Genomic DNA, 72,089 nt, shown 5'->3' with positions numbered 1-72,089 from the left:
AGAACAGTGATGCATGAATGTATGTTTGTAATAGCATAGTGGACATGATGTAATTAAACGATTAGTTGTCATGTAATGTATCGATATGTACTACATAGACTTGTGCTTTCTCTAGTGTCGTTGCCATAGTGTGATGTATGATTAATCCCTTTGTACATGCATCCTGTTTTAAGAAATGTGTGAGTTGGGCTTAACGTATGGCTTTGATGAGATACCAATGGGAGGTGTTATAGATTAAAAGGGTTTCAATCCCTTGACCCACAGCAGATAGTAGTCCCAGGTATAGGCCCTGAGGGCCATTTCAGATTGACATATCTGAGTAGCAGCAGTTAAGCCTACAGAGTTTTACAGGATTGTTGAGTCAGTTTGTATCGTGTATGGGATTATCAGGTACACAGAGAGTATAGTTGGCTGACTACGGGTCCCGGCGGCCTTAAGCCGATCTGGATCCTAGTGCCAGTGATGGTTCGGACCGTTACTAAGGGGTACCGGTTTCCGGGTCGTTACAGATTGGTATCAGAGCATAGGGCCTCTAGAGTACGATGTGCTGAGTCAGTATACTCAGGGATCAGAGCTATCTCACATCGGAAAGAGGTTAAGATGTCAGACGTGTAGATCTTCGAGTACGGTGTGTTGAGCGAAGATGCTCAAGGATCAGATTCCCACATCGGACAGAGGTGTTGTCTTATATAGGAGGGAAAGCACAATAGGTACAATTATGCCCACTAGGATAGGATGTGGAGTCCTGTCTTGCATGATGATGTGAAATGCCATGATGAGCTGCATGTGCATTATTGATATGTTTGATATGTGCATTATTGGTCTACTTGATATGTGTTAAGGAGTCATGTGTTTTCACATGGATTATTTGATGATATGTTTGTGTGATGTTGTGCTTTTCAGCGGTAGGATGAGAGGAACTCGTCGATCTGCTAGATTGACTGGAGCTCCGTCGGAGGATGAGGACATGGATGCTCATCTCCCAGTTCTGCAAAAGGCAACATCAGATAGTTTAAGCAGAGAAGGTACATCAAGGGACCCTAGAAGGTCTAGTGATGAGAGTAGAAGGGGAGTTGTGCAGAGTGGTATGTCAGGGTTTAGGAGAGTCCTAGAGGAGGATGTGTAGAGCAGAGATGGTAGCTTTGGCAGGAGCAGGTTAGGAGGAGATATGGGTGAGTCTCAAGGAGGCACTCAGGCCTCGAGATTTGTTCCACCTCAGTATCCACCCTACCAGTGGGGGGCAGAGTACCCGATGAGAGGTACATCAGAGTTTCCTAGTTGTAATACCCGGCTAGAATCCGGCATCGGAATTCCTGCCCTCCGGCGGAATATAGGGTGTTGGATCTTTCTAGAAGGGTAAAATGTATTTTCTAAATGTTTTTATAATGATTTCAATGGTTTTAATTGAAAAAGAATTGAGTTTTGAAAGGAAAAAGACCAAGGAGGCAATTGCCAGGTTCGGCCGCCGAAAGTGATGTTCGGCCGCCGAACATGGAAAGGTTTCGGGAGTGCTTTTGGCCTCCGAAAGTCTTGTTTAAACGAGCCAAGGTTCGGCCGCCGAAAGTCAAGTTCGGCCGCCGAACATGCATGAGTTTAGGGGGCACGTTAGGCTGCCGAAGGTCTTTGACCAGGCCACCTATAAAGGGCCCTCAGATCGAAAATGGGTGAGTTTTCTCCCCATTCTCGAGCTCAGGTGAGTTTATGCCTTCCTTTGGTCGTTTTCGTGTTTTCTCTACCCATCTCTCAAGTTTTTCATGATTTCTACCCTTGTGTTGGAAGATTTAAAGCTTAAAAGGAGTTTTGGGAGCTTGGAGCTTTTGGAGCTTGGATTCTCCATACCTCCGAGTTAGAGATCACGCAACCCTCGATCTTCAAGAGGTAAGTGTAGATCTATGCTTCCTTTTATGTTTTAATGAGTTTTAAGTAAGTTTTAAGGAGATTTGATGTATGTGTTTGGGTAGATATGCATGTTTAGGTTTATGTGGGTTTTATACGCAATGTATGTTATGTGATGTTTGTGTTGAGGAGTTTATGTTAGTTTATGCTCCCTTATGCTTGTGGGAGTGAGTATGCATGTTGGGAGAGAGTATGTGAGGATTTGGGTATATTTGAGTTTGGTTTTTGGCTTGGCAGAATCGGACCTGTCGTCCAGAGGGGACCAGGTTCGGCCGCCGAAAGGAGTTTCGGCCGCCGAAAGGAGTTTCGGCCGCCGAACCTGCATGGGAGGCAGTCTTTAGGCTGCCGAATGTGCCCCCGAAGGAGGGACTTTCGTTTCTGTCCTAAGGTTTCGGCCGCCGAACCTGCCGCCGAACCTACCCGAGTTTCGTCTCTGGAAGGGACTTTCGGCCGCCGAAGGTGCCGCCGAAAGTGCCCTGTCCAGCCGTTTCTTGGGTGTTTTCCATGCATGTTTAAGTGATGTTTAGAGGGGTTTTTGGGGAGTTGTTTATGAGTTGTTAGAGTATGTTTGGCACCTCATTCGAGTCCACCTGTGTAGGATCGGACCCGAGAGACCGAGGAGGCCATCAGTGTTAACAGTTGCAGAGTCAGTCAGCGTCTGCTAGGAGGTGAGTAGAACTAAACTTAATCTTTTATGCACAAAATCTAATGCCTAAAGCATGTTCATGCATCATGATTATGTATAGTAGGTTGATTGCACTAGTTCACGAATATGTTGCATTGCATTATTTCATGTTGATGCTGAGGTAGGGTGGACCGAGGCGACTTCAATAGCCCATATCTGTCACGAGTCTTGTCTTAGTCCTTTGAGAGCCGGACAAGTACATGTAGGAAAGTCCATGTGAGCTCTCTGTGGACCAGACACCATGTCATGTATGTTACAGGCCTTTGTGCGCTCCTATGGGGGAGCCGGGCACCGACAGAGGGATTTTTGATGTCATGTCCATCCTCTGAGAGGAAAGATGCATGCAAACTGACAGACTCTCAGAAACCAGGGTCCGTGGGGAATAAATATTGCATGAGCCCCAAGACGGACAAGATTATGTGATTTCTCTGTGTTATGATGCATTTCATGAAAGCATATAATTAATGAACTGTTTTCTCTGTTTCTACTCACTGGGCTTTTTAGCTCATCCCTTTCCCCTAATCCCAGTTTTGCAGGCTTGAGAGAGTTCAGAGGCAGCAGGGTAAAGTCAAGTCGTATGTATATGTAATAGTTTATGTTGCAGTCTAGTAGTTCTAGAAGTGGACATGTAATATAAGTTGATGTAATGTAATTTGAGATAATGTATGTAACTGATAGTAGAGTTTATGTTTATGGATTAGAGTGTGCTTGGCCCTATAGACTGGTTAATCCCCGTTGATGCATGGTTATGTAATGTTTTTATGTTGAGTTGAGAACCAGGCTTGTTGTATGTAATGTTGACCCAGCTAGAGCATTTGATGAGGGCTCTAGCATGGGGAAGTTTATGTTCACAGTTATGTTGTAGCATACGGATCAAGCTTGGTGTATGTTCAGTTTTACAGGTTTTATGTTAAAGCTTTTAATCATGTGTGGGATTTGACCAGGTGATAGTATGTATGTTTGGCTTGCTACGGGTCCCGGCGGCCTTAAGCCGATCTGGATCCTAGCGCCGGTGGCGGTTCGGGCCGTTACAGAGGGGTATCGGTTTCCGGGTCGTTACAGAGTGGTATCAGAGCTTAGGGCCTCAAGAGTACGATGTGATGAGCGATGTGCTCAGGGATTTGAGATATCTCACATCGGAAAGAGGTTGTCATAGAGGTTGTGTTAGTAGGGCAAGCACATTAAGAAAGCTTAAGAGAAAGAGCATGTCCACTAGGATAGGATGTCGAGTCCTGTCTTGCTATGATGATGTGATATGCCATGATTGCATGCATGTGCATAAATGCTATGATGTATGACATGTTATGTATGCTATGAATGTATGATGTAGGTTCATGTGTTTCCACGTGGACCGTATGATGCTGATGTTGTTTGCATGCTTGTGTGTGTGCTTCAGAGGAGCCAGGATGTGGGGTACTCGTCGATCTGTGGAATCGACAGGAGTTCCGTCAGAGAGGGAAGGTATGGACACCTTTCCCCCTACCCTGCCGAGAGCGCAGTCGTGGGGAGTCAGTAGATGGAGGACATCAAGGGACCCTAGGAGGTCTTTTGATGCAAGCAGAGAAGGTATGGATCTAAGGAGGATGTCAGCTAGTATGAGAGAGCCTGAGATGGATGTTCAGAGGAGAGATACGAGTTTGGATGTGGCTATGTTTGGAGAAGGTATGGGAGATTCCCAGGAAGATGCTCAGACCCAGGATTCTAGAATCTCGGGTTCAGGAGGGATGGATCCCTGCACTCTGAGTACAGCTGCCACGAGAGGTAAGAAATGGAAGAGAGGTCTCAGGAAGTCGCAGAAGAAGTTTTGGCAGAATTTGAAGGCCAGTCTGGGTTTTGGTGGTTCGAGCTCTGGTTCGGGTGCAACTCGTTGCAGGAGGTGTGGTAAGACACACCAGGGAGTTTGTCTGGCTGGGACGACAGTGTGTTTTAGATGCAGACAGGAGGGGCACATGGCACGTGAGTGTCCTAATGCGCTCCGGTCAGCTCAGTCTCAACGGGCAGCTTCAGGTGGAGCGACTCAGCCAGCAGCTCAAACCATGTTTCAGGCTAGTGGTCGAGGCAGAGGGAGAGGGGCAGCCTCTTCTTCAGCAGGTTCCCTTAGAGGAGGTCCGTCAGCTCCGGCTCGGATCTTCGTCCAGGCTCAGCAGGAGGCAGACACATCGAACACGGTGGTGTCAGGTACGCTCACTTTGATGTTCTGATGTGCATGCTTTTGTGAACCTTGGTGTTTCTCTTTCCTTAGTTACTCTAAAGAGTCGTCGAGGGGTTGGGTTGATAACTTCCAGGCTAGAGTGTTCTCTCAGGGTCAGTGGACCTAAGTGTGATCCATCTGAGGCAGAGTCAGTCTGCCGGTTCAGTTCAGGTGTCAACTGAGGGTAGAATCCATCCACCCGATTTTGAGGTCTTGGACTTAAATGTTCAGACGTCACTCTCGGAATGGATTGGGTTTCTACTTGTGGTGCTATCTTGGTCCGTAGAGACTAGGTGGCCAGGTTCAGAGGACAGGATGGGTCAGAGGTAGTCTTTTGAGGGGACAGTGTAGGTTGCCTAGAAGTTTGATGTCAGCCTGTCAGGCTCATAGGGTGCGTAGGAGGAGTTGTCAGATGGGTTCTAGTTCTTGCTGGAGAGTTAGTAGTTGGGTCGGGAACCAGCCTCAGTGATAGTAGTAGTTAGAGAGTTCTTAGATGTCTGCCTAGACGAGCTGTCAGGTTTACCATCTGTTAGGGAGTTAGAGCTTGGAATAGGAGTGGTGTCTGGACCTAGAACCATTTCTATCCTTCCCTACAGGTTGGCACCTGCAGAGTTTTGAGTTGGAGGAGCAACTGCAGGAGTTAGTAGATGGGAGTTTCATCTGACCTAGTCACTCTCCTTGGGGTGTTCTAGTGCCGGTTTTTGTGGAAAAGAAGGATGGATCCTTGCGGATCAGAAGAGAAGATCAGAGTAGCGCAGTGGAAGCAGGAGGAGTTTCAGGAGGAGGTTGAGGTATTGCTTGAGGTGTCTCCTTTGCGAAGGGCGATTCATAAGGGAGAGAATCCATTCAGATTTCCACGTTCCACTTTATGAAAGTTCGTGTCAGATCCAAGTAGGGTTCTTGAGGAACTAGAGGTGGAGGTCCCAAGGGATCTCACCTGAGTTGAGCAGCTATTGTGGATCATGGACACATCAGTTAGTTGGTTTTGGAACAAGGAGATTCAGATGGAGAGGTCCTGTAGAATCACCCCAGTTTGAGGAGTGTTCTTAGGATAACCGGGAGTTTTGACTCCGGCAATGCCGCGTCTCTTTTAGGAGAAAGTTTAGAGGTCTTGCTTGCTTGATTGCTTGCTTGATGTGTATGTACGATGATATGTTCTTATGTTATGTTTTTATACAGGAGTAGTTGAGGAACATTCGGGGACGAATGTTCTGTAAGGGGGGAAGAATGTAATACCCGGCTAGAATCCGGCATCGGAATTCCTGCCCTCCGGCGGAATATAGGGTGTTGGATCTTTCTAGAAGGGTAAAATGTATTTTCTAAATGTTTTTATAATGATTTCAATGGTTTTAATTGAAAAAGAATTGAGTTTTGAAAGGAAAAAGACCAAGGAGGCAATTGCCAGGTTCGGCCGCCGAAAGTGATGTTCGGCCGCCGAACATGGAAAGGTTTCGGGAGTGCTTTTGGCCTCCGAAAGTCTTGTTTAAACGAGCCAAGGTTCGGCCGCCGAAAGTCAAGTTCGGCCGCCGAACATGCATGAGTTTAGGGGGCACGTTAGGCTGCCGAAGGTCTTTGACCAGGCCACCTATAAAGGGCCCTCAGATCAGAAATGGGTGAGTTTTCTCCCCATTCTCGAGCTCAGGTGAGTTTATGCCTTCCTTTGGTCGTTTTCGTGTTTTCTCTACCCATCTCTCAAGTTTTTCATGATTTCTACCCTTGTGTTGGAAGATTTAAAGCTTAAAAGGAGTTTTGGGAGCTTGGAGCTTTTGGAGCTTGGATTCTCCATACCTCCGAGTTAGAGATCACGCAACCCTCGATCTTCAAGAGGTAAGTGTAGATCTATGCTTCCTTTTATGTTTTAATGAGTTTTAAGTAAGTTTTAAGGAGATTTGATGTATGTGTTTGGGTAGATATGCATGTTTAGGTTTATGTGGGTTTTATACCCAATGTATGTTATGTGATGTTTGTGTTGAGGAGTTTATGTTAGTTTATGCTCCCTTATGCTTGTGGGAGTGAGTATGCATGTTGGGAGAGAGTATGTGAGGATTTGGGTATATTTGAGTTTGGTTTTTGGCTTGGCAGAATCGGACCTGTCGTCCAGAGGGGACCAGGTTCGGCGGCCGAAAGGAGTTTCGGCCGCCGAACCTGCATGGGAGGCAGTCTTTAGGCTGCCGAATGTGCCCCCGAAGGAGGGACTTTCGTTTCTGTCCTAAGGTTTCGGCCGCCGAACCTGCCGCCGAACCTACCCGAGTTTCGTCTCTGGAAGGGACTTTCGGCCGCCGAAGGTGCCGCCGAAAGTGCCCTGTCCAGCCGTTTCTTGGGTGTTTTCCATGCATGTTTAAGTGATGTTTAGAGGGGTTTTTGGGGAGTTGTTTATGAGTTGTTAGAGTATGTTTGGCACCTCATTCGAGTCCACCTGTGTAGGATCGGACCCGAGAGACCGAGGAGGCCATCAGTGTTAACAGTTGCAGAGTCAGTCAGCGTCTGCTAGGAGGTGAGTAGAACTAAACTTAATCTTTTATGCACAAAATCTAATGCCTAAAGCATGTTCATGCATCATGATTATGTATAGTAGGTTGATTGCACTAGTTCACGAATATGTTGCATTGCATTATTTCATGTTGATGCTGAGGTAGGGTGGACCGAGGCGACTTCAATAGCCCATATCTGTCACGAGTCTTGTCTTAGTCCTTTGAGAGCCGGACAAGTACATGTAGGAAAGTCCATGTGAGCTCTCTGTGGACCAGACACCATGTCATGTATGTTACAGGCCTTTGTGCGCTCCTATGGGGGAGCCGGGCACCGACAGAGGGATTTTTGATGTCATGTCCATCCTCTGAGAGGAAAGATGCATGCAAACTGACAGACTCTCAGAAACCAGGGTCCGTGGGGAATAAATATTGCATGAGCCCCAAGACGGACAAGATTATGTGATTTCTCTGTGTTATGATGCATTTCATGAAAGCATATAATTAATGAACTGTTTTCTCTGTTTCTACTCACTGGGCTTTTTAGCTCATCCCTTTCCCCTAATCCCAGTTTTGCAGGCTTGAGAGAGTTCAGAGGCAGCAGGGTAAAGTCAAGTCGTATGTATATGTAATAGTTTATGTTGCAGTCTAGTAGTTCTAGAAGTGGACATGTAATATAAGTTGATGTAATGTAATTTGAGATAATGTATGTAACTGATAGTAGAGTTTATGTTTATGGATTAGAGTGTGCTTGGCCCTATAGACTGGTTAATCCCCGTTGATGCATGGTTATGTAATGTTTTTATGTTGAGTTGAGAACCAGGCTTGTTGTATGTAATGTTGACCCAGCTAGAGCATTTGATGAGGGCTCTAGCATGGGGAAGTTTATGTTCACAGTTATGTTGTAGCATACGGATCAAGCTTGGTGTATGTTCAGTTTTACAGGTTTTATGTTAAAGCTTTTAATCATGTGTGGGATTTGACCAGGTGATAGTATGTATGTTTGGCTTGCTACGGGTCCCGGCGGCCTTAAGCCGATCTGGATCCTAGCGCCGGTGGCGGTTCGGGCCGTTACAGAGGGGTATCGGTTTCCGGGTCGTTACACTAGTTATCACCCATATCCCACCTTTATGCCCTATCCTTCCTTTTATCCGCCATATCCACCGCCACATCCACAGTATACCATGTTTCCACTCTTCTTTGGTTATCCAAGTTTAGCAAACCCTACCTCAGGGAATGTTACACCTCCTCCACCACCAATAGAACCAGTAGCCCCAGTTGTCCAAATACCTAAGCCTAGTTCACCTGGAGGAAGTAGGGTACAGATGACAGACTATTTGCGGTTAGATGTTCCCAAGTTTGAGACTGGTGATGACCCTTTTGAGTATCTCAGAACGGTCAAGATGATAACTGATGAGTTGGGAGCCAGTGAGCGTAGAGCCATTCAGATGGCAGGGGTCACATTGAAATGTGAAAAGGCAAGGGAATGGTTCAACCAGTATGTGAACCCGAGGGTAGAAAGCTTATCTTGGGAGCAGTTTGCAACAGAGTTTGCCGAAGGGGCTTTTCCAGATAGCGCAAGGAAGAGGTTCCATGATATAGTAGATATGGCACAGAAGAGAGAAGCTAGTGCCAAACTTGCAGGGACAAGTGATGTGAATCTCTCCCCTCTGCACGAGGCTGGTATCGAAAGGAAGAAGGGGGGTAGAGGCCTCAGACGATCAAAGAAGAACAAGTTCTGGAAGCAGATCAAGTCTGGTCTGGGAATAGGTGAGGGAGCGAGCTCTGGTTTGAACAACTCCAAATGTCCGAGGTGCGGTAGGCCGCACAAGGGAGTCTGTTTAGTAGGGACAACAGCATGTTTCAGGTGCGGACAGGAGGGGCACATAGCACGTGAGTGTTCCACTGCGACTTTACTACCACCGTCCCAGCAGACAGCCTCAGACAGAGGGACTCAGCCAGGAGCTTTAGCCTTGGCGTTGGGCAGAGGCAGAGGGAGCGAGATCACTCCTTCTTCCACAGGTTCCCCAGGTGAAGGTCCGTCAGTACCAGCACGGATCTTCGCTTTGACGCAGCAGGAGGCTGACACATCGGACAGGGCGGTAACAGGTACTTTTCACTTCCATATGTTTTGATGTGTCTACTCTTAGAGACTCTGATGCTTTGTTTTCCTTCGTGCTTGAGGGATTAGACTGTCCTCTTTAGGTCAATAGACCCAGGTGTGATCCATCAGCGGCAGAGGTAGTCTGCCAGTTGAGTTCAGTGCTAGTTCAGTGTTAGTTGTGAGTAGGTGCCTTCCAACTGACCTAGTGGTTCTAGAGTGATTGATTGACATCATTCTAGGGGTGGATGGGCTAGCTACTCATAGTCTTGCTTGAGATAGCAGAGACAGAGTCGTCAGGCTTAGAGATCAGGGTGGCTCACAAGTGGTATGTTGAGGGGACAGTGTAGAGATGCCTGAAATGTAATATCAGCCCTCTAAGCTCGTAAACTAGTTAAGAGAGGTTATCAGAGGTTTCGTGCTTCTGTCAGAGAGTATAGCAGTTCGTCAGATTAGGAGGGGAACCAGGTTGCGTGCCCGCAGCCATAGAAAAGTTTGAGATGTTGTTCCAAATAAACCGTCAGGTTTACCACCTGCTAAGAGACTAGAATGGGATATAGGACTGATGTCTAAACCCAGAACCATTCTTCGTCTTCTCTGCAGGATGACACTAGTAGAGTGAGGGAGATAGAAAAAGCCAAATGAGTAAGTAACTAGAGTTAGTAAGCCTGAAAAGCTGCTTGAGAGTGTTGCTATGAGATGCTCTGGCCTTGAATTTTATCCAGGTATAGGGAGAATGATCTCTCATCTCCGAGTGCAGCCCTCAAGGATAATCAATAAGTCAGAGAACAAAATAAGAAATAAGAGAGTAAGAACAGCATAACAGGAAGTGAAAGAGAGCAGATGAAGGAAAAGAGAAGACAAACTAGAAGAGAACAGAAAAAGAAAAGAGGAAGAATACGTGTAAGTTTAGAAGGAGCTTTCAGTTTAATCTGGGATTAGGTAGTAGGTGAGGCAGAGAAAAGAGTCAGTCTTTTCTTCAGTAGATTCCTGAGGGAAGATTCGTTAGCTTTTGCTTGGATCTTCATCCTGACTCAGTAGGAGGCTCACACATCGAACACGGTGACGTCAGATACGTTCACGTGAGGGTGTTCAGATGTGTAGGTTACCGTGGACCCTGATGTTTCTTTCCCTGTTGTCTTGAGAGCCTTAGATAGGGGGGGTTTGATGACTTCTGGGCTTCGAGTGTTTTCTCTGGGTTAGTGGACCCGAGTATGATCCATCTGCGGCAACGTCAGTCAGTTCAGCTTAGAGTTTGTGATGAGTAGATGCAATCCAGCTGACCTTATGGTTCTAGAGTTGACTGGTGATGTCAATCTAGGGCGGATTGGCTAACTACTCATAGTACTACCTGTGTCTGCAGAGACAAGGTAGGAGAGTTCAGAGTTCAGAGGCTAAGATGGATCTGAGGCAGTCCGTTAGAGGGACAGTATAGGGGTGCCTAGAAGTTAATGTCAGCCCATTAGGCTCATCGTTTACACAGGAAAGGTTGTCAAAGGGTTCTAGCTCTTGTGCGCATGTATAGTAGTCAGGTCAAGGAATCAGTCTCCATGCCCGTTGTGAATGAGTTCTAGATGTTTGTACCCAGACAAGCTGTCAGGTTTACCATCTGTCAGGGAGTCAGAGTGTGGAATAGAAATGGTGTCTGGACGCGGACCTATTTCTTTCCTTCTACCCTACAGGATGGCACCTGCAGAGAGAGCATAGTCAGAGTAGTATAGAAAAGCTTGGTAGATAAAGGTTCTATCCGACCTAGTACCTCACCCTGAAATGGTCCAGTGTTGGTGTGAGAAACGAAGGATGAAACCTTGAGATTTTGTAACGACTGTGAGCAGTTGATGCAAAATCATTACCAAGGACAGGTGTTCTTATGTCGAATTGATGATGATAGATCTGAGATTCGGACACTATGTGCTGAGAGGTAGAGAAAAGCAATTGAATAGAGCTGAGATCAAAATTGTAGTAAAGAGTCTATACCAGAAGTAAAGGGTACAATAAACTGCTCAGCGACTCTGGGTATACAAGACAGATATTACTGAGTGAGGCAGATGAGATGTTAGCTGCCCTCAGTCAGAAGTCGTTTATCAGTTTATCCTATAGAAACAGATAGCTCGAAAGCTAGAGAGCGAGAGCGCTAGAGATAGTCCAAAGAGAAGCATGCCCATTATCTATGACGTAGTGTAGAATTTACGAGAACACGGCATCGAGGCCAAGTTCTATCAGACGAGTTCGGTTTTGGGGCATGTCTGTTTGAATCTAAAATAGATAGACAGGTAAAGCTAGAGGCAAGGACAGAAGAGTATGAAGACAGCGAAGAAGAGTCAAAGAGAAAGAAACGTTAGCAATCAGTGTAAAGTGTGAACACAGATTAAGCAGTGAAGGGTCAACAGAGTTAGGAAGTATAGAGAACCCGAGAGGGTTTCCGTCAGTAATCTCTGTGTCTCTTTGCAGAGGAAGGTGTTAGGCTTTCCCTACTTTCTTATTTACATGTGTGTTTATTGTGTGAACATTCGATGACGAATGTTCTTAAAGGGGGGAAGAATGTAATACCCGGCAGATTCAGACATCGGAATTTCTACCGTCCGGTGGAATTCAAGGATGTCAGAGGTTTCTAGAAGGGTAAGAGAAAGGTTTTCTAAAATATTTTCAAGTATTTTAAAGGTTTAGAGTGAAAATGATTGAGTTTGGAAGAGAAAAGGCCAAGGAGGCAGAATGCAGGTTCGGCCCCCGAAGGTTAAAGTTCGGCCGCCGAAAGTCCCCTAGTTTCGGCCCCCGAAGGCAATGTTTGGCCGCCGAACGTTGCATGGTTTCGCATGCAGGTTTGGCCGCCGAACCTGAGGCGGTTGCTCATCTATAAGGGCACCGAGTGGCAGAAAAAGGGGGAGACTTCTTCTCTCCTTCTGGCCTAGGTAAGTTCTTGATCTCCTTGAAGTGTTTTCATGGTTTTTTCTTCAACTCTTTCAAGGTTTTAATGAGTTTGCCCCTTGTTTTGAAAAGCTATGAGCTTTAACCAAGGTTTTGGAGTTTGATGCTTGTGAAGCTTGGTTTCTCCATATCTTTGCGTTTGAATCATACTAGCCTTTGTTCTTCAAGAGGTAAGTGTTGATCCATGGTTTTTATGGTGGTTTATATGAGTTTTGTAAAGGGAAAAGGGAGCTAGGCATGAGTTTGCATGAGATGGGCATATAGGGTTGATGAATCCTTTATGTTTGATGTGTGCCTTGTGAGCTTGTTTTGTTGGAGTTTAAATTGTTTTAAGCTCCTTTATGCTTGTTCAAGTGTTTATGCATGTTGTAGAGGGTTAAATGCATGTATTGAGGGTTGAGCAGGTGATGGAGGGACTGGCAGGCGTCCTTGTGCACGAAACTGAGTTCTGGATGAACTCAGGTTCGGCCGCCGAAAGTCCAAGTTAGGCCGCCGAACATGCCTGACTTTCGTCTCTGGAGGAGACATTCGGCCGCCGAAGGTGCTGCCGAAGGTGCCCTGTCCAGCCTTCCTTTGCTTGTTTTGCGTGCATGTTTTGAGGTGTTTTAGAGGGGTTTTGGGAAGGTGTATAAGAGATGTTTATCAGTTGTATAGAGTATGTTTGGTACCTCATTTAAGTCCTCCATTGTAGGATTGGACCCGAGAAAATGAGGTATTTAGCAGTAGTAGCTGCTTCAGAGTTAGAGTTGGTCCAGAACTAGTTAGCCCAGAGTTAGCCAAGCAGAGGCTACAGGTGAGTGGAACTAAACTGAATATTTTATTTTGAGAAATGACACGATTCTAGCATGATCCATGCATCATAAACTGCCATGTTATGTATTAGGTTGTGCTGCATTAGCTTTCACGAATATGACGCATTGCATAAGATGATATTTGTGCGGATGAATGTTGGATGATCCTTAGCCCTTGATAGAGCACAGAGTACAGATATAGAGTTATGGCATGAGGTAGCCATACCAGGTCGCCCCTGGATAGTCCAGGTCGCTCCTGGTACTATGAGAGAGACAGTTTGACCTGACTCAGATAGAGAAGTCCAGGTGAGGCCTAATCGCCCCTGGCACAGTTGGCCTTGTGATAGAGCCAGGGAAGAGAAGTCCAGGTGAGGCCTAATCGCCCCTGGCAAGTTGGACATATTGTTATATGTATACACTGAAGGGCTATTGGTGACAAGTTCATCCTTTTGATGATATGTTGTGATGTGATGCATTTCATGAGAACATGTAATTAATGAACTGTTTTGCCTGTTCCTTCTCACTGGGCTGTAGTAGCTCATCCCACTCCCTTAACCCCAGTTTTGCAGGTTCTGAGATAGCTAGCTATGGGAAGTCAAAGTCAGCAAGAGTACAGAGAACAGTGATGCATGAATGTATGTTTGTAATAGCATAGTGGACATGATGTAATTAAACGATTAGTTGTCATGTAATGTATCGATATGTACTACATAGACTTGTGCTTTCTCTAGTGTCGTTGCCATAGTGTGATGTATGATTAATCCCTTTGTACATGCATCCTGTTTTAAGAAATGTGTGAGTTGGGCTTAACGTATGGCTTTGATGAGATACCAATGGGAGGTGTTATAGATTAAAAGGGTTTCAATCCCTTGACCCACAGCAGATAGTAGTCCCTGGTATAGGCCCTGAGGGCCATTTCAGATTGACATATCTGAGTAGCAGCAGTTAAGCCTACAGAGTTTTACAGGATTGTTGAGTCAGTTTGTATCATGTATGGGATTATCAGGTACACAGAGAGTATAGTTGGCTGACTACGGGTCCCGGCGGCCTTAAGCCGATCTGGATCCTAGTGCCAGTGATGGTTCGGACCGTTACTAAGGGGTACCGGTTTCCGGGTCGTTACACATGCCATCATGTAATGCAACACATCACAACTAGTCACATCTCGGATGGTATTGTCACCAATAGTCCTCTACATTCCAAAGTGCCGGGACGTAGAATGGGTACAACCGGTCTTTCTCTTAACATAACATATCATAACATTCCAATGTGCCAGGGACGTAGAATGGGTACAACCTGGACTTCCATACCATACCATGCCGTATCATCATCATATCATATGAGGACTAAAGGGTCATCCAATAACCAATCCACATCAACATCATAAATGCAATGCAACATACTCGTGATTTCTAATGCAAACAACCTAATTCATCGCATGGCATTCATGATGCATGAACATGCTCAAAACTTTATAATTTATTTGCTTTAAATCGTAAAGGTTTATTCTACTCACCTCTTGGCTAGCTCTGACAAAGACTGAAGCAGCTGACTCACTGCTGGGGTCCTCGGTTCCTCGGGTCCGAACCTACACAGGTGGACTCAAATGAGGGACCAAACAACTAGAACATAACTCTAAGAACATCCCCCAAAAAAAAACCCCCTAAAACATCATGAAACAACCATAGAAAAACATGCAAAAGAGGGCTGGACAGGGTACTTTTGGCGGCAGGTTCGGTGGCCGAAAGTCAGGCAAGTTCGGCGGCACCTTCGGCGGCCGAAACTGCCAGACAGAGGCGAAACTCATGCATGTTCGGCGGCACTTTTGGCGGTCGAAACTCCCAGACAGAGGCGAAAGTCCTCCTTCGGGGGCAAGCTTCGGCAGCCGAATGCTGCCTCCACAAGAGGGTTCGGCGGCCGAAAGTCCTTTCGGCTGCCGAACCTGGTTTCTCCCAAAGGGCAGAAACTTGGTTCAAACATGCACAAATACCTCCTAACTCATACCATCATGCATATAGCTCAACCAAAACATGCATACAAGCTCCTAGGGGTCTCAAACTACCTTAAACCCCAACTACAACACATCAAACATACATTTACATACCACATTGCTCAAAAACTCATCAAAAACCCATAAACTCAACATAAGCTTACTCATGCATTTTCTACCCCATGAACTTGCATAAAACTTGTTTAAAACATAATGTAAGCTAGAGATCGACTCTTACCTCTTGAAGATCGAGAGTAGAGGCGATCTAACTTGGAGTTGGGAGAGATTTAGCTCCTTGGGTCTCCAAGTTCAAAACTTGCTCAAAACTTGAAAATCTTCAAAACAAGATGAGAACTTGTGAAAATCGTGAAAGATTTGAAGGAAAAGAACTCAAGATCTGTGAGGGGCGGCAAAGAGCTCACCTTGGCCAAAAATGGGGAAAAAGCTAGCCCGTTATCGGCTAAGGGACCCTTTTATAGTGGCTGGCCAGGCCACGTTCGGGGGCCGACGTGCCTCCGCATGCATGCCATGTTCGGCGGCCGAACTTGAGGTTCGGCGGCCGAACCTGGACTTCCCTCACTTATGCCTTCGGGGGCCTAAGGCACACCCGAAACGCCTGCATGTTCGGCGGCCGAACTTAAGTTTCGGCGGCCGAACCTGAGTTTTCCTTCAAGGTTATTTTCATTCTAAACTCATTTTCCTTTTACTTAAAATCATCAAAAACATTAAAACATATAATGAAAACATGGTTTTACCCTTCTAGAGGTCTCTGACATCCGATATTCCACCGGACGGTAGGAATTCCGATACCGGAGTCTAGCCGGGTATTACATTCTCCCCCCTTAAGAACATTCGTCCCCGAATGTTCCTCAACTAGCACATAGCATGACATACACATAACATACATACAAAGCACATAAAACTCACAAAGAACTAACCTTAGAAAAGATAAGGGTACTGCCGGAGCATGGACTCCCGTGTCTCCCAAGTGCATTCTTCCATATTGTGGTGGTTCCATAGGACTTTCACCATCGGGATTTCCTTGTTCCTTAGCTTTCTGATCTGGGTGTCTATGATCCGTACTGGCTGCTCAACATAGGTGAGATCCTCTTGGATCTCCACATCAGGCTCACTAAGAACCTTGCCCGGATCTGACACAAACTTTCTCAACATTGAAACATGGAAAACCGGATGGATTCTTGCCATTGAAGCAGGCAAATCTAGCTTGTACGACACATTCCCAATCTTCTGCAAGATTTCAAAGGGTCCGATGTATCGTGGGGCTAGTTTACCTTTCTTCCCAAAGCGAACCACTCCTTTCATTGGAGACACCTTAAGCAATACCAGATCCCCCTCCTGAAACTCTACTTGTCTTCTGCGGATGTCTGCATAACTCTTCTGTCTGCTTGCAGCAGTCTTGATTCTTTCTCTGATTATGGGTACCACCCTGTTGGTAATCTCTACTAGCTCAGGCCCTGCCAAGGCCTTTTCTCCAACCTCTTCCCAGCAAACAGGTGATCTGCACTTCCTCCCATACAAAGCTTCATATGGAGCCATCCCGATGCTAGCATGATGGCTATTATTGTAGGCAAACTCCACCAAAGGTAGATGCTGCCTCCAAGAACCGCCAAAGTCCAGCACACACATTCTGAGCATATCCTCGATAGTCTGGATGGTCCTTTCAAACTGTCCGTCCGTCTAGGGGTGGAAGGCAGTACTGAAATCCAACCTGGTACCCATGGCATTCTGCAGACTCCGCCAAAACCTGGAGGTGAACTGGGGCCCTCTATCCGACACTATTGAAACAGGAACCCCATGCAGCCTGGCGATCTCATCCATATAACATACCACTTTAGCACATAAACATCACATATCAATCATACACATACAACACTCATGGCATCTCATAGCAGATAGGACTCAAGACCCTATCCTAGTGGACATGATTTCCTATTGTGCTTGACCACTTCTACCCTGTCTAAGCCCAACACTGTCTCTATAGGTCCGATCATGTGAACCTAGGGCTCTGATACCAATCTGTAACGACCCCAAAAAGGACCGTTACCGGCGCTAGGATTCAGGTCGGCTTAAGGCCGCCAGAACCCGTAGCAAGCCTGCTATACTCTCTGTGTACCTGTAAACCTTATACATGATCATACATTTTCTGTGAAAATAAAACTCTTTTCTGAACCAAGGCTTAACCTGTGCATGCACTATCTCTGTACTCTGTATCCCTGACTAGAGCTTGCTCTAGAAGGGTAAACTCATACCTGTTAAGCCTGGTTTTCACATACAGGAAAACATATATACATATACAGATCATGTACAAAACATACATCACTAGGTCAAGCAACAACTATTACATCTCTTTAATATTACATGTCCACTCTAAGCTATTACAGATCTCTTTACTTTTCCTGTACTCTGCTGGACTGTCCCTGTACACTGTACACTGAACCTGCAAAACTGGGGTTAAGGGAATGGGATGAGCTCTATAGCCCAGTGAGTAGAACAGTAAAACATCTCAGTAAAATATGATCTCATGGAATGCACCATATCACAGACAAGCCACATCAAGAGTAAACCTGTCACCACATAGTCCCAGTAACTCTGTGCCAGGGCGTAGAATCGAGCAGCTGGTCTTCCTGTCATATATGTATATGTGTATATAACACCTCTGTACTTACCATTGCCAGGGCGTAGTCAAAGGCTCCTGGACTTTGCTATACCTGCCAGGGCGTAGTCAAAGGCTCCTGGACTTCGCTATACCTGCCAGGGCGTAGTCAAAGGCTCCTGGACTTCCTGTCTGAGACTATTGGATCATTCAGCATTCACTCACATCACCAAATAACGATGCAATGCAACATATTCGTGAATACTAATGCAATCAACCTATGGCATAAACATGATGCATGAGATATGCTAAAAGCAGTTTGTGGTTCAATTAAAAGTCATAAGTTTAGTTCCACTCACCTCTGGCTATCTGGACTGACTGACTCTGCAGGCTCTGAACCTCTGGAGCAGTACTCACTGCTGCTCTCTCTGGTTCCTCTGGTCTGTACCTATACAGATGGACTCAAATGAGGGACCAAACAAGCGTAGAATAACTCTCTTAAACTTCCCCAAGAATCCCCTTAAACTCACTCAACTATCCATGCAAAGCATGCAAAAGAAAGCTGGACAGGACACTTTCGGCGGCAGGTTCGGCGGCCGAATGTCCTCTCCAGAGACGAAACTCAAGCACCTTCGGCGGCACCTTCGGCGGCCGAATCCCCCAAACAGAGCCGAACATGCAAAACAGGCTGTGGCAGCCTAAGCTACCATGCAAGAGGTTCGGCGGCCGAATGAACCTTCGGCTGCCGAACCTGAGTTCATCCAGACTCAGCTTCAACGGCAAACCATCTTCTCCTTCCCTTCAACCACTCAAACCATATAGACTCCAACTCCTCAACACACATATACTCATGTATATGATCACAGGGGTCCAAAACTATCTAATAACCCCAAACAACAAATCAAACATAACACAGAAACATGTATACATGCAGAAATCATCAAAACCACTACTTCTCACTTAAACATGCCTCTCTCTCCCTTAACTTCCATAAAAACCTTCAGAAAACACATAAACAGGTTCAAGAGTATTACTTACCTCCTGTAACAAGAAGCTGAACACTCTAAACTAAGGAAAACGGACCAACTCTCCTCAAACTCTCAAACTCTCACAAACTTAGCTTTTTGCTTCAAAACAGTCAACACCTTGTGACTTATCCAAACACCCCACAAGAGCTGCTCAAACTCAGCAAATAAACCAGGGGAGACGTGGCCAACCTCTGGACATGATCTGGTGATAACACCTATCCCAAATGCTGACTAAGGGATACAACACTGCTGGCTAAGCAACTCAGCTTCGGCTGCCGAATCGCATGCAAAACCATGCAACATTCGGGGGCCGAACTTACCTTCGGAAACCGAACATTGGGCACTTTCGGCGGCCGAACTTGGCTACAGTCTCCATGAACCATTTTCTCTTCAAAACTCAAAACTATCGAACTGTAAAACTATAAAACACATCATAACACTTAGAAACCATAACTCCTACCCTTATATAGAATCCCAACACCCCGGATTCCACCAGACAATAGAAATTCCGGTGCCGGATTCTAGCCGGGTATTACATTCTATCTCATCCAGATAGACCTGTGCCAACTTATCCACAGAATAGTTACTCCGTACTGGAAGAAAATGAGCAGATTTCGTGAGTCTGTCCACAATCACCCATATCGAGTCTATCCTGTTGGACGCTACTGGTAAACCCACTACAAAATCCATGGCTATGTTCTCCCATTTCCACTCTGGAATCGGTAATGGGTTAAGCATTCCGGCTGGTTTCTGATGCTCTAATTTCACCCTCTGACAAACCTCACAGGCTGTCACGAACTGCGCCACTTCTTTCTTCATGGATGGCCACCAATAGACCCTTTTCAGATCCTGATACATCTTGGTGGCTCCTGGGTGAACACTATACCTCGCATTATGAGCTTCCCTCATAATGTCTTCCTTCACACTGCCCCTATCTGGTACACAAAGTCGACTCCCATAGCGAAGGATCCCTTTGCTATCAAATCTGAACTCTACACTATTGCCTGACTGAACAGTCCTGGCAATTTTCATCAACTCAGGGTCCTCATGCTGTCTCTGAGCTATCTGCTCCAGAAACACAGGTGTCACTCTCATCTGTGCTATCAATGCACCTGTACCAGACAACTCTAGCTGTAATCCCTCGTCTAAGAGCTTATAAAGCTCCATCACAACTGGTCTCCGCTCTGCTGCTATATGGGATAAACTGCCTAGTGACTTCCGGCTTAGGGCGTCTGCGACAACATTCGCCTTACCCGGATGATACTGGATTTTACAATCATAATCACTGAGCAATTCGACCCACCTTCTCTGCCGCAAATTCAGCTCTCTCTGACTTAAGATGTACTGTAAACTCTTGTGATCGGTGAAGATCTCGCATTTAACCCCGTAGAGGTAATGCCGCCACATCTTAAGTGCAAAAATAACTGCTGCCATCTCTAGGTCATGGGTAGGGTAATTCAACTCGTGCTTCTTCAACTGTCTAGAAGCATAAGCTATTACTCTATCACTCTGCATCAATACACAACCCAATCCCACTCGAGATGCATCACAGAACACTGTGAACTCTTCATTACTGACAGGCAGAGCTAACACTGGTGCTGTTGTCAATCTCTTCTTGAGCTCCTCAAAGCTCTCTTCACACTGGTCTGACCAGATAAACTTCTAGTTCTTCTGAGTCAATTTGGTCATAGGAGCTGCTATCTTTGAGAAGTTCTGAACGAACCTCCTGTAGTAACCTGCCAGTCCCAGAAAGCTTTTAATCTCAGTCACTGTCGTGGGTCTGGGCCAGTTAGCTACAGCCTCTATCTTCTTGGGGTCTACCTCAATACCCTCTGCTGATACCACATGTCCCAAGAAGGCAATGCTCCGTAACCAAAACTCACACTTCGAGAACTTGGCATATAAACCATGCTCTCTCAGTGTCTGCAGAACGATCCTCAGATGCTGGGCATGCTCCTCTGCATCTCTGGAATACACTAAGATATCATCGATAAACACAATGACAAAGTGATCCAGAAACTCACTGAATACCCTATTCATGAGATCCATAAATGCTGCAGGGGCGTTAGTCAACCCGAACGGCATCACTAAGAACTCATAATGCCCATATCTGGTCCGGAAAGCTGTCTTAGGCACATCTGCCTCTCTGACTCTCAACTGATGATACCCATATCTCAGATCTATTTTCGAGAAACAACCTGCTCCAGCTAGCTGGTCAAATAGATCATCAATCCGAGGTAAGGGATACCTATTCTTGATAGTGACCTTGTTCAACTGTCTGTAGTCGATACAAAGTCTGAGGGATCCATCCTTCTTTCTGACAAAGAGTACTGGAGCACCCCAAGGTGAGGTACTAGGGCGGATGAAACCCTTATCTACCAAGTCCTGCAACTGTTCTTTCAACTCTGTTAACTCAGCTGGCGCCATCCTGTAGGGAGGAATAGAGATAGGTCTGGTACCTGACAGTAACTCAATTTCAAACCCTATCTCCCTATCAGGTGGTAGTCCTGGCAAATCGTCTGGGAACACATCGAGAAACTCTCGGACTACTGGTACTGTGGCTGGTTCCCTCACCTGACTGTCTAGCTCTCGCACATGAGCTAGAAACCCCTGACAACCCCTCCTAAGCAAACGACGAGCCTGAAGGGCTGAAATCATACCTCTGGGTGTACCTCTCCTGTCTCCTCGGAAGACACACTCTGACCCATCCTGGTCTCTGAGACTCACTAGCTTCTCTCGACAGTCCAACATAGCACTATATGCAGATAGCCAATCCATCCCTAGAATGACATCAAAATCCGTCAAATCTAGAACCACAAGGTCAGCTGGAAGGCATCTACCCTCTATGAATACTGGACTGAAACGACAGACTGACACTGCCACTGATGGGTCACATCTAGGTCCACTGACCCAGAGAGGATACTCTAACTCAGAACTGATCAAACCCAATCGCTCGATGGCTCTCGAAGCAATAAAGGAATGAGAAGCACCGGGGTCCATCAAAGCATACACATCTGAACACCCAATGATGAGATTACCTGACACCACTGTGTTCGACGTGTTAGCCTCCTCCTGTGTCACTGTGAAAATCCGTGCTGGGGCTACCGGATTTCCACCTCGGGAACCTGCTGCTGAAGTAGAGGCTACCCCTCTCCCTCTACCTCTGCCACTAGTCTGAGGCATGACTGGAGCTACTGGCCGTACAACTGGCTGTACCACACTGCCTGAACTCATCTGCTGGGATGGTGCAAAAGTCATCTGCGGACAATCCCGAGCAATATGCCCTTCCTGTCCACATCGAAAACAAGCTGTAGATCCCAACCGACAAACTCCTCCATGTGGTTTTCCGCATCGTCTGTAGACTGGAGCTGTGCCAGAGCTTGAGCCACTACCTATTCCCAGACCTGACTTGCCTTTACTCCAGAACTTACTCTTTGTTCCTTTTGCTCTATCCCATCTTTTACTGCTTGGTGTGGGGGCTTTAGAACCCGAAACCTGTGCCTTTGACTGTTTCTGAATATTGGCACTAGCTTCCATTTTCCTGGCTGCGTCTACTATAGTATGGAAACTCTCCTTTTCTGCTGGAAGAATCAAGGAAGCATACCTGGGATGCAGTGTCATAGTATATCTCCTTGCTTTCTTCTGATCAGTATCATAGGCTTGACCCACGTACTGAAGCAGATCCAGGAACTTATCTGAAAATTCATCAATACTCATCTCATCTGTCTGTCTCAACTGTTCAAATTCAAGTACTTTCATCTCCCTCGAACTGTCAGGAAAAGCCCACCCTGCAAACTCATTGGCGAACTCTCCCCAAGACATATTGTCCATTCTAGGCTCCACATAATTCTTAAACCATTCTCTGGCTTTCTTGCATTTTACTGTGAAACCTGCCATCTCAATGGCTCTCCTATCATCTGCTCCCAATTCACTGGTGATCATCCTAACTGCTCTGAGGTAATCAAATGGATCATCTCCCGTATTGTATTTAGGAGCATCCAATTTCAAGTACTCCGTCATTTGGACTTTACCTCCAGATGAGCTAGGTTCATATCTATCAACAACAGGGACTACTGGTTCTGGTGGTAGTACTGGTTCATTTGGCTCTAGGTGTGCTGCACTTGGATGGGTAGGGGAAGAGGGATACATAGGATATGGTGGATAGTAAGGATAAGGCATATAAGGCATATAAGGAGGATATGGCACAAAACTCGAGTACTCCGACATACCTCCCATCGGATACTCTGGATAGCCAAAACCTGAGGTCTGAGCACCTCCCTGTGACTCTCCCATACCTTCCTCAAAACTGCCTATACCCATGCTGTCATCTCTAGACTGATTAATCTCCATAGCTTCCCTCCTTTCCTCTGATCTTCCTCCCCTAGCTGTTCCTCTCCTGCTCTCGTCGACAGACCTTCTAGGGTCTATTGACGTACCTTCCCTGCTAGATCTCTGAGACCTTGCCCTTGGCAATACAGGAGGACGAGCAGCTGGTCTCTCATTCTCTGGTGGGACTCCAGTCAATCGAGCTGATCGACGAGTTCCTCGCATCTATACTCTCTGGAAACACAACATATAACATACCACTTTAGCACATAAACATCACATATCAATCATACACATACAACACTCATGGCATCTCATAGCAGATAGGACTCAAGACCCTATCCTAGTGGACATGATTTCCTATTGTGCTTGACCACTTCTACCCTGTCTAAGCCCAACACTGTCTCTATAGGTCCGATCATGTGAACCTAGGGCTCTGATACCAATCTGTAACGACCCCAAAAAGGACCGTTACCGGCGCTAGGATTCAGGTCGGCTTAAGGCCGCCAGAACCCGTAGCAAGCCTGCTATACTCTCTGTGTACCTGTAAACCTTATACATGATCATACATTTTCTGTGAAAATAAAACTCTTTTCTGAACCAAGGCTTAACCTGTGCATGCACTATCTCTGTACTCTGTACTCATGTACTATGTACTCTGTATCCCTGACTAGAGCTTGCTCTAGAAGGGTAAACTCATACCTGTTAAGCCTGGTTTTCACATACAGGAAAACATATATACATATACAGATCATGTACAAAACATACATCACTAGGTCAAGCAACAACTATTACATCTCTTTAATATTACATGTCCACTCTAAGCTATTACAGATCTCTTTACTTTTCCTATACTCTGCTGGACTGTCCCTGTACACTGTACACTGAACCTGCAAAACTGGGGTTAAGGGAATGGGATGAGCTCTATAGCCCAGTGAGTAGAACAGTAAAACATCTCAGTAAAATATGATCTCATGGAATGCACCATATCACAGACAAGCCACATCAAGAGTAAACCTGTCACCACATAGTCCCAGTAACTCTGTGCCAGGGCGTAGAATCGAGCACCTGGTCTTCCTGTCATATATGTATATGTGTATATAACACCTCTGTACTTACCATTGCCAGGGCGTAGTCAAAGGCTCCTGGACTTTGCTATACCTGCCAGGGCGTAGTCAAAGGCTCCTGGACTTCGCTATACCTGCCAGAGCGTAGTCAAAGGCTCCTGGACTTCCTGTCTGAGACTATTGGATCATTCAGCATTCACTCACATCACCAAATAACGATGCAATGCAACATATTCGTGAATACTAATGCAATCAACCTATGGCATAAACATGATGCATGAGATATGCTAAAAGCAGTTTGTGGTTCAATTAAAAGTCATAAGTTTAGTTCCACTCACCTCTGGCTATCTGGACTGACTGACTCTGCAGGCTCTGAACCTCTGGAGCAGTACTCACTGCTGCTCTCTCTGGTTCCTCTGGTCTGTACCTATACAGATGGACTCAAATGAGGGACCAAACAAGCGTAGAATAACTCTCTTAAACTTCCCCAAGAATCCCCTTAAACTCACTCAACTATCCATGCAAAGCATGCAAAAGAAAGCTGGACAGGACACTTTCGGCGGCAGGTTCGGCGGCCGAATGTCCTCTCCAGAGACGAAACTCAAGCACCTTCGGCGGCACCTTCGGCGGCCGAATCCCCCAAACAGAGCCGAACATGCAAAACAGGCTGTGGCAGCCTAAGCTACCATGCAAGAGGTTCGGCGGCCGAATGAACCTTCGGCTGCCGAACCTGAGTTCATCCAGAACTCAGCTTCAACGGCAAACCATCTTCTCCTTCCCTTCAACCACTCAAACCATATAGACTCCAACTCTCAACACACATATACTCATGTATATGATCACAGGGGTCCAAAACTATCTAATAACCCCAAACAACAAATCAAACATAACACAGAAACATGTATACATGCAGAAATAATCAAAACCACTACTTCTCACTTAAACATGCCTCTCTCTCCCTTAACTTCCATAAAAACCTTCAGAAAACACATAAACAGGTTCAAGAGTATTACTTACCTCCTGTAACAAGAAGCTGAACACTCTAAACTAAGGAAAACGGACCAACTCTCCTCAAACTCTCAAACTCTCACAAACTTAGCTTTTTGCTTCAAAACAGTCAACACCTTGTGACTTATCCAAACACCCCACAAGAGCTGCTCAAACTCAGCAAATAAACCAGGGGAGACGTGGCCAACTTCTGGACATGATCTGGTGATAACACCTATCCCAAATGCTGACTAAGGGATACAACACTGCTGGCTAAGCAACTCAGCTTCGGCTGCCGAATCGCATGCAAAACCATGCAACATTCGGGGGCCGAACTTACCTTCGGAAACCGAACATTGGGCACTTTCGGCGGCCTAACTTACCTTCGGCGGCCGAACTTGGCTACAGTCTCCATGAACCATTTTCTCTTCAAAACTCAAAACTATCGAACTGTAAAACTATAAAACACATCATAACACTTAGAAACCATAACTCCTACCCTTATATAGAATCCCAACACCCCGGATTCCACAAGACAATAGAAATTTCGGTGCCGGATTCTAGCCGGGTATTACAGGTAACCCCACTACGAAGTCCATAGCTATATTCTCCCATTTCCATTCTAGAATAGGTAGCGGGTTAAGCATTCCAGCCGGCTTCTGATGTTCCAGCTTCACCCTCTGACACACTTCACAGGCTGACACAAACTGTGCCACTTCTTTCTTCATCGCTGGCCACCAATAAACTTTCTTCAGATCTTGATACATCTTGGTGGCTCCGGGGTGAACGCTGTATCTTGCATTATGAGCCTCCCTCATAATGTCTCCTTTTAGCCCTATGTCATCTGGTACACAAAGTCTGCTCCCATAGCGGAGGATCCCCTTACTGTCAAATCTGAACTCACTGTCCTTGCCTGACTGAACAGTCCTGGCAATCTTCACTAACTCTGGGTCCTCATGCTGTTTCTGAGCTACTTGCTCCAGAAACACAGGTGTCACTCTCATCTGGGCCACTAAAGCACCTGTACCAGACAACTCCAACTGTAGACCTTCATCAATGAGCTTGTAAAACTCCTTCACCACTGGTCTCCTCTCTGCCGTGATGTGGGATAGACTGCCTAGTGACTTCCGGCTTAGGGCGTCTGCCACGACGTTCGCCTTACCCGGATGATACTGAATCTTGCAATCATAGTCACTCAGCAGCTCTACCCACCTTCTCTGCCTCAAGTTCAAATCTCTTTGACTCAGGATGTACTGCAGGCTCTTATGATCTATAAAGATCTCACATTTTACCCCATAGAGGTAATGCCTCCACATCTTGAGTGCAAAGATTACTGCTGTGTAACGACCCCAAAATGGACCGTCACCGGCGCTAGGATTCAGGTCGGCTTAAGGCCGCCAGAACCCGTAGCAAGCCTGCTATACTCTCTGTGTACCTGTAAACCTCATACATGATCATACATTTTCTGTGAAAATAAAACTCTTTTCTGAACCAAGGCTTAACCTGTGCATGCACTGTCTCTGTACTCTGTACTCATGTGCTCTGTACTCTGTATCCCTGACTAGAGCTTGCTCTAGATGGGATAACTCATACCTGTTAAGCCTGGTTTTCACATACAGGAAAACATATATACATATACAGATCATGTACAAAACATACATCACTAGGTCAAGCAACAACTATTACATCTCTTTAATATTACATGTCCACTCTAAGCTATTACAGATCTCTTTACTTTTCCTGTACTCTGCTGGACTGTCCCTGTACACTGTATACTGAACCTGCAAAACTGGGGTTAAGGGAGTGGGATGAGCTCTATAGCCCAGTGAGTAGAACAGTAAAACATCTCAGTAAAATATGATCTCATGGAATGCACCATATCACAGACAAGCCACATCAAGAGTAAACCTGTCACCACATAGTCCCAGTAACTCTGTGCCAGGGCGTAGAATCGAGCACCTGGTCTTCCTGTCATATATGTATATGTGTATATAACACCTCTGTACTTACCATTGCCAGGGCGTAGTCAAAGGCTCCTGGACTTTGCTATACCTGCCAGGGCGTAGTCAAAGGCTCCTGGACTTCGCTATACCTGCCAGGGCGTAGTCAAAGGCTCCTGGACTTCCTGTCTGTGACTATGGGATCATTCAGCATTTACCCACATCAACAAATAACAATGCAATGCAACACGTTCGTGGATACTAATGCAATCAACCTAAGGCATAATCATGATGCATGAGATATGCTAAAACATTCCATTTTGCAAGTAAAAGAATTAAGTTTAGTTCCACTCACCTTTGGCTATCAGGACTGACTGACTCTGCAGGCTCTGAACCTCTGGAGCAGTACTCACTGCTGCTCTCTCTGGTTCCTCTGGTCTGTACCAATACAGATAGACTCAAATGAGGGACCAAAACTAGCTTAAGAACAACTCTATTAAACTTCCCCAAGAATCCCCTTAAACTCACTCAACTATCCATGCAAAGCATGCAAAAGAAAGCTGGACAGGACACTTTCGGCGGCAGGTTCGGCGGCCGAATGTCCTCTCCAGAGACGAAACTCAAGCATCTTCGGCGGCACCTTCGGCGGCCGAATCCCCCAAACAGAGCCGAACATGCACAACTCGCGGGGGCAAGCTGTGGCAGCCTAAGCCACCATGCAAGAGGTTCGGCGGCCGAAGGAACCTTCGGCTGCCGAACCTGAGTTCATCCAGAACTCAGCTTCAACGGCAAACCATCTCCTCCTTCCCTTCAATCTCTCCAAACATGCCTACCTCCTCTACTCAACTCACATATACTCACGTATATGGTCACAGGGGTCCAAAACTAACTAATAACCCCAAACAACAAAACAAACATAACACATAATCATGTAAACATGCATAAATCATCAAAACTCCCATTTAAAACCTCAACATGCATCTCTCTCTCCCCAACTCCCATAAAACCTGCAGAAAACATAGACCCATGGTCAAAAGCATCACTTACCTCCTGTCACAAGAAGCTGAACACTCTGAACTAAGGAAAACGGACCAACTCTCCTCAAACTCTCAAACTCTCACACACACTTAGCTTTTTGCTTCAAAACATTCAAACCCTTGTGAATGATTAAAACACTCTGCGTGAGCTGCTCAAACTCAGCAAATAAACCAGGGGAGACGTGGCCAACTTCTGGACATGATCTGGTGATAACACCTGTCCAAAAAGCTGACTCAGGGATACAAAACTGCTGGCTAAGCAACTCAGCTTCGGCTGCCGAATTGCATGCAAAACCATGCAACATTCGGGGGCCGAACCTGAACTTCGGAAGCCGAACATTGGGCACTTTCGGCGGCCGAACTTATCTTCGGCGGCCGAACGTGGCTCCTCTGCCTTGGTTCATTTCAACTCAAAACTATCGAACTGTAAAACCATAAAACACATCATAACACTTAGAAAACATAACTCCAACCCTTATATAGAATCCCAACACCTCGGATTCCACCAGACAATAGAAATTCCGGTGCCGGATTCCAGCCGGGTATTACATTCTCCCCTCCTTAAGAACATTCATCCTCGAATGTTCCTAAAACAACAAAAACAAAACACAAGGAGGAAACTACCCTCTTGAAAGGCTGTGCCAGAGCTTGAGCCACTACCTATTCCCAGACCTGACTTGACTTTACTCCAGAACTTACTCTTTGTTCCTTTTGCTCTATCCCATCTTTTACTACTTGGTGTGGGGGCTTTAGAACCCGAAGCCTGTGCCTTTGACTGTTTCTGAATATTGGCACTAGCTTCCATTTTCCTGGCTGCGTCTATTATGGTATGGAAACTCTCCTTTTCTGCTGGAAGAATCAAGGAAGCATACCTGGGATGCAGTCTCATAGTATATCTCCTTGCTTTCTTCTGATCAGTATCATAGGCTTGACCCACGTACTGAAGCAGATCCAGGAACTTATCTGTGAATTCATCAGCACTCATCTCATCTGTCTGTCTCAACTGTTCAAATTCAATTACTTTCATCTCCCTCGAACTGTCAGGAAAAGCCCACCCTGCAAACTCATTGGCGAACTCTCCCCATGACATGCTGTCCATTCTAGGCTCCACATAATTCTTAAACCATTCTCTGGCTTTCTTGCATTTTAATGTGAAACCTGCCATCTCAATGGCTCTCCTATCATCTGCTCCCAATTCACTGGTAATCATCCTAACTGCTCTGAGGTAATCAAATGGATCATCTCCCGTGTTGTATTTAGGAGCATCCAATTTCAAGTACTCCGTCATTTGGACTTTACCTCCAGATGAGCTAGGTTCATGTCTGTCAACAACAGGGGCTACTGGTTCTGGTGGTGGTACTGGGTCATTTGGCTCTAGGTGTGCTGCACTTGGATGGGTAGGGGAAGATGGATACATAGGATATGGTGGGTTATAAGGAGGATAAGGCATATAAGGCATATAAGGAGGATATGGCACAAAACTCGAGTACTCCGACATCCCTCCCATCGGATACTCTGGATAGCCAAAACCTGAGGTCTGAGCACCTCCCTGCGACTCTCCCATACCTTCCTCAAAACTGCCTATACCCATGCTGTCATCTCTAGACTGATCAATCTCCATAGCTTCCCTCCTTTCCTCTGATCTTTCTCCCCTAGCTGTTCCTCTTCTGCTCTCGTCTACAGACCTTCTAGGGTCTATTGACGTACCTTCCCTGCTAGATCTCTGAGACCTTGCCCTTGGCAATGCAGGAGGACGAGCAGCTGGTCTCTCATTCTCTGGTGGGACTCCAGTCAATCGAGCTGATCGACGAGTTCCTCGCATCTTTATTCTGGAAACACAACATATAACATACAACTTTAGCACATAAACATCACATATCAATCATACACATACAACACTCATGACATATCATAGCAGATAGGACTCAAGACCCTATCCTAGTGGACATGACTTCCTATTGTGCTTGACCACTTCTAACCTGTCTGAGCCCAACACTGTCGCTATAGGTCCGATCATGTGAACCTAGGGCTCTGATACCAATCTGTAACGACCCCAAAATGGACCGTCACCGGCGCTAGGATTCAGGTCGGCTTAAGGCCGCCAGAACCCGTAGCAAGCCTGCTATACTCTCTGTGTACCTGTAAACCTCATACATGATCATACATTTTCTGTGAAAATAAAACTCTTTTCTGAACCAAGGCTTAACCTGTGCATGCACTGTCTCTGTACTCTGTACTCATGTGCTCTGTACTCTGTATCCCTGACTAGAGCTTGCTCTAGATGGGATAACTCATACCTGTTAAGCCTGGTTTTCACATACAGGAAAACATATATACATATACAGATCATGTACAAAACATACATCACTAGGTCAAGCAACAACTATTACATCTCTTTAATATTACATGTCCACTCTAAGCTATTACAGATCTCTTTACTTTTCCTGTACTCTGCTGGACTGTCCCTGTACACTGTATACTGAACCTGCAAAACTGGGGTTAAGGGAGTGGGATGAGCTCTATAGCCCAGTGAGTAGAACAGTAAAACATCTCAGTAAAATATGATCTCATGGAATGCACCATATCACAGACAAGCCACATCAAGAGTAAACCTGTCACCACATAGTCCCAGTAACTCTGTGCCAGGGCGTAGAATCGAGCACCTGGTCTTCCTGTCATATATGTATATGTGTATATAACACCTCTGTACTTACCATTGCCAGGGCGTAGTCAAAGGCTCCTGGACTTTGCTATACCTGCCAGGGCGTAGTCAAAGGCTCCTGGACTTCGCTATACCTGCCAGGGCGTAGTCAAAGGCTCCTGGACTTCCTGTCTGTGACTATGGGATCATTCAGCATTTACCCACATCAACAAATAACAATGCAATGCAACACGTTCGTGGATACTAATGCAATCAACCTAAGGCATAATCATGATGCATGAGATATGCTAAAACATTCCATTTTGCAAGTAAAAGAATTAAGTTTAGTTCCACTCACCTTTGGCTATCAGGACTGACTGACTCTGCAGGCTCTGAACCTCTGGAGCAGTACTCACTGCTGCTCTCTCTGGTTCCTCTGGTCTGTACCAATACAGATAGACTCAAATGAGGGACCAAAACTAGCTTAAGAACAACTCTATTAAACTTCCCCAAGAATCCCCTTAAACTCACTCAACTATCCATGCAAAGCATGCAAAAGAAAGCTGGACAGGACACTTTCGGCGGCAGGTTCGGCGGCCGAATGTCCTCTCCAGAGACGAAACTCAAGCATCTTCGGCGGCCGAATCCCCCAAACAGAGCCGAACATGCACAACTCGCGGGGGCAAGCTGTGGCAGCCTAAGCCACCATGCAAGAGGTTCGGCGGCCGAAGGAACCTTCGGCTGCCGAACCTGAGTTCATCCAGAACTCAGCTTCAACGGCAAACCATCTCCTCCTTCCCTTCAATCTCTCCAAACATGCCTACCTCCTCTACTCAACTCACATATACTCACGTATATGGTCACAGGGGTCCAAAACTAACTAATAACCCCAAACAACAAAACAAACATAACACATAATCATGTAAACATGCATAAATCATCAAAACTCCCATTTAAAACCTCAACATGCATCTCTCTCTCCCCAACTCCCATAAAACCTGCAGAAAACATAGACCCATGGTCAAAAGCATCACTTACCTCCTGTCACAAGAAGCTGAACACTCTGAACTAAGGAAAACGGACCAACTCTCCTCAAACTCTCAAACTCTCACACACACTTAGCTTTTTGCTTCAAAACATTCAAACCCTTGTGAATGATCAAAACACTCTGCGTGAGCTGCTCAAACTCAGCAAATAAACCAGGGGAGACGTGGCCAACTTCTGGACATGATCTGGTGATAACACCTGTCCAAAAAGCTGACTCAGGGATACAAAACTACTGGCTAAGCAACTCAGCTTCGGCTGCCTAATCGCATGCAAAACCATGCAACATTCGGGGGCCGAACCTGAACTTCGGAAGCCGAACATTGGGCACTTTCGGCGGCCGAACTTATCTTCGGCGGCCGAACGTGGCTCCTCTGCCTTGGTTCATTTCAACTCAAAACTATCGAACTGTAAAACCATAAAACACTTCATAACACTTAGAAAACATAACTCCTACCCTTATATAGAATCCCAACACCCCGGATTCCACCAGACAATAGAAATTCCGGTGCCGGATTCCAGCCGGGTATTACATGCTGCCATCTCAAGGTCATGTGTGGGGTAATTCAACTCATGCTTCTTCAGCTGCCTAGAAGCATAAGCGATCGCCCTCTCATTCTGCATTAGTACACAACCCAGTCCCACACGGGATGCATCAAAGAAGACTGTAAAGTCTTCATCACTAGATGGCAGAGCTAACACTGGTGCTGAAGTCAACCTCTTCTTAAGCTCTTCAAAACTCTCTTCGCACTGGTCGGTCCACACAAACTTTTGATTTGTCCTGGTCAACCTGGTCAGAGGAGCTGCTATTTTCGAGAAGTCCTGGACGAACCTCCTGTAGTAACCTGCCAAACCCAAGAAACTCCTGATCTCCGTCACTGAAGTGGGTCTAGGCCAGTTAGCCACAGCTTCTACTTTCTTGGGGTCCACCTCTATCCCATTCTCTGACACTACATGCCCTAAGAACGAAATGCTCCTCAGCCAGAACTCACACTTAGAGAACTTGGCATACAAGCCATGTTCCCTCAAGGTCTGTAGAACCAACCTCAGATGATGGGCATGCTCCTCTGCATTCCTGGAATACACTAAGATATCGTCTATGAAGACAATAACAAAGTGATCCAGGTATTGACTAAACACTCTGTTCATGAGATCTATGAATGCTGCAGGGGCGTTGGTTAACCCGAACGGCATTACAAGGAACTCATAATGCCCATATCTGGTCCTGAAGGCTGTCTTCGGCACATCCTCCTCCCTTATCCTTAGCTGATGGTACCCCGATCTCAGATCTATTTTGGAGAAACAACCTGCTCCGGCTAGCTGGTCAAATAGATCGTCGATCCTAGGCAACGGGTACTTATTCTTGGTAGTGACTTTGTTCAACTGCCTGTAGTCAATACAAAGCCTAAGGGATCCATCCTTCTTTCTCACAAACAAAACTGGTGCACCCCAAGGTGAGGTGCTCGGACGGATGAAGCCCTTTTCTACCAGTTCTTGCAACTGTTCCTTCAATTCTTTCAACTCAGCTGGAGCCATCCTGTAGGGAGGGATAGAGATCGGTCGGGTTCCAGGCATCAATTCTATCTCGAACTCTATCTCCTTAGCAGGTGGTAAACCTGGCAACTCGTCTGGGAAGACGTCTAGAAACTCTCTAACCACTGGCACCGAGGCGGGCTCTCTAACCTGACTGCTAAGCTCTCTCACATGAGCCAAATACCCCTGACATCCCTTCCTAAGCAACCTACGAGCCTGAAGAGCTGATATCAGACCTCTAGGTGTACCTCTCCTGTCTCCCCTGAAGACCACCTCTGACCCATCCTGACCTATGAACCTGACTACCTTGTCCCTGCAGTCCAAGGTAGCACCATGGGTAGATAACCAATCCATCCCTAGAATGACGTCAAAATCTGTCAAGTCTAGAACCACAAGGTCGGCGGACAAGCATCTTCCCTCAACAAACAGAGGACTACACTGGCAGACTGACTCTGCCACTGATGGATCACAATTGGGTCCACTGACCCAGAGAGGACACTCTAACTCAGAGATCATCAACCCCAACCTCTGGACGGCTCTCGGAGCAATAAAAGAATGAGATGCACCAGGGTCCATGTAACGACCCGGAAACCGATACCCCTCTGTAACGGCCCGAACCGCCACCGGCGCTAGGATCCAGATCGGCTTAAGGCCGCCGGGACCCGTAGCAAGCCAAACATACATACTATCACCTGGTCAAATCCCACACATGATCAAAACTTTAACATAAAACCTGTAAAACTGAACATACACCAAGCTTGATCCGTATGCTACAACATAACTGTGAACATACACTTCCCCATGCTAGAGCCCTCATCAAATGCTCTAGCTGGGTCAACATTACATACAACAAGCCTGGTTCTCAACTCAACATAAAAACATTACATAACCATGCATCAACAGGGATTAACCAGTCTATAGGGCCAAGCACACTCTAATCCATAAACATAAACTCTACTATCAGTTACATACATTATCTCAATTTACATTACATCAACTTATATTACATGTCCACTTCTAAAACTACTAAACTGATACATAAACATAAACTATTACATAAAACACACGTCTCTTAATCTTTACCCTGCTGACTTCTGAGCTCTGACTTAAACCTGCAACACTGGGGTTAGGGGAGAGGGGTGAGCTAAAAAGCCCAGTGAGTAGAAACATAGAAAACAGTTCATTAATTACATGCTCTCATGAAATGCGTCATAACACAAGTAAATCACATAACTTTCTCTGGTCCGTCTCGGGGTTCATGCAGATGCATATTCCCCACGGATTGTTTTTAGAGAGTTTCCTTTGAATTGCTAGCATCTTTACTCTCAAGGATCGGACATGACCTCAAAAATCCCTCTGTCGGTGCCCGGCTCCCCCAAAGGAGCTCACACAGGACTTTCACATACATGACAGGGTGCCTAGTCCACAGAGAGCTCACAAGGACTTTCCTATATGTACTTGTCCGGCTCTCAAAAGACTCACCCAAGACTCAATGACAGATATGGGCTATTGAAGTCGCCTTGGTCCAAACCTACCTCAGCATCAACATGAAATAATACAATGCAACATATTCGTGAACTAGTGCAATCAACCTACTAAACATAATCATGATGCATGAACATGCTTTAGGCATTAGATTTTGTGCATAAAAGATTAAGTTTAGTTCTACTCACCTCCTGGCAGACGCTGACTGACTCTGCAACTGCTAGCACTACTGGCCTCCTCGATCCCTCGGGTCCGATCCTACACAGGTGGACTCGAATGAGGTGCCAAACACATTCTAACAACTCATAAACAACTCCCCAAAAACCCCTCTAAACATCACTTAAACATGCATGGAAAACACCCAAGAAACGGCTGGACAGGGCACTTTCGGCGGCACCTTCGGCGGCCGAAAGTCCCTTCCAGAGACGAAACTCGGGTAAGTTCGGCGGCAGGTTCGGCGGCCGAAACCCCTGGACAGAAACGAAAGTCCCTCCTTCGGGGGCACGTTCGGCAGCCGAAAGGCTGCCTCCCATGCAGGTTCGGCGGCCGAAACTCCTTTCGGCGGCCGAACCTGGTCCCCTCTGGACGACAGGTCCGATTCTGCCTAGCCAAAAACCGAACTCAAAACACCCAAATCCTTACATACTCTCTCCCACTCATGCATACTCACTCCCACATGCATAAAGGGGCATAAACTAACTTAAAACCCCAACAAAACATCATGTAATCATACATTGGGCACAAAACTCACATAAACCCTATCATGCATATCTACCCAAACACATACATCAAATCTCCTTAAAACTTACTTAAAACTCATTAAAACATAAAGAAAAGCAGAGATCTACACTAACCTCTTGGAGATCGAGGGTTGGTGTGATCCGAACCTTGGAGATGTGGAGAATCCAAGCTCCAAAAGCTCCAAGCTCCCAAAACTCCGTTTAAGCTTTAAAACTCTTCAAAATAACCATGGAACTCATGAAAACATGAAGGAGATGAAGAAAGAACATGAAAACGGCCAAGGGAGGACAAAACTCACCTGAGCTCGAGAATGGGGAGAAAACTCTCCCATTTCCGATCTGAGGGCCTTTTATAGGTGGCCTGGTCGAAGACCTTCGGCGGCCTAACGTGCCCCCTAAACTCATGCAAGTTCGGCGGCCGAACTTGACTTTCGGCGGCCGAACCTTGGCTCGTTCAAACAAGACTTTCGGAGGCCAAAGGCGCTCCCGAAGCCTTTCCATGTTCGGCGGCCGAACTTCACTTTCGGCGGCCGAACCTGGCAATTGCCTCCTTGGTCTTTTCTTCCAAAACTCAGTTTCTTTTGCATTAAAACCATAACATACATTAAAATACACTTAGAAAACCTTTGTTAAACATTGTTTTACCCATGTTATACCCTTCTAGAACACTCCGACATTCGAAACTCCACCGGACGGTAAGAGTTTCCGATGCCTGAACTAGCCGGGTATTACAGTCCATCAAGGCATACACATCTGAACAACCAATGACTAAATTACCTGCCACCACGGTGTTAGATGCATCTGCCTCCTGTTGAGTCATCGTGAAGATCCGTGCTGGAGCTGATGGACCTTCACCTCTGAAACCCGCTGAAGAAGAGGCTGCTCCTCTCCCTCTGCCTCTACCACTGGCCTGAGTCACGGCTGGAGCTGCTGGCTGAGCCACACTACTAGAAGCTGTCTGCTGAGACTGTGCTCCAAAAGCTGCCCTAGGACACTCCCGAGCCATGTGTCCCTCTTGCCCGCATCTGAAGCAGGCTGCTGTCCCAGCCCGGCAAACTCCCCTGTGTGGTCTACTACACTTTGCACAAACTGCATTATCCGCACCAGAGCTCGAGCCACTCCCTAGTCCCAGACTAGACTTGACCTTGTTCCAAAACTTGTTCTTCTTGGGCTTCCTAGTGGTGTTACTCCACTTTTTGCTAACTGAAGCTGCTGCACTCAGAGAAGAAGAGCCTGGGGTCTTGGAACCAGAAGGTTGTGCCACTGACTGTCTAACTGTTCCCTGAACGATGGCACTGGCCTCCATTTTTCGGGTCATATCCACTATGGCATGGAAGCTCTCCCTATCTGCTGACTGGATCAAGGAGGAATATCTGGAGTGGAGTTTCATGATATACCTCCTTGGCCTTTTCTGGTCTGAGTCAAGGTTTTGCCCTGCAAATGGCAATAGCTCCAAGATTCTATCTGTGAACTCCTCTACACCCATCTCATCAGTCTGCCTCAACTGCTCAAACTCTATCATCTTCAGCTCCCTTGAACTATCTGGGAAAGCCCATCCTGCAAACTCGTTGGCAAACTCCTCCCAAGACATGCTGTCTACTCTCGGGTTCACATAATTCTTGAACCACTCTCGTGCCTTCTTGCACTTAAGCGTGAACCCAGCCATCTGAATGGCTCTACTGTCATCAGCCCCAATCTCATCTGTGATCACCTTAACCCTTTCAAGATACACAAAGGGGTCATCCCCTTTTTCATACTGAGGAGCACCCAGTTTCATGTAGTCGGTCATCTTGACCTTACTCCCACTGGCTGAGCTAGGTCTAGAAGGTTGAGTAACTGGGGCTGCTGGTTCTGTAGGTGGTGGAGGTGGTGCAACATTTTCTGAGGTAGGGTTTGCTGGATTTGGATAGTAAGGTGGGGGTGGATACATTGGGTATTGTGAATATGGTGGGTAGTAGGGTGGGTATGGCATCTGTGTGGGATAAGGGGTGAAACTAGGGTAATCCGATGTACCTCCCATCGAATACCCAGGATTTTATGAGAAGTGTGGGTAGTGGGGTGGCTGAACAAATCCCGAGGCCTGAGTGCCTCCTTGGGACTCTCCCATTCCCTCTTCTGACATGCTAACTCCCAGACTGCCATCCCTCCTCTGCTCTATATCCATATCATCCCCCAAGTCCTCTGACACTCCTTTCTGAACTGTTCCTCTCACTGATCTACTTCTACCCAGATCCAAAGACCTTCTAGGGTCTCTTACTGCTCTTTCTCTGTTAGACCTACTAGACATTGCCCTAGGCAATGTAGGAGGACGGGCGCTCGTGCCCTCATCCTCAGGTGGTACTCCAGTCAATCGTGCAGATCGACGAGTTCCTCTCATCCTATTTTCTGAAAGGCAGCACATAACAAGCAAACATTAGCATCAGATGGTTCATGTGGGCACACATGAACCCTCATCACATACATCACATATCATTAAGGCACATGCATATAATCATGGCATTTCACATCATCATGCAAGACAGGACTCCACATCCTATCCTAGTGGACATGATCTTCCTATTGTGCTTGACCTTCTATAACATCTATGAGCCCGACACTATAGGTCCGACCATATGAACCTAGGGCTCTAATACCATTCTCTAACGACCCGAAAATTGGACCGCTACCGGCGCTAGGATCCAGGTCGGCTTAAGGCCGCCGGGACCCGTAACAAGCCTAACATATAACCTGAAAACCTGTTTAATCCCATACATGATCAACAATCATACATAAAAATTAAAACTTTTCTCTCATACATTCTATCATACACCAAACTCAACCTGTGCATGCACTGAACATAGTCATAATCATAAACTTAACCCCTCTGTGGGATCTCATCAATGCCCCCAATGGGTGGCATAACATGTGTTGAGTTGGTTAAACATAAACATCAATAAACATTAAGATCATGTATCAAAAAGGGATTACAACATCCATAGGGTCAAGCACAACTTCTAATCCTCGATATCATTATACATAACATGACTATTCAAACTTTACATCATCTTACAATTTATCATGTCCACTATCTATCTATTACAAATATAAGACTTTTCTCTTCTTGACTTCTCCGTCTAGTCCGTACCTGCAATCCTGGGGGATTAGGGAAAAGGGGTGAGCTACTAGAGCCCAGTGAGCAGAATGATAGAAAACAACATTTTAAATCTCATGCCATCATGTAATGTAACACATCACAACTAGTCACATCTCGGATGGTATTGTCACCAATAGTCCTCTACATTCCAAAGTGCCGGGACGTAGAATGGGTACAACCGGTCTTTCTCTTAACATAACATATCATAACATTCCAATGTGCCAGGGATGTAGAATGGGTACAACCTGGACTTTCTCTTACATAGTGCCAGGGACGTAAAATGGGTACAACCTGGACTTCCATACCATACCATGCCGTATCATCATCATATCATATGAGGACTAAAGGGTCATCCAATAACCAATCCACATCAACATCATAAATGCAATGCAACATACTCGTGATTTCTAATGTAAACAACCTAATTCATCGCATGGCATTCATGATGCATGAACATGCTCAAAACTTTATAATTTATTTGCTTTAAATCGTAAAGGTTTATTCTACTCACCTCTTGGCTAGCTCTGACAAAGACTGAAGCAGCTGACTCACTGCTGGGGTCCTCGGTTCCTCGGGTCTGAACCTACACAGGTGGACTCAAATGAGGGACCAAACAACTAGAACATAACTCTAAGAACATCCCCCAAAAAAAAACCCCCTAAAACATCATGAAACAATCATAGAAAAACATGCAAAAGAGGGCTGGACAGGGCACTTTCGGCGGCAGGTTCGGCGGCCGAAAGTCCCTCCAGAGCCGAAAGTCAGGCAGGTTCGGCGGCACCTTCGGCGGCCGAAACTGCCAGACAGAGGCGAAACTCATGCATGTTCGGCGGCACTTTCGGCGGCCGAAACTCCCAGACAGAGGCGAAAGTCCTCCTTCGGGGGCAAGCTTCGGCAGCCGAATGTTGCCTCCACAAGAGGGTTCGGCGGCCGAAAGTCCTTTCGGCTACCGAACCTGGTTTCTCCCAAAGGGCATAAACTTGGTTCAAACATGTACAAATGCCTCCTAACTCATACCATCATGCATATAGCTCAATCAAAACATGCATACAAGCTCCTAGGGGTCTCAAACTACCTTAAACCCCAACTACAACACATCAAACATACATTTACATGCCACATTGCTCAAAAACTCATCAAAAACCCATAAACTCAACATAAGCTTACTCATGCATTTTCTACCCCATGAACTTGCATAAAACTTGTTTAAAACATAATGTAAGCTAGAGATCGACTCTTACCTTTTGAAGATCGAGAGTAGAGGTGTAACGACCCGGAAATCGATACCCTACCGTAACGGCCCGAACCGGGATCCAGATCTGCTTAAGGCCGCCAGGACTCGTAGCAAGCCAAACATACCTCCTATCACCTGGTCAAATCCCATACATGATCAAAACTTTAACATAAAAACTGAAACATATGATGTATAGACCGAGCTTGACCTGTATGCAACATACTGGAAACTTAAAGAACCCCCCCCTACTAGAGCCCTCATCAAAACTCTAGCTGGGTCAATATAACATACATCAAGCTGGGATTACATCCAAAGAACTAGAACCTAACCTGTGCATGCATCAAACCACAAACATAAGACCTCTACTAGGGTCCTCATCAAACCATAGCGTGGTAAACAACACATGCCCACCAGTTTAGTTCAAACAACTCATAGATCTAAAACATTACATACATCATGTATTGAACAGGGACTAACCAATTCTCAGGGCCAAGCACAGTACTAATCCATAAACATAACTCCACATACTTTACATTACATTCTCTTACAAATCATTATATCAATTTATAATACATGTCCACACTAAAAGTACTATTCTAAAACTATTACATAAGCAAGACTTTTACCCTTGACGTCTTCCTGGACTACCTCTGACCTGCAAAACTGGGGTTAGGGGAGAGGGGTGAGCTAAAAAGCCCAGTGAGTAGAAACAAATAAAACATGTGATAAAACATGATCTCATGGAATGCATCACATCACAAGTAAATCACATCATCTCAGATGGACGGATCAAAACTCCCTCGAATCTGTGCCCGGCCCGCAAAGGAGCTCCTCAGGTCTTTACTATACAATCAAATAGTACCGAAGTACTCTGTGCCCGGCCCCTCTCAGAGGCTCCTCAGGACTTTACTGTGCCCGGCCCTCGATGGGGCTTCTCAGGTCTTTACTGTGAGGGCTAATGTATCCAAAACTATGTTCGATCTGTCACATCATACAATGTACAAGGAGCAGTGCCAAGTACAAGGTTAAATGCAATGCCTCATATTCGTGTACACTAATGCAACCAATCCTACTATTCATCATGATGCATGAAACATGCTAAAAGCATTTGATTTCATAAATTAAAAGATTAAGTTTAATTCTACTCACCTCTGGTAGACGCTGAACCGACTCTGCAACTGCTAACACTGATGGCCTCCTCGATCCCTCGGGTCCGATCCTACACAGGTGGACTCGAATGAGGTGCCAACACACTCTAAGCAACTCATAAACAACTACCCAAAAACCCCCTAAAACATCACTTAAACATGCATAGAAAACAACCTTGAAAAGGCTGGACAGGGCACTTTCGGCGGCACCTTCGGCGGCCGAACCCTCCCTCCAGAGACGAAACTCGGGCACCTTCGGCGGCACCTTCGGCGGCCGAAAGTCCCACTCCAGAGACGAAAGTGACAGAGCGGTTGTCGAAGCCGGTCAAAATAATCAATTCAATTGCCAACAATAATAAAACTGTAGACAGTGGTGAAAGGATCGAATCCACAGGGAATTGATACTTACCTATTTTCCTTATCAAGACCAAACAAACAAACTGAAAATAAAAATAAAGTGCAAGTAAAGTAAAAAGGAGGGTTTTGAGATTGGTTTGATTAAACTAATGATGAAAGTAATAAAGAAAAGCAAATAATAAAAATAAAGAGAAAACAAATATGAGAAAAGCTCTAGTTGAAGAATTAGATCCACTTTAGTTGATGGGATTGATCATTGACACATATGTTCCTTTGTTGATTCAATAAATTGGCCATGGAGATTGAAGAAGTTTCTCACATCCATTATCTCTCTTTTAGATTAAATCAATTAGGGAAAGTCCTCCAATTAATTACTAATTAACAATTGCCAAAGAACGTCTTTGAGCCACAGGCCTTATACAATAGTCAATCGCATAAAGAAATAGAGAGAACCAATTCTAGTCACCCACATGCATGGAGACAACACTAGATCATGCAATTTCCTTGGTTGTGCACCAAGTGTTCTTATGGTTGAACAAATCAAGCAATTACGGACTTAAAATCATTCAAACCAACAATATATCACTTTGCAATAAAAAATCAATGGAGACCTTAAATAACAAAGCAATAATGTCCTTAAGCATGAAATCACAAGAATATTGAATAACAAAAGATAAACAATGTACTCCAAGTCTCTCAATCCACAATACAACTAAAGCTTCACTTGTTCTTCAACTAGAATGAAAGAGTTTCAGCCTCTCATGGCTGAAACAAAAACTAAAAATAAAAGAAAAGAAGAAATGTAGAAGAAGAGATGTGAATTTCGTAGGTGTCTCCCAAGGGGAGCTTCGGGACCCTGTAGAGGCTTCTTATGTGGCTTTTTATAGTTGAAAAGTGTTGCCCTAGGTCATACTTACTGCCCAAGAGGTATTTTCTGCCCAAGATGTGTCTGAAAAGGAAAGAATCGCGCTTTTCGGCTTCAGAAGGAAGGCTGCGCGAAAATGCACTGCTGAAGGAAGTTGGTGCGCGCGGTTTGCTCTCAGAAAGGGAAGGAGGCGCAGATTGTGCTTCCTAAATAAGTTTAGATGCTGACCTTGCTTCCTAATTAGTGTAGAGGCTGCCCAAGGTGCTGCCCATATGCAACTTGCTGCCCAAGTTGTTGCAAAAGAGGAAAGAATCGGACTGCAAGGCTTCAGAAGGAAGTTGGCGCGCAGATTGCCTTCAGAATAGGAAAGGAGCGTACCTTGTGCTTGAAAAGGAAGGAAGAGCGATCCAAGGCTGCCAATAGAGGAACAAAATTCGTGGCTTGATGTTCATAAGGAAATATGCACGTACTAAGGCTTTCAGAAGAGGAAGGATGCGCGGATCATGCTTCCAGAAGAGGTGGCGCGCGCATGGATTGCAAAAGAGGCAGGAGAATGCAGTCATTAATGTGCAGAAGTGGAAAGATATATGTCCAGTCTTTCCGTTTTAGGTGGAGCCTTCATTTGAATTTTAAACGCTGAACGCAGAAGAGGCAAGTGTGCCTTGATGAGACCTTGCTGCCTAAATTGGAAGATTTGACTGCTGCAGTACGTGCACATCTTTGAATAAGGAAAGAAAGATCTGCGATTCAAAATTCAAATAATTTCCTGACTGAGCTTTCCTTATTTGCTTTTGTCTCTGCACTTTCCTCATTTGAAGACTTTCCTTTTCTGAAAACCTGCCTTATTTGAAAACTTTCCTTTCTTAGCACATGTTCTAAATAAGGCAGGAAAGATTCTGCAGTTCGAATTTCGGACAGTTTGCTGACTGTGCTTTCTGACTCTTTCCTTATTTGGCACTTTCCATATATGAAGACTTTCCTTATTTGGAACTTTCCATATATGAAAACTTTCCTTTTCTGGAACTTTCCATATTTGACACTTTTTGGCAGTTTTAAGAGCATTTTCTCCAGATTGTCTCTTTACACCTAATATCTGCAAAACATGGTTAAAACCACAAAATTAGGTAGAAAAGGTGTAAACAAACATCAAGATTATCATGATAAAGTGGGCTAAATTATGCTCTGTCAGAAAGTCAGGCACTTTCGGTGGCCGAACCCTTCCTTCGGCGGCCGAAAGTCTGCTTTCAAGCCAAAACTCAACTTTCGGGGGCAAGGTTAGGCGGCCAATCCATGCATCCAAAGGCAGGTTCGGCGGCCGAAACCACCTTCGGCGGCCGAACCTGAGTTCTTCCCAGAAGGGCAGAACTCAGCTTCTCATGCATTCAAGCCTCCCAAACCTTCTAAACACCCTAAAACGAGCACCCAACCTAACCAAAACATGCATAAACCTTAGACCATGCATAAAGGAGCTTAACAACTAGATTAAACTCCAAAAACAACATCAAAACATACTTAGATAGTTTATGACCCACATAGGCCAAAACCATCAAAACAACCCAAAATCTCACTTGCTCTTTCCCAAATCATGCATACACTCTCCCACATGCATAACCTAGCCTATACATCCAACATAGCATCATATAAACATACATTGGGCATAAAACCCACATAAAGCCTAACATGCATATCTACCCATACTTAACCATTAAAACCTCTTAAAACTTACTTAAACTTCATGAAACATAAAACAAAGCATAGATCCACACTTACCTCTGGAAGATCGAGGGTTTGTGCGAGCTCTAACTCGGAGGTGTGGAGGATCCAAGCTCCAAACGCTCCAAGCTCCCAAAACTTCGATCTAAGCTTTAAAACTCTTCAAAACAGCCATAAAACTCATGAAAACAGGAAGGAGATGAAGAAAAACATGAAAACGGCCAAGGGAGGACAAAAACTCACCTGAGCTTGAGAATGGGGAGAAAACTCGCCCATTTCCGATCTGAGGGCCCTTTATAGGTGGCCTGGTCGAAGACTTTCGGCAGCCTAACGTGCCCCCTAAACTCATGCATGTTCGGCGGCCGAACTTGACTTTCGGCGGCCGAACCTTGGCTCGTTCAAACAAGACTTTCGGAGGCCAAAGGTGCTCCCGAAGCCTTTCCATGTTCGGCGGCCGAACTTCACTTTCGGCGCCCGAACCTAGCAAACGCCTCCCTGGTCTTTTCTTTTCAAAACTCAATTCTTTTTCATTTAAAACCATGAAATCAGTAAAAAAATTTTAGAAAACACATTTTTACCCCTCTAGAAACCTCTGGCATCTTCAAAAATTCCAAATTCCAACGGAGATTCCGCCGGAAGGTAGGGATTCCGATGCCGAAATCTAGCCGGGTATTACAAGAGGCGATCTAACTTGGAGTTGGGAGAGATTTAGCTCCTTGGGTCTCCAAGTTCAAAACTTGCTCAAAACTTGAAAATCTTCAAAACAAGATGAGAACTTGTGAAAATCGTGAAAGATTTGAAGGAAAAGAACTCAAGATCGGTGAGGGGCGGCGGAGAGCTCACCTTGGCCGAAAATGGGGAAAAAGCTCGCCCGTTTTCGGCTAAGGGACCCTTTTATAATGGCTGGCCAGGCCACGTTCGGGGGCTGAACGTGCCTCCGCATGCATGACATGTTCGGCGGCCGAACCTGGACTTCCCTCACTTATGCCTTCGAGGGCCTAAGGCACACCCGAAACGCCTGCATGTTCGGCGGCCGAACTTGAGTTTCGGCGGCCGAACCTGAGTTTTCCTCCAAGGTTATTTTCATTCAAAACTCATTTTCCTTTTACTTAAAATCATCAAAAACATTAAAACATATTATGAAAACATGGTTTTACCCTTCTAGAGGTCTCCGACATCCGAGATTCCACCGGACGGTAGGAATTCCGATACTGGAGTCTAGCCGGGTATTACATCGTTGATTAGTGGTTAATTAGAGGACATTCCCTAGTTAATCTATGCCTAAGGAGGGATATGGAGGTGAGAAGCGTCATCCACCTCCATAACTAATTTATTGAGTCAAATAAAAGAACATAAGTGTCAATGATCAATCCCAACAATTGAAGTGGATCCAATTCTTCAACTAGAGCTTTTCTCATTATTGAATTCACTTTACTTTATTATTTGCTTCACTTTGCTATTTTTAATTCTAGTTTATCTCAATAATCTCAAAGCCCCCCCCCCCTTATTTTATTTTCAGTTTATTTACTTAGTCTTGATAAGAAAAATAGGTAATCAATTCCTTGTGGATTCGATCATTTTACCACTATCTACAATTGTAAAATTGTGGATAACCAAAAAGGTTATTTTTAACCGGTTTCGACAACCGCACAGTCACTTGATTAGACTCACTAAGCCTATAATTGCAAGTGTTGCACCAAATCTGCCCTATATGAATTGAAGTATGCCCCAAGCATATTTAGATCATATGAATATCATTTTGAATTCCTTTTAGACCCATTTCAATGATATAAGGTTGCTTCACACGATTGTTGAAAATTTAACCTATTAATTCCGTATCATTTAGTTTTATCAACCGTTCAAAAAGCCTTTATTAAGGAGATCCACTATCTCCTTATCTATACTTTTCTATGCTGAAGGTCTTTCCTATGCGATCAAGACCTCCAATGCAAGGGTTATCCATCTCAAGATTAAGGCCTTTAGTTTCACATCTATTATTTGTTGATGATTCAATTCTCTTCTCAGAAGCTTCAATTCTCTTCTCACAAGCTTCAATTGAAGATGTTATGGCTATTAATAATGTCCTTCAACTTTATTCCTCTGCTAGTGGTCAATGTCTCAATTTATGGAAGCAATTATTTTTTGCCCAAATACTCCATCACATGTTAAGAGTAACATTTCATCACTCTTGACGATTGACATTATGGACTCTCATGACCGTTTCCTTGATCGACCTTTGAGCATTCCACACACTAAGCATCATCAAGGAAACAATTGAACAGAAGGTTGTTGGCTGGAAAGAAAAACTTCTGTCAAAAGGAGAAAAAGAAGTACTTATTAAAGCAATTACTTCAGCTATTCCTGTCTTTGAAATGTCATCTTTCTTCCTCCCAATTTCTCTTTGCCAGAAGATTAATATTATGGTATCTAACTTCTAAAGGGAAGGTATTTCTGGAGGCCAAAAGATATATGGGCCGCGCTCAAATGGGATATTAATTGGGTTAGCTAACTGCTCAATCCTGAAAGAGGTTCCTAGAATATCCAAAAACTTAAAGCAAATTTTCATCTAGAGGATGTTAACTGTATCCTCTCCATTTCTATAAGTTTACATTCTAAGGAGGACAAGCCGGTGTAGCATATGGATATTCATGGAAAATATCATATTAGATGGAGATATTGCCTTGCTTGAATGCTTCAAGCTTCTTCCACTAATCAATCTGGTGGGGACCCATGGCCTAATGCTCAAATAGGACTTACAACATTTTGAAAACCATTGTGGGAATAGAATTTACCTAGTAAGCTTAAGATTTTTCTGTGGAATCTCTATCTAGAAAGGCTTCCATGTAGAGACAGTGACAACATTTGGTTCCATTTGTGTAAAGATATATCTTATTTAATGACTTTTGTGAAAAAAGAAGGAATAATTCATGAATTTATTCCACCTTATTCACTTAAATCCAATGGAGTAGTGGAAAGAAAAAATAGAACATTAAAATAAATGATGAGTGCTTTATTAATAAGTTATTCCTTACCTAATAACTTTTGAGGAAAGCTTTATTATCTGCTTGTCATCTACAAAATAGGATACCCTATAAGAAAACTGATAAAACACCTTATGAACTTTGGAAAGGTTATACACTTAACTTAAAATATTTAAAAGTGTGGGGGTGTCTTACTAAAGCAATTCTTCCTGATCCTAAGAAATGAAAAATAGGTTCAAAAATTTTTGATTGCATGTTTATAAGTTATGCTGAAACTTATAAACTCAAGTTTATGAGTTTGCTTTACCTTCTATACATAAACTTGTTTTAGCTTCCTGTGACAGAATTTCTTCTATTAAAGTATTAATTGCTTTAGGTTTTATGCATAAACTTGTTATTCATCAAATGGATATTAAAAACAGTTTTAAATGGAGACTTGGAATGTAACGACCCGAAAATCGGACCGCTACCGGCGCTAGGATCCGGGTCGACTTAAGGCCGCCGGGACCCGTAGCAAGCCTGTCATATAACCTGTAAACCTGTATAATCCCCTACATGATCAACAACATGCATAAAATTTTAAAGCTTTTCTTTCATTCATTTCTCATACACCAACTCAACCTGAACATACATGTACATAGACATGATCATAATCATGATCCCTCTGTGGGATCTCAACAATGCCCCAACGGGCGATATAACATGAGATGAGTTGGTTTAAACATAAACATTATAAAACATTTCTATAGATCATGTATCAAAGGGATTACAATACTCATAGGGTCAAGCACATCTATAACCTCATAATACCTCATTACATAACATACTGAACTCTCTTACATTACATTCATAGTACAATCGTCATGTCCACAATCTAACTATTACATCAACATACTTCAATAAACTCTGGCTAACCTTCTAGTCTACCCTGTACCTGCACATCTGGGATTAGGGGAGAGGGGTGAGCTACAAGGCCCAGTGAGCAGAATAGTAGAAAACAATATATTAACATTTCATGCTTTCATGGAATGCAACACATCACAACAAATCACATCTCGGATGGTATTGTCACCTATAGTCCTCTACATAGGTCCAACTGTGCCGGGACATAGAATGGGTCAACCGGTCTTTCCCTTAACATAACATATCATACAGTCCAACTGTGCCAGGGACGTAGAATGGGTACAACCTGGACTTCCTCTTACATCGTGCCAGGGACGTAGAATGGGTACAACCTGGACTTCCATACTATATCATGCCATAACATCATCATATCGTATGAGGACTAAAGGATCATCCAATAACCAATCCACATCAAGATCAACATCATAAATGCAATGCAACATATTTGTGAATACTAATGCAAACAACCTACTATATCTCATGGCAAATTCATGATGCATGGATCATGCTCAAAATTTATATTTCCTTTATTTTAAAACTTAAGGTTTTTTTTCCACTCACCTCTGGCTAGCTCTGACAACTCTGTAGCAGCTGGCTCACTGCTGGGGTCCTCGGTTCCTCGGGTCCGAACCTACACAGGTGGACTCCAATGAGGTACCAAACATACATAAACATAACTCTAATATACTCCCCAAAAACCCCCCTAAAACATCATGAAACGATCACATAAAAACATGCAAGAAATGGCTGAGCAGGGCACTTTCGGCGGCAGGTTCGGCGGCCGAAAGTCCCTCCAGAGCCGAAAGTCAGGCAGGTTCGGCGGCACCTTCGGCGGCCGAAACTCCCAGACAGAGACGAAACTCATGCATGTTCGGTGGCACCTTCGGCGGCCGAAAGTCCCAGACAGAGACGAAAGTCTCCTTTCGGGGGCAACTTCGGCAGCCGAAAGGCCTGCCTCCACAAGGGGGTTCGGCGGCCGCAACTCCCTTCGGCGGCCGAACCTGAGTTTCTCCCGAATGGCAGAAACTCAGCTCCCCTAAGCACATTTCGCCTCCCAAGCTCAAATCATGCATACCACTCAACCAAAACATGCATACAAGCTCCTAGGGGCCTCAAACAAGCATATACCCCAACTACAACACTTCAAACATACTCAAACATGCCACATTGCTCAAAAATCCCATAAAACCTAACATAGCTCAACTAACTTAAACATGCATTTCTACCCCATAAAACTTCATAAAACTTCTTTAAAACATATAAGGAGCTTAAGATCGGCCCTTACCTCTTGAAGATCGAGAGGAAGACGACCCAAACTTGGAAATCCACGAAAATGAGCTCCTGAGTTCCTAAAGCTCCAAAACTTGTTTCAAAAGTTCAAAATCTTCAATGCAAGCTTAAAACTCAAGAAAAATGGTGGGGATTTGAAGGAAAAACACTAGATCTGGGGAGAGGGAGGTCGGAAGTTAGCTGTGGCCGAAAATGGGGGAAAGCTCGCCCATTTCGGCTAAGTGACCCTTTTATAGTGGCTGGCTAGACCACGTTCGGGGGCCGAAAGTGCTTCCGCATGCATGCCATGTTCGGCGGCCGAACCTGAACTTCCCTCACTCATGCTTTCGGGGGCCTAACGTGCCTCCAAAATGCATGCACGTTCGGCGGCCGAACTTGACTTTCGGCGGCCGAACCTGGATTTTCCTCCAAAGACTTTTCATGCAAAAACTCATTTAATTTTCATACTTAGAACCATGAAATACCTTAAAACATTTTATGAAAACATGTTTCTACCCTACTAGAGGCTTCCGACATCCGAGATTCCACCGGACGGTAGGAATTCCGATACCGGAGTCTAGCCGGGTATTACATGGAAGAAGAAATTTATATGGTTCAACCTAATGATTGTATTGTTTTTTGTCAAGAAAATAAAGTCTGTAAACTTCTTAGATCATTATATGGTTTAAAACAAACTCCCAATTTTCTTCTTTATTCTTTCTTTTCTTTGTGTTATCTGCTGGTTTATAAATTAAAGATAAATTCTTGTTGTCCTGATCCTGGAAAGTATATCCCAAAAGAACCTGTTTAATCCTGGGGGATCACAAAATAAATCCTTAAGAACAGTGTTCAACACGACTCAGGTTTCATTGTTTTACCCAATATTTTCAACAGGACTTCTCAACCACTGTATGCAACATATCAATAAGGACTATTGTTTCTACAGGCAAAGGAGAGCCTTAAAAGTAGAGAACTAGCTAATAGTCTTATATGCCCTTAAACCTTTTGTAGGTACAAAACAAACAATTTAATTATTAAAATAAATTAGGGTTGGATAATTACCATCGTACCCCTATAGTTTGCCTTAATTAATTAAAATATTTCTATAGTTTTGAAATTATATTGAAATACCCTAATACTTTTATTCCATTAACTAAAAAGACATCCGTTAGTTTCTATCTATTTTTACTGTTAAATTTATTTTAAATAATTAAATTGTCCATATAGTTGTAGGATTACATTAAAATTCCCTTATATTAACTAAGAAGAATACTTATTAGTTTTTATCCATTTTGTCTTTAGCTTATTAGTAAAAAATTTTGGATTTAAATTCAATTAAATCCTTATACTTTTACTCAAAGGTTATATAAGTCCGATTTATTTATTTTATTTTTTGCCAATTACACCTATATACTTTTACTTAAAGACAAAATAAATCCAACCATAAAATAATTAAACTTTTTAATAATAAAATACTATTTTTAATATTAAAATATTATTTTTATTAATAGAATTTCATTTTTACAATTTTTAAAATTATTTACTATCTCTATGTATTTTTTAAACATTTTCATGTTAATTAAAATAATAAGTTCAAATTAAAAAAAATATTTTATTGTTAAAAAAATATTATATTAAATCAAGATTTATTTGGTTCTTGAATAAAAGTATGTGGACTAATTGATAAAAAAATTAAATTGAACTTAGTTGATTCTTGAAAAAAATACAAGGGCTTAATTGGATTTATTTTTAAAAAATTTTTTTTACCCCCAATTACTCTACTCTCAAATAAAATTTACCACCCATCCTTTTTTATCTATTTTTATATTCTCTCGCATCTTTTTCCATATTTCTCTAAAAAAAAATTAGAGATTTACAATTAATAGTAGTGTTGATAGTGTGGATAATCGCAACAACCTGACTGATGAGATTTATGAAAAAATTATCTAAATAAATTGCAACCTGACTGGTGAGTAGTGAGTGAATTATTTAATAGGAGGTCAATTTGGACATATAAATTTTTTTTTTAATTTTGACTAATAAATTAACAATAAAAATGAATAGAAACTAATAAAATGTATTTTTTAGTTAATAAATTAAAAATATAGAGATATTTTAATATAGTTTTAAAATTGAGGGACATTCTAATTAGTCAAGACAAAGTACAGGGGTACAAAATCAAAAATTAATAGATTTATGAAAAAATTAATAAATATCTTTTTAGTCAGCGGAATAAAAATATAATGGTATTTTAATGTAATTCTAAAACTATAAGGATATTTTAATTAGTTAGAGTATATTATAAGGTATGATAGTAATTATCTCAATAAACTAACAATGTGTTTTAAATTTTTTTGAAATACATCAAATTTGTTCTAAGAATACATAGATATATCCTTCAAATTTTAAAATGTGATAAATTAAGTCCTTTAACTATTTGAGATAGATATAATGAGAGAATAAAATATAATTTACTTCAATTAAAATCTAGGTAAAATTATGCATAAAAATTTTTCTAATATATTAGGTTTTCATCTGTTATTTTATGTACCCGATATGTAATATCATGATAAATATTTAGTGTATTATATAGAGTAAACTAATAATTTGCTTTTTGTTAAATAGTTCAAAAAAAATTTTATAAATTTTTTATCTTTCTCGTAATCACAATCACTTATTTAATATGATCTAATAAAATATAATATCATTATTGAATAATTCATAGATAGTATAAATCAATAGATATAAAAAAATTAGTTATAAAGCAATAAAGTAAAATATGGAAAAAAAATTTAATTACAAGTAAAGGCTTGTAATATATGTCTCCTAAACTCATATTTAGATACTAATTATTTTATTTTAATAATTAAGGGTTTATTGGGACCTTAAAAAAAAAAAAAACTAAAGTCTGCTCATAAACTATATAGTAATGGGTTAAATTAAATTTTATTTTTCAATTTAATATCTTCAGATTACTATTAAAATGTAAAATAAAATGAAACAAAATGAAAAGAACACTGAATATATACAATGAGTATCCGTTGGCTAGTAATCTATTGCATTCATGGAGAACCAAAATAATACTAAACAAATAATAATAAAAAAAAAAAAAGATTTTTATTAACTCCTAGTATAGCCTCGTCTCATTTCCACTCGATGGCCTCTTTTCATTTACCTTCCCAGTTCCCTCCCTAGTTTCCTCTCCGTCATTCCTGTTTTGGCATTTGGGCTTAGCTAAGAAGTTTAGTTTGCCTACGTCATGACCCATGAGATATGACCTCTCAACTGAGAAACCTGAAAACCCATCTGCGCAATTATTTTCCATATCCAACAAAACAAATAATCAATAACGATGCAACTCCAAATATCAAGGATTTTGGCAAATTCATATCTTGTTCTTGAACTGTGGAATAAATCATTTGTTTACTAGCAGCTCAAGGTAGACATGGCAGGGCCGGTTTTAATTTAATTTTTGAATCGAATTAAAATTTATTTGATTTAAAATAATTTAAAATAATTTTAATTTTTTAACTGTTTTAATTTGATTTTAGTTTTGATTTAATTTAAAAATAGTTAAGGTTTTAGACTTTTACGGTTTTGATTTCGATTTTAGTTAAATTTGAATTTTAAATGATTGAATTTGATTTCGGTTTAGTTGTGATTCAATTTTGATTCAAAAATTTTAAATTAAAAATTTAAATAAAATTAGATAATAAATAAAAATATTAAGTTTTATTGATTAAGTGATATATCTTGTACATAATTTAATAAATAAATAAAATAATATTAAATTTAAATGGTAATAACATTAAGAAGTTTGTTTTAAAAAAATATGAGTTTGAATTTATTTGATATTTAAATTATTTATGTATCCTCATAAGTATTATAGAAATCAAAATCCTCATAATTCAGTTATAATAATTATATTTGATTTTCATTGTATATCTCCGATTTCTCATAAGGTAGTGACTTGACTTATAACATCATCGTCAGTACTTTCATTTTTTAAATTCTTTATCACAATCATCGACTCTAATCCAATCGTTTAAACAACATTATACTTCAATTGTTGTAGCATTGAGTATGTAACGTTTTTCATCTAATATCAAACCACTGCAATTAATGGTTGTTCTACGACAACTATTGTTACTGGAACTCTTAATAATTTTTTTGCAACTTTTAATAAAATTGAAAAATTTGATTCATATCGTTTTCACTACTTTAGTATATAAAAATTTGAATCATCACTCTCATCAAATTTAAAATTATTACATAAATATAAATCAATTTCAGTTAGTCCACCAGTACCTCTTACTCTTTTTTATATTTGCATTAAATATTGCCAACATCTTTTTGCATCATTAGATTGTAGTATTTCCTTATGTCGAAAATCCTCCAATCGCAATTGATGCTTCGGCTGCCATATTAATATACATATCCAAAACATTTTGTATTACCTCATTTGTTACTTTGAGTGCATCGAATTCAATATTAATAGCATTATAATAGTTCACTAATAAATTACAAATCTCATCTATTTTAATTCTAGGATAAAAAAATACAGTAATAAGATAAATTACAGGATTTTGTCTAAAATAATTAAGCCATTTTGTTTTCATTATTTGAATACAATTTTTCATTTTATCATTTTTTCATTATTTTTTAATGTCGATACAATATTAACATATTCAATAAAAGATACATGTGTTGTTAGTGAATAAACATGAAAAAAAATTTTAATAGCATCATTGAAAACTTATACAACTTCACATGTTTTTTATTTGCATCACACGTGAATAATGAAAAATCTACCTTCAAAAAATGAAAGTAATAAATTTTCATATGGAAAAATTGAATTTAATATTTTATAGGTAGAATTCTACTTTGTAGGAACATCTTTTGCAAATTTTATAGATTTCATATTATTGTCTACACAATAACGTTCTCATTCTCTCATAATATTTGAATTTAACTATAAAAAAATTTAACATATTTTTTATAAGTTGAATATATAAATTTAAACTTTTAATTCCACCTTGTACACATAAATTAATCAAATGACGTGTACAACTAATATGAAAATATCTATCACCAAAGCTTAGTTGACATATATTTTTCAAAGATGCAATAAATACAGTAATTGCTTAAGCATTATCAAAGTCAATGTAAAAAATATTAAACGTAAGTGAATATTCTTTTAAATATTTTTAATTAATCATACAATATTTTTGTGCAGTTTGTCTTTCATTAAAACCTCTAAAATATAATAATTTTTTTTGCATAACATAATTATTATCAATTCAATGACAAGTAATTTCGATATATGAATTAACTTGCCAGTAAATAGATAGAAATTTTATATTTCAATTGTAATAACAATCGAATCAATTGATTTTTAAATTTATTATAATATGACTTTATAAGTCTTTTTAAAGAACTACAGAAATTTTTTTACATGGAGGATATAAAGCAGTTTGAAAAAATTTACAAATTCGCAATTTTTGAATAAATAAAAAAGACAAGTATTCAACATTTACTAATTTCGCCATTTCTTCTTTAACTAGAGGATCAGAAAATTCAAAAATAATAAGTGGTTGCGTACCTCTAAATTTTGCAATTTGGGTCTGTTTTGTATCACTACTTGCTTTACTAGGATGTTTATTTTGAAAATATCTATCGAAAGTTTTATATCCATCTTAATTTTGAAATTTGAAAAGGTGATTGTAATAATTGCATTTCACCTTAATTTCATTACCGATAAATATTTTAGTGAAATGAATTGCAACAATATCAAACTTTAACGTACGACTTGATTGAATTGATTTTATTGTTGATTTCATTATTGGTATTAGTGTTCGCACTTTATTTTTACTATCATTTGTATTTATATGTTGTGATCCAATATTTATTGGGTCTGTGAAAAGAGCTAACTATCAAATAATTTATTGAGAGTGTAAAAATTTATGGGTCTGAAATATGGATTAAATATATCTTGATTGATAAAATCCTTTACTTTTTCTTTGCCATTGATAAATTTTCAGAACTTCTGGTGTTACAAAAAAAGAAAAATCAAATTGAAGTATTAGAGTTTTTAAGAAAATGAGAATAATCTGAGGAAATTGAAAAAAAAATGAAATTGAAGTAGTAAAGTTTTTGAGAAAATGAGAATAATTTTAGAGAATTGAAATAATTTAAAATCAATATTAAATGATTTTAAATGAAGTAAAAAATTGATATTTATAAAAAAAAATATTTTTAAAATATGAAAAAAACATGGTCCAAAATTGAACCGTTTGGCTAGAAGCCTGAAGGTCTGCAAGCCTACTGCCTGCAGCTCTCTCTAGCCTGCAGCCCATAGAGAGAGGGCCAGGCACTTGGCCCTGGCCCTCTCTTCCCGTGTCCAACTACGGAGAGTCACGTAGCACTCTTTTCATGTCCAGCCACGTGGTAAGTTTGAAATGTGACAATTGCCTAATCAGATGTTTTTATATACATTTGAATTTAATTAGAATCGAGCTCGGATAATTTCAATCTAGTTCTAGTTTTAATTTAGAGGAGGAAAGCTCTTAACTGATCTCTTAAAAAATTTCAATTCGGTTTATAAATAAATCGTTTGATCAGTCCGATTTTAAATTTAATTGATCTAATTTTGATTTAATTTATGGTTTAAATAGAACTATAGCCATATCTAATCAAAGTAAACAAAACAGGCATACATACTCGTGCACTAGTTGTTTATATTAATTATTTATATTTATCGTTTATATTAATTATTTATTTTTTACATTTTTATTAATTTCTATTTAATATATTATTATTATTATTATCACTTTAATTTTTTTTTTGAAATGGCACTTTAATTATTTTTTAAAATTTAGTTAGAATATATTACGATAAAATAAAATAAAAAAGTTATATTATTTTTTTAATTTATTATAGCTAAAAGCATATTTATATATTTATATTTTAATATTTTTATTTATCAAATATTTTAATTTTAATCGTAATTTAATAAATATTTACAATTTTTTTAAAAAAATTATTTTTAAATATAATTTTATCGAATTCATAATTTTAAAATTGTGTTTAAAAATAAAATTTTAAATTTATGATTAAATTATTATTTTAAAGCTGTATTTAAAAATAATATTTCAAATTAATGATTTTAAAGTTATCTTTAAAATTTTTTTTTTAAAAGCTTAAGAATTTAAAATAATATTTTTTAAAATTTTTTATTTCATTAACTATGGCACTATGAGAAATATTAAAATTAATTGTAAAATGTTTTGCTATTAAGAATATAAATTTATGACAATATTATATATATGGTTGCTAAATATTGCTCTTATAAAATTATAGTTATAGGTATATTACAATAAAATTTTGATCACTACTAAAAGAAAATCATTATCAACAGTAACTATTCTCGTAAAATTTTCATTTATATATCTTTTTATACTTATTATTAATAACAATTATTTATATTACAAATAAAATTAATTTCACTGTAAAAATTTTTACTCCTAATTTTAATAATTACTATAATGTATTTGTTATTTAATAAAATGATCATTATAATTTTTAGGGAAAATATTTTATCCTCGTGTAATAACAATTTCAAAATAAATAATTTTATTTTAATATATGTAAAAAATATTATTTACAAAGGTTCACTCTTAGTAAAAAAATTTAATAATTTTTATTATTTTAATATTTTATTTTAATAGTATTAAAATTTTAATTATTATAAGTAAATATTAATATACTACAATTAGGCTTAAATTAACTAAATATATCAAAAATCACTATAAAAAGCTGAAAATATAACTATAATTTCATTGTTGATATTTTAAATTATCGTCCAGTGATTGATAATTTATTTTAACTACTATTTTTTAAATAATGTAGTCAGTAAATTTCATTTTTTTTAATTTTTTTTAATGAATTTTTAGTTTTAGTTATTATTATTATTATTATTATTATTATTAAAAATGAAATACATAATTTTTTAATTATTTATGTTACCATTTATAAATAATTTTTTTTTAAAATATGAATATATATGTAAAAAATTTATAAAAATCTAAAAAATAAATTAAAAACATTAAGTTGATTTATAATGATAAAATTATCATGATCCAACCGGGTTGGATCGACACTCGAACTTGGACCAATTGAAGACCTATGGACTCCATAATAAGCATATTATCTCTCGATTCACAATTAAAGTTAGAGATGTTAAAATTAAAAAATTAAAAAATTAAATAGACCTGTTTCCTCATGCCAACAGGAAAAACCTAATTTATCCTGAAAAAATATAAGGCCCAATAATTTTAGAAAATCAGCTTATCATCACAATCCACGTCTTACTCAAATAATCCATACAATAAGTAATAATAATGCGGAAAACTAAGCTCATCAAAATTATAAATGCCAATATCACAATACATATTAGTTTGAAATAGAGATTCTTGCTGTTTAAGGTATAAATTTAACTGACTCCACAATTCTAAAGTTGAAATTTAAAAATATAAAAATAAAAAAATATAGATAATCATGCCACGAAAGTTTGCATGTTAAAATTCCCAACAAAGTCTACCAGTTATTTGGAGAAAAGTACTTGAACGGGTGAGCTTTTGATTCAATTAGTTTAGATATTAATTATAATAATAAATTCTCTAACTATCTATTATTAATGCAATATTATCAATAAAAAATACACCAATTAAAATAAATCGGAGCCACTCATTCACTTATCCATAATAAATACTAGACTTAAACCCACGCGATGGTGCGGTGGCATTTTAGCAAATATAAGTATAAGTTAGTTTTAATATGAAATCAAAAAGTTGCACTTTTTTAAAATAAAATAAAACCTTTAAATATCATACTATATAGTAAAAGTTCAAATTGATTTTGAAGCATAAATATATAAAAAGTTATGTAGAATTAACAACAAGTAACAATATAGGGTTTCATAGAAAAGTAAGACACTAATTCAGAGTCACGTGGGATGATCTTAATATAATAATTTGGATTGCTAACAAAGAATTTTTTTTTTTTTTCCCAAGAGCTAGCATCAACAATCATATTGTTAATAAAAATTGTAAATTTCCTAGACATTTTGGATAGCACACAACAAGATCTCTTCATATTTTCGTATTTTATTTGTAAAGCTGCATGAGTTTGTTTCGAGTATGAAATTCTGCTGGGTTAATGGTGGGTTGGCGTTTAGCTCAGTTAATACTTGAGAATAACTGGCTTTGTATATGGCCATTTCTTTATAGTTGTAGTCCTCCAATTCAAACCCATAAACAATCCTCAAATAGTCAATAGCTTGAGAAGTTGTGTGTTGCTTTGTATTGTTAATGTTTTGCATGCTAATTCCAGTTCGTTCCAAATAAATTTACTACCATCAGCAGTGGCATGTGCGAAAATAACTTTTACTGAGAAAATGCCACTTTCAGATGGCTGCACATAATAGCAAGCTTTTGGCATACCAAAATGCTCAAATAGCTGTGAAAGAATGCTGTGGAGACAGAGTCTAATATGCATTTTTGATAAAGCATATGAAAGAGATTCAAATGAGTATAAGAAAAATGAATGTTGAGAAATCATGGACTCATAAAAAATGCAAAATGGTCATAAAAGAGATCAAGTACTCGTTGTTTTGGATGCTGAAACGAATGATTGAAAGACCGAATACAGAAAGCAAGTGATCAACAAATATAGAAGGTGCAACTATTTGTAGAAACTTAGAAGAAGTTAGTAGTTTATGGAAATGAGATGCATTAAAGAGGGCATGTTGAGTAAATGGCTATTTTCTTTAATACCGAGTTAATGGCAGAGAGTAAATGGCTATCTCCTTGGCAAAAAGAAGGTGGCTTATTTGAATTACCAATATAAAATCACCTCAAGATTATCAAAGATAATCTATAAATGAAAAAAAATAAAATAGCAAAAATACTGTAAGTTTCTGTCAAAATTTCCACATAGTTTTTCAATACATAGGACCTAATCTCTTTAAAAAAAAACACAATCCATCTATCTCAACAAGCAAAATGACATTTGGCATATAAAATATATTACTTATCCAACGCTTATCAAAATCACTAAACTACTATAAATTATAAATTTTAGCTTAGATGCTTTAATATCTCTATAATTTAATAAAATATTAAATGCTTTTTGAAAATTCAATAAAAAATTTCTAGAGTTCTTAATAATAATATCTTGATATAAATATTGACTTTACTAAATTATATTCATTCTAAAATATTTAATAATACTCATCTTAACAATTTTGAGTTTGAATTTATCAAAACTAATTCGGACATTTGAAATACATCCAGAATATTTGAAAATGGTGAAAAGGATTATGATTGACTTCTTTGAAAATCAATTTTAGAGTCTGCATGTCTGGTCTAAAATTATAGTCAGCCAATTAAATTTCTTCTGATTAAAGTTATTAATTATAGTCTGCCAATTAAATTTCTTCTGAATAAAGTTATTACATGAAGTCGCACCTAGTAAAAATATATATGTATTTTATTAAAAGGTAAATTATAATTTAGTCCCTCTGATTTAGTGAAATATAATCTTTCGTCTCTCTGTTTTAAAAAATCAACAATTTAGTCACTGTGATTTTTAAAAACTATGCCATTGGTCCCTCCCGTTAGATTTTCAGTTAAATCACCATTAATTTTAGTTAAAAGACTAAAATATCTGTATCAGCTTCTTCTCCAATACTTTCACGACTTTGTATATTTTCTTTCTTTCTCTCTCCAGAAAGAAAAAAAAAAATTCTTTTCCCCTTTTTATTCTGTGATTTTTAACGCATCACATCTTTGCTATGGTGTTGAAGATCTGAGTTTTGCATATTCCGTTTATTAACTTGCAGGTACTTTTTGTTCTTAACCTTACAGTGGTGTTTGAACTGGGTTGAATCAGGCAGAGAGTTTGATGTGAACCGATTATCAGCAGAGGAAGCAAAAAAAGGAGTAGCAATGTCATCACCAAACAGTGTTGTGTCGTCATTTCAGATGGATTTTGGGATTAGAAGCAGAAGTTATAAAAGAGAAATGGAAGCCATTGATGCCAAGAGAGCGAGTTCTTGTTCCTTTCAGATTCAGAAAATCCTCACAGTAGCCCTAATGCCACACTTGCAATTCTTATTCAGATATCTTCCCTCTCATTCGCTGCTGGTATCGAGTGAGCAACTGGTGACCGACTAAAGAAGAAGAAGATAATGGGTTTTTGGTTTTTGGGGTGTGGGTGTAAAGAAGAAGAAGGGTTTTTAGGGTGCGGGTGTAAAGAAGAAGAAGAAGATAATGAGTTTTTAGGGTGTGGGTGAAGAAGAATAAGAAGAAGAAGAAGATAATGGATTTTTGGGGTGTGGGTGTAAAGACGAAGAAGGGTTTTTGGGGGTGTGGATGTAAAGAAGAAGAAGATAATGATATTAATAATGAGTATTTCAGTCTTTTAACTAATACTAACGGTGACTTTAACCGAAAATCTAACGGAAAGGACCAATTGCATAGTTTTTAAAAATCACAGTGACTAAATTGACGAATTTTTAAAATAGAGAAACAAAAAATTATATTTCACTAAATTAGAGGGATTAAATTATAATTTACCCTTTATTAAAAAACTCTGACTCCAAAACTGTGAAAAGTCACTGTCAAACTTATAGTTCTCTAAAACTTTTGATATCCAAAAATTATGAAATTAGTATCTATATGAAGTGGTCTTGAACCATTTGGGTTACGACCGGATTGGCCGAAATCTGGCCGAAAAGTTGTAATTCCATCCATTTTCTCTCTTTGAAACTGGTGGTTCCAATCACGGTTAGAGGCGCCATTAGTTGGAAAAGGAAGCCCGTAAATCCAGGAGTTGAATACCGCCAAGAACTCCTTGATCCGATGTTGAGACTGCCGGATTTTGGATGGAGAATCTTCGGTGCGTCGCGTATCTCTCTCTCCCCTTGCCTCTTCGCCCGCTACCGCCATCATCCGCCCTTGTTTAAGTATGAGAATGTTTGTCGGTCTTTGCTGGTCCGGTAGTGGAGTTGTCACTGCCGTTAATGGCTGGTGGTGCCTGGTGGAAAGAAAAAGGAAGAAGGAAGAGAGAGGGAGAGGGACCATGAGCGAGGACGTCTGCATTTTTTTTTCTTTATTTTTTTTTTTTTCCAAACTTATAATGTAAAATTACCTTTAAATCTTTATACTTATTAGAATTTCTTTATGTTTTTGTTTTTTTTTGAAATGAAAATCGGGAATTAGAGTTTAGATGAGTAAAATTTAAAATTTTTCAAATTTATTTAAATATATTTACCATTAAATTAAATCTGTGAGTGCTAAAATTTTTTATGTTAAATCTAAATATTATGATATAATATTATGATTCATTTGTGACATAATAATGTATAATTTAATTAAAATTCATAAAATTTAAAATACATTTTAAATTAATACATATAATTATATTAGAACTCCCATTACAATTACAATTGCATTATTTACTTATTAACATAATAATAGTTAATAAAATCACAAAATAATAATATATACATAAATAAATAGTAGAAGCACTCACATAGTGTTAAATGCATTTAAGTAAATTTGAAATGTGTTTATATTTTACTCTAATTTCCAATTTTATTTTAAAAATAAATAAATAAATAGTAGAAAAAGAATTTATCAAATTTATAATTAATTATAATATTTTAAAATTAAAAATTATTAAAATTATAATATTAATAAAATAATATTTTAAATAAAATAATTTACTTAAAATAAAAATTTCACAAGGTTACAGATATCATGAATTTCACGATAAAAAAGTTTTAACTTAATATATTAACCGAGTCATAATAATTTAAAACTATTAAAAGTTTGAATAATTTCACATTTACTAGTCATATAATTTTTATATTATCAAAAAGTAAATACTATATAAATAAAACACCATTATAATTTTTTTTTAAATGAAAACTAGGGATTGAAAGAGTAGAATCTAACAACTCTTAAATTTACTCGAATGCACTTACCACTAAATTAAGTCTTGAATGCAAAACACCATTATAATTAAACAATCAAATTAACGAGTTTAAAAGTCAAATAAAAATTATAATTATCAATGAAATCTCCATATTCTCTCTTTTTCTACTTTATATATATATGTGTTAAAGGAAGTCATAGGAAAAATATTCTTTCCTACTTCAAACACTCTTTGGTATTAAGACATTTTGGTTTCTCTCTAAGCTCTCAAGTATTCTTATCTCCTTATGCTTTTTGGGTGGAAGCGTATAAAGAGTACATCATTTCAATAGAGAATTCAAAAATCCAATAAAAAAGAAAAGCATTGAAGAGGGAATAATAATCTTTCCAATTACTAAACTTTTTTTTGTTATTTTCTGATTTGTTTAGCATATTTTCTAATATGACTAAGAAGAATAATTATAAATAAATAATAACAAAAAGAAAGACATATAGAACATGATAGATCTAAAATGTTCGCGTTGCTTCCAAGTACAAAGGTTGTAATGACAAAAACATTCTTAATTATCGCTAAGAGGGATTCCAAATGAATTTTTAGTTATCAGCAACTTCTGTTCAAGTGAATCTTTTCTTTCCTTTATTATTATTATTATTATTATTATTATTATTATTATTATTATTATCAGTGGTTTGAACAGTGGAGCAAAAAGCTAAAATTCTTGCTTCTTTTCAATGAATCATTAGCTTGTTTATATTTGGAAACCCTTCTTTATTGCCGACTTAGGGGGGGCAAGGAGAATTTTGTGGATGCTCTTAGCCTATATATATACCAAAGTACTTTTCTTTTAAGCTTACGCATTCTAGAACAAATCAATTAAACAAGTAGTAATAATTAATGCAAAAGTAACCTTTTAAAGCGGTGGGCTTTGTGTTTTGTTACAGTTTATGAATGTTTTACCAAAAAAGTAATAGGGAATGTATAAAATAAAATAATATTTCTGATACTATTCAATATTTCATATATATCTTTGCTTGCTGCTGCAACTGAACTGCTAGATTGTACTGCCCATAATTTTTGGTCTCGAACAAAATTAAAAAATTATACTAAATTAAATTAAAATAAAAAAATCGATAATTTAGAAATCGAACCGTATCAAACTGAATTTATTTATTTATTTAATTTTGATTTTTTAATCAACAATTGTACCAAAACTGAATAAAAACTATATCGAATCATACCAAACCGAAACCGTACCAAAAAATCAATTTATATATATATATATATATATATATATATATATATATATATATATATATATATATTAAATAATTTATAATAATACTATAATTTTAATGTATAATTCTAATAATATATTTCAATAAAATTAATACATATAATTACAATATTGTTTAATTATTAAATACTTCTTATCATTTTATCTAATTAATTTAGTTAATTAATTATAATTTATTTTATTTAAATAGATTACATATATAATATATATATATATTAATAAAATTACACTATTAATAATTTTAATAATTTATATTCTAATAGTGTAATTTTATTAATATATATATATATATATATATGATACCAACAAACACACAGGATCGAACACACAGTGATTCAGATAAATATAACTTTAAAATCACACACAGTGATTCAGATAAATATAACTTTAAAATCAGATAACTTTAATGGTATGTGACTTTGTAATCCAAATTTCTTCTACGGCACAACAGTTTGCCGGATCGAAGAGGTCTGGTTTTCCAGTCTATATACCAAAAAGTTTAAGTTTAATGGCCTCTCAGAGTCATTGGTCTTCAAGCAACAAACAAACAGAAAATTTATAACAGTTTTCTGATGTGGAAGATCAGACTAAGCTGCAACCACAGAGCATACTTATGGTGTTTTAGTTTTATTATAGAGGTTAGGGTCCTGCAACCTTAACCTGGGATCCCCAGAGTTAAGTCAGAGTGAGGAGGGAAAAGAGAAGAGTGCCGTCAACACGGGCTTATATGAGTAACAGATATAAAATATAAAATAAAACTTACTATATTTAAAACTCTAAGAACTAATACAGAATTTCTGGAATGAAGAGAGAGAATTTACAAAGGGATAGAGAGAGAGGAGAGAATGAGTTGTGTTTTACAAGTGTGTGCCTTCACAAGGGGAGAGACTCCCTTTTATAGAGAAATTCTTAACTTTTACTGTAAAGTCATAAGAGATTTACTGTTGCTTCACGCGGCCTTTACTGTTCATAAATAGTAATCTGTCTGCTTCTTTTTACTGTGGATGAATAGTCTGTCTGCCACTGCTGCTCCTTTTTACTGTGGATGAATAGTTTGTATCTATTATTAAAGATTTTTAAAAAAATATGTTTTGGGTATGCCAATTGAACTCGTCTTAGCCAAAATTGTTTAGGCATCCTAGGGTATAACAGGCAGTGGCCGCGACATATTTCAAGATCTTTGAAAATTGATCCTTTTCTATGTAAATCGGCAAGTACAGTAAAATCAGATGATTCAGAGTCTTCAGAAATTAAAAGAGTAATAAATAAAAATGAATTAATATTGGAAGATTTTGTAAAAGCAATAGATGAATGGGAAATTCCTAAAGTAGATAAAGAACAAATTTATAAAATCCCAAAATTTAATGTTTTTAAAATAGATTATGTAATAAAAATAGAAGAAAGGGATTTCCAGTTAAGTAAACCTTTCGAGAAAATAACCCTTTTATCTTCAAAAACACTAAGTCATCATAGGAGTAAAAAGTACAAGTATATTCATATAGGATTAATACAGGTAGGAATAAAACCTTTAACTAGAGAAGGATTAAACACTAGTATACTAGCAGTAGTAAGAGATGCAAGATTTTTAAATTTTCAGGATTCCTTATTAGAATCTATAGAAACTAGTTTAAGTGAAGGACCCATATCTTTTGAAGTATATCCAGACATGACAATATCATTAAATGATCTAAACATTTTAGATAGCATAGTTTTGGAAATAAAAACCCATAATTATAAGATGAAACAAGGATCTATTCCAATAGCACTAATATATAAAATTCATTATAAAGCTATGAATTCAGCATTTGGAACTAGATATAAATTACAACCTAAAAAGGGAGAAACAAGGTTTTTACAAACAGATTTAACTAAAATAAATACGGTAATACCTAAAACGATACATTGGAAAGATATAACATTACCCGAAGAATGGATTTTAGAAGGTATAGTACCTCCACCAGAACAAGAAAAGGTAAAATCAAATACAAGTTTAAGTAAGATAGAACAGTTTGAAAATAGTAAAGTATCATTAAAATTCAATAGAAGCATAAGTAGTAGATATACAGAATCATCATCGTCAGTAGTAACAGAAGACATAGGAAGGGTATCAGCTATACCATCAGTAATATATGCAACCTATAGAGAAGATGAACCTAAACCTATAATTTAAACTATTGTAAAACCCAGATATTCTACATCAGATATTCCAGATAGACATTTTAAAATGAAAGGAGTAGACTATAGTTCTTCAGTTCTCCAAGCAGTTTATAATCCAGTAGAAAATTATTTAAATCAGCAGGCTGAAATAGCACCTTCTTCACCATCATCACCATCAGCATCTGCAATAACAGAAAATATAAATAATATAAATAGAGAATTAAATGTTCTTACTAAAGAAAAAATTGAAAAGAAATTTTTAAAAGAAATAACTAAGACAAAAAATTTAAGAAAATTAAATAAAATTGTTAAAGAAAATAATTTTGAAAAATTAAAAGAAGAATATTTTGAATATGTTAGTAAGATAGGAAAAATAAAATTCTTTGAGTGGTTTGAATTAATAAAGATAAAAAGTATAAATCCAATAACTGTAAGAGATAAAAGGGCAAAATGGATTATAAATGATAAGGTGATTCAAAGTGATTTTCCACCTAAGACGATTAGTAAAATAAAACATGGAGAAAGTGAAATAATTTGTGCACCATATAAAATAGCTAAAGAAAATGATACAGATAAAAAAGTCATAGAACAAAATAATTTTAGTAATGCAAGTTTAATATGTATAGGTACTCAGTTAAAAAAGATAGAAAAAATATTAGAAGAAAAAGAGGTAGAAATAGAAGAGAAAAAAGAAATAAAACCACATATTTTTAAACCATACCAGATATCTAGTTCAAGTCAAAAGGAGTTAAAAGCTAATAAAGATGAATTCTTGCAAAGTCTGAAAGACCAATTAAGTAAAATAGAAACTTCAGAATCTAGTAAAAATATAATTCCAGAAACTCCTCAATCTAGAAATATAAATGCTTTAGAAGAAGAGTCAGAAACGGAAACTGAGCAAAGCCAGCCAGATTCAGAAGATATAAAGCAATTTGAAATAAATCCTATATCACATAGAGAAATAGTAAGTAGAGCACCAGATTTAAGATTAATGGAAAAGCCAAATATTACATCTCAATTTAAATATAATGCTTCAACAGTATATGAATGGAACATAGATGGATTGTCTGAATAAAATATTTTAAGTTTACTCTAACAAATGACTATGGCAGCTAATGCATATAAAACCCAATCTTTTGCTTCAGATAGAGAATAGTTGAAATAATTATAGCAGGTTTTACAGGACAGCTAAAAGAATGGTGGGATTACCACCTAACAGAGATGCAACAATTAGAAATTTTAAACTCAATCTAAGTAAATAGTGAAGGAGAACCTATATACAATGAATTAGGAGAAACTATTCAAGATGTAGTATCAATCTTAATTCTAACAATTTCATTACATTTTATAGGAGACCCATCTCTTTTGAAGGATAAAAATGCAGAACTATTAAGCAATTTAAAATGTAAAAAATTAAGTGATTTTCAGTACTATAAACCACTTTTCTAACCAGATTAATGTTAAGGGAAGATTCAAATTAAGATTTTTGGAAAGAAAAATTCTTGGCAGGACTTCCTTATTTCTTAGGAGAAAAAGTCAGGAACAATATAAAACAACAGTTTGGTAACCCAATACCATATAAAAAATTAACATATGGCCAACTGGTAAGTATAATTCAGAAAGAAGGATTACAAATTTATTAGGATTTAAAGTTACAAAGAACCTTAAAATATGAAATGCATAGGACTAAGCAAGAACTAGGATCTTTTTGTAAACAGTTTGATTATGGAATAACCCAAGATAAAAGTTGTAATGGTCAATGTTCTAAATCTAAGTCAAGAAAATATTATAAAAGAGAAAAATATTACAAGAAAAAATATATAACAAAACCTAGTAAGGAAGAATACTATAAAAAGAAAAATTGTAAACCTTACAAAAAATATAGGAAGAAAATCCCAGTAAATAAGACTCAGAATAAGAAATCATTCAAAGATCTAACATGTTATAATTGTGGACAAAAAGGTCATACATCTAAATTTTATAGATTCAATAAAAAACTAAATGAGTTAGATTTAGATGAAGAAATAATAAATAAAATTCAAGAATTATATATAGATTCAGAATTTTCGGAATCATAAATAACAAAAAGTGAAGATCAGATAGATGAGTTAGACACTAGCTCGTCAGAAAAATCAATAAGTGTCTTAACAAAAAAGCAAGGCTCGTTACTAGAATTAATAAATAATATAGAAGATAATGATACTAAAGAAAAATTTCTTAAAAAATTAATTAAAAGTTTTGATGAAACAGAAGAAGTAAAAAGTATCGTTCCAAAGATAGAAAAATAAACTTATGATTTAACTAAAATATTAAGCAAAAATAAAAAATTTAAAGAAACAGCATCTATAGAAGAATTGCAAAGAGAACTTAGAATAATAAAAACTGAAGTAAAAGATTTAAGGCATCAACTCCAGAAAGATTCAAAACGAATAAAATTCTTAGAAGAACAATTAGTTTCTGAGTCATCCTCCTCATCTGAAGAAGCAGAAGAGGAAGGTAAAGAACATGGTAAAATAAGTTAATTAGAAAATGAAGAAGTAGATAATAATTTTATATTATTACTACAAGAAATAACTTCTAGAAAATATTTAGTAAAATTAACTATTAAATTATCAGAGGATTTCAGAATAGATACTATAGCATTATTTGACACAGGAGCAGATTTAAATTGCATAAAATCAAGTTTAGTACCTAAAAGATTTTGGCAGGAGACTAAAGAAAAATTGAAAACAGCAAATAGAACTAATTTAAATATTTTAGGAAAGATAGAAACATTAATAGTAAATCAAGATTTAGAAATAAAAACTGTATTTTTATTATCTCAACAGATAAATCATATGGTAATATTAGAAACCTCTTTTATAAACCTAATAACACCTTATTTAGTAAAAGATGACTGTATAGAAATTAAAACAAAAAATAAAAGGATTAGAATGGATTTTACAGAAAAACCTAAAACAAAAAATCTAAATTTAATAAAAGCACATTCCATTAGGATAATGGAAATAAATTCAATAATAAAATAAAAAACAGAGGATTTAAAAGATTTAAAGAATAATGTACATCTAACTAGAATTGGAAATCAATTAGAAAGTAAGTTTATAAAAACCAAGATAGAGGAATTAAAAAATTATATGAAAAAAGAATTATGTGCAGATCATCCTAATGCTTTTTGGAAAAGAAAACAACACATAGTAGATTTGCCATATGAAGAAGGATTTAATGAAAAATCAATCTCAACCAAGACTAGACCAATTCAAATGGCACCAGAATTATTAGAACATTGGAAAAAAGAAATTAAAGAATTAGAAGATAAAAAATTAATTAGTAAATCAAGAAGCCCTTGGTCGTGTGCAGCCTTTTATGTTAATAAAAATGCAGAAATCGAAAGAAGAACACTAAGGTTAGTTATAAATTATAAACCATTAAATACAGCATTAAAATGGATTAGGTATCCTATACCTAATAAAAAAGATCTTTTAAATAGATTATATAATGCAAATATTTTTAGTAAATTTGATATGAAATCAGGATATTGGCAGATTCAAATCCATCATAACGATAGGTATAAAACATCATTTACTGTTCCTTTTGGTCAATATGAGTGGAACGTAATGCCTTTTGGATTAAAAAATGCACCATTAGAATTCCAGAGAATAATGAATGACATTTTTAATCCTTATTCAAAATTCTGCATAGTTTATATAGATGATGTCTTAATATTCAGCAAGAGTATAGAAGAACATTTTAAACATTTAAGGACATTTTATATGATAATAAAAAAGAATGGATTAGCTTTAAGTAAGACTAAAATGAATCTATTTCAGACAAAAATCAGGTTCTTAGGACATTATATAGAACATGGTATAATCCAACCCATAGAAAGGACAATGGTATTTGGAGAAAAGTTCCCGGATGAAATAACTAATAAAACCCAATTACAAAGGTTTCTAGGTTGTCTAAACTATATCATAGATTTTTATCCAAATTTAAATAGAATGATAAAAACCATTACATGATAGACTTAAGAAAAATGCTGGACCATGGACTGAAGAGCATACCAGCATTATAAGACATATAAAATCCTTAGTAAAGGAAATTCCTTACCTGTATATCCCAAATCCGAAAGCATTTAAAATTGTAGAAACAGATGCTTCAGATGTAGGATATGGAGGAATTCTAAAACAGAGAACAGACAATAAAAAAAGAATAATTCAGTTTACCTCAGGACACTAGAATTCAGCTCAGTTAAATTATTCTACCATTAAAAAAGAAATTTTAAATATTGTAATTTACATAAATAAATTCCAGTCTGATTTGTTAAATCAAAAGTTTTTTGTCAGAATTGATTGTAAATCAGCAAAGGATGTTTTGAAAAAAGATGTTAAAAATCTTGCCTCTAAACAGATTTTTGCTAGATGGCAGGCAATTTTAAGTATTTTTGATTTTGATAATGAATATATTAAAGGCAGTAAAAATAATATTCCAGATTTTTTGACTCGAGAATTTTTACAGAACAATGGGAAGAAGGAAGAATAAACAAAAGGAAGTAAAATCCAGCCCAAGTCCTACTCCTAAAGCCTTATCAGAACATTCGGAGGACCTGGATAAAATCGTAAAACCACAAGTAAAAAATCCAAGCCCATCAGACCTAAAATCAAACCCATCAGACTTAAAAAGATGGATTGAAGAGTTAAGTCAATCGCCAGAGGTGATTAAAGCGTTGCAGAATATAGCCTCCTCCTCAGGAGATTCAGGTATGGCCTCTAAAACTAAAGCGATCGTACCTGTTCATGGTACGGCTAGTCTGTCTCAAACAGTAGACAGTAAAGACATCTCAAATCCGTTGATGGCTGTGGGTTTGCCAAAAATCCAATCCAATCAAGGGTATAACACAAGTTTTCATAAATGGATTGTAAAAAATATATCTGATTTTGAAATTGTTGTTGAAAATGGTTACAATGATGTAAACCCTTGGGGAGTTATCAGAAAATATTATCCTGAGAACTGGTATTTTACACCTAAGGATTTTTCAAAATCTCAGGAATATTATCATAATATTTTGGAAGATACTGAGTCAGTAAAAATAAAGCATAATTTTGATAAAAATAATATAATAGCCTACTCTTCTATACAGATAAAACGGGTTATCCATCCTAAGGACTGGGCAACCTCGAATTTGTACACTGGTCTAACATTTAAAACCTTAAAAAAGAATTTTACTTCATACAATTATTTTGACTATATAGATGCTTGGAAAAATATTTTCAATATTCAAAACTCTACTCATACCCATTCTTGGTTGATATATTTTGATCAGTCAAAAATTAAAGAAACCATCAGATTTCCAAATTGGTTTTTAAAATGGTGGCAGTATAGAGGTATTTCTGAAAAAATTCTTTCGTCTGAAGTATCTCAAGTATATCAGTATTTCAAAAGAAATTATATACCTAATTTGAATGAAACCCATATACCCTTTTTAATGTATTTTTGTATAAACTTTTTTATTCCTTGGGTATACCAATGGTTTTTTGATTTTCAGCATATGGCGGGAACTTCTATTCCAGCCATAGTAAAGAAGCATAAAATTAAATGGTGGGGATCATTCAGAAACACCACCACAGAAATGGTTGTAAAGGAATGGATACTTAAAAAAGCACAGTTCCCTACTGTGTCTTATGCTCATAAATTAACACTGCAACAAGGAGAACCATCATTCGGAGCCCAAAAAGCCCAATGTCAGGCCCTATTAGCAGCAGCTAAAACCCCTGAAGAGTTCAAAATAATTTGTCAGCAGATGTTCAATCAGCTTACTCCAGAAGAAAAAGAAAAAGAAAATCAAAACAAACACACAGGATCGAACACACAGTGATTCAGATAAATATAACTTTAAAATCAGATAACTTTAATGGTACTTGACTTTGTAATCCAAGTTTCTTCTACGGCACAACAGTTTGCCAGATCGAAGAGGTCTGATTTTTCAGTCTATATACCAAAAAGTTTAAGTTTAATTGCCTCTCAGAGTCATTGGCTTTTAAGCAACAAACAAACAGAAAATTTATAACAGTTTTCTGATGTGGAAGATCAGACTAAGCTGCAACCACAGAGCATACTTATGGTGTTTTAGTTTTATTATAGAGGTCAGGGTTCCTGCAACCTTAACCTGGGATCCCCAGAGTTAAGTCAGAGTGAGGAGGGAGAAGAGAAGAGTGCCGTCAATACGGGCTTATATGAGTAACATATATAAAATATAAAATAAAACTTACTATATTTAAAACTCTAAGAACTAATACAGAATTTCTGGAATGAAGAGAGATAATTTACAAAAGGATAGAGAGAGAGAGAGGAGAGAATGAGTTGTGTTTTACAAATGTGTGCCTTCACAAGGGGAGAGGCTTCATTTTATAGAGAAATTCTTAGCTTTTACTATAGAGTCACAAGGGCTTTACTGTTGCTTCACGCGGCCTTTACTATTCATAAATAGTAATCTGTCTGCTTCTTTTTACTGTGGATGAATAGTCTGTCTGCCACTGCTGCTCCTTTTTAC

Source organism: Manihot esculenta, chromosome 1 (assembly GCF_001659605.2).
Source record: "Manihot esculenta cultivar AM560-2 chromosome 1, M.esculenta_v8, whole genome shotgun sequence".
Lineage (NCBI taxonomy): Eukaryota > Viridiplantae > Streptophyta > Magnoliopsida > Malpighiales > Euphorbiaceae > Manihot > Manihot esculenta.
This window is presented reverse-complemented; position numbering follows the sequence as displayed.